This window comes from Castanea sativa, chromosome 6, assembly GCF_040712315.1.
Source record: "Castanea sativa cultivar Marrone di Chiusa Pesio chromosome 6, ASM4071231v1".
NCBI classification, from domain to species: domain Eukaryota; kingdom Viridiplantae; phylum Streptophyta; class Magnoliopsida; order Fagales; family Fagaceae; genus Castanea; species Castanea sativa.
Window position 1 is genome coordinate 42,296,126 of NC_134018.1, and position 71,625 is coordinate 42,367,750.

General features: G+C 35.7%; 6 protein-coding genes and 1 non-coding gene across 8 annotated transcripts; 3 read left to right on the forward strand and 4 right to left on the reverse strand.

The window, feature by feature from the left end:
• Positions 1-12,688: 12,688 nt before the first annotated feature.
• LOC142640664 (putative acetyltransferase At3g50280) lies at positions 12,689-14,274 on the forward strand. Its single transcript, XM_075814851.1, has one exon. It carries the CDS (start codon positions 12,784-12,786, stop codon positions 14,245-14,247), a length of 1,464 nt encoding a protein of 487 aa, XP_075670966.1. The 5' UTR covers positions 12,689-12,783; the 3' UTR covers positions 14,248-14,274.
• Positions 14,275-15,778: 1,504 nt separating this feature from the next.
• LOC142640667 (uncharacterized) lies at positions 15,779-17,926 on the forward strand. Of its 2 annotated transcripts, none has more exons than XM_075814856.1 (2): positions 15,779-16,837; positions 17,051-17,926. In XM_075814856.1, exon 2 carries the CDS (start codon positions 17,131-17,133, stop codon positions 17,746-17,748), a length of 618 nt encoding a protein of 205 aa, XP_075670971.1. In that variant the 5' UTR covers positions 15,779-16,837; positions 17,051-17,130; the 3' UTR covers positions 17,749-17,926. The 2 variants fall into 2 exon arrangements, with proteins under 2 accessions (XP_075670971.1, XP_075670970.1); XM_075814855.1 differs by having other exon boundaries at positions 15,870-16,234; positions 16,764-17,926.
• Positions 17,927-18,709: 783 nt separating this feature from the next.
• Positions 18,710-23,400, reverse strand: LOC142640665 (26S proteasome non-ATPase regulatory subunit 7 homolog A). Its single transcript, XM_075814853.1, has 10 exons — positions 23,058-23,400; positions 22,857-22,949; positions 22,570-22,651; positions 22,113-22,209; positions 21,863-21,938; positions 21,462-21,520; positions 21,179-21,301; positions 19,443-19,500; positions 19,250-19,335; positions 18,710-19,037 (listed from the first exon to the last, which is right to left on the reverse strand). Exons 1-10 carry the CDS (start codon positions 23,242-23,244, stop codon positions 18,966-18,968), a joined length of 933 nt encoding a protein of 310 aa, XP_075670968.1. The 5' UTR covers positions 23,245-23,400; the 3' UTR covers positions 18,710-18,965.
• Positions 23,401-25,310: 1,910 nt separating this feature from the next.
• LOC142638347 (WUSCHEL-related homeobox 5-like) lies at positions 25,311-26,158 on the reverse strand. The gene is made up of 2 exons (XM_075812372.1): positions 25,792-26,158; positions 25,311-25,648 (listed from the first exon to the last, which is right to left on the reverse strand). The coding sequence occupies exons 1-2, from the start codon at positions 26,117-26,119 to the stop codon at positions 25,449-25,451; spliced, it is 528 nt and encodes a 175-aa protein (XP_075668487.1). The 5' UTR covers positions 26,120-26,158; the 3' UTR covers positions 25,311-25,448.
• A 5,790-nt stretch (positions 26,159-31,948) lies between these two features.
• On the reverse strand, positions 31,949-35,380 carry LOC142639256 (eukaryotic translation initiation factor 3 subunit F). Its single transcript, XM_075813412.1, has 6 exons — positions 35,060-35,380; positions 34,709-34,788; positions 33,820-34,049; positions 32,796-32,917; positions 32,609-32,722; positions 31,949-32,346 (listed from the first exon to the last, which is right to left on the reverse strand). Exons 1-6 carry the CDS (start codon positions 35,279-35,281, stop codon positions 32,257-32,259), a joined length of 858 nt encoding a protein of 285 aa, XP_075669527.1. The 5' UTR covers positions 35,282-35,380; the 3' UTR covers positions 31,949-32,256.
• Positions 35,381-57,708: 22,328 nt separating this feature from the next.
• LOC142640419 (aquaporin PIP1-2) lies at positions 57,709-61,348 on the reverse strand. The gene is made up of 4 exons (XM_075814500.1): positions 60,825-61,348; positions 58,896-59,191; positions 58,258-58,398; positions 57,709-58,110 (listed from the first exon to the last, which is right to left on the reverse strand). Exons 1-4 carry the CDS (start codon positions 61,159-61,161, stop codon positions 58,018-58,020), a joined length of 867 nt encoding a protein of 288 aa, XP_075670615.1. The 5' UTR covers positions 61,162-61,348; the 3' UTR covers positions 57,709-58,017.
• On the forward strand, positions 59,237-59,309 carry TRNAK-CUU (transfer RNA lysine (anticodon CUU)). Its single transcript has one exon. It is a non-coding gene; the product is annotated as a tRNA-Lys (tRNA).
• Positions 61,349-71,625: the final 10,277 nt, after the last annotated feature.

Below are 71,625 nucleotides of genomic sequence, written 5' to 3' on the forward strand. Positions count from 1 at the left end.
ACTGACTCTTCCTTAGCCCTAAGGTTGCAAGATCAAGAAGAAGAATCTAGCTTTTGATACATTGTTTCCTTATCTGTTACTTTGCCCTTTATCACATTCTAAGGTTCTGAATAAAAGAATTCACTATGTCGACATTGTAAATATCTGAGAGCACCAAGATGATGGTGGAGATAGATTGATAAAATAGATATTCACAGTCATTTTCTGTTGCTTTCAATAAATTTGTGAGTGGGGGGGTCGCTAGGGTACAAGGTCTAGTTATAAGACAAAGAATAAGTACCTAAACAAATAAATAAATTAGTGTTCTTAATTTACTCGAAATTTGCTTCACGACAGTTATAGTAGTTGATGGGAAAAGACCACGTTCAGCCCATCAATTTGTTAGTTATTTGTTTGGTACAATGGGTATTGGGGGGCCTGGGGGGACCTCTATACCCACAACGAATAAGCGTTTAGGAATTAACTTATCCTTGGAATTTCATATAAAATATATATGGGACCTTTTGCCGTTGGACAAGCACCCCAACAAAAACCCCCCCCCCCCCCCCCCCCCAAATTTTTTTTGTGCTAAATATATAATTATAAATCCAAGAACCCTAGCTTGTAATTAGTCACCATCTTCTCCGTCCAAACTACGTACCTAACCAATTTTTTTTTGTTACTAAAACCTCAAAATCTCCAGACAGCACCTAATCACCTCACCATCTAGCAACTCTAATAGTTAACATTAACATGCTCGTTCTTCATTATATTTTTCTCATGATATGGTTTGTTCCTTAATCCCTTTGGAGTATATAGATGTTTAATTTCATTCTCAGAAAAACTATCATTGATATATATATATATATATATATATATATATATATATATATATATATATATATATATATATATATATAAAAGATTATAAATAATCTATCAAAAAAAAGAAAGTTTTATAAGTATGGAATCTTAGGAAATTATTAATACTTAGATTATGAAATATTGAAGGATTATTTGTAGTCTCTATTGTCATGTTTTTTAGGTTTGCACTCTACAATTAATGTTAATTTGTATAAAAGAAAAATGAATTAAGAAGTAGAAAAGTGCCATTGCAAAGAGTGTACAAGATTACTAAATAGGGCAAAAACATTATATCAATAATAGTTTGGTCAATAGGGTAAGACAAAAAAGATAAAAAAGAAAAGGACTGGTTTGGTCTTGTGAACCTTTCAGCGAAGAGGCTTGGCCGGCCCATGGCTTAATTCAAAGAACGTCAACGAGAACACTCATGCAGAGTCCACATAATTAATGGTGCATGAATGCTTACCCCTACAAACAAAGCCTTTAAAAACTAATAAATATATACCTAAAAGCTATAGTATCAACCTTTTGACTCGTGCCGTCATTCAAAAAACGATGATTGGACATAAAATAAACCCATTAACGACACAAAGGTTTTAGGTACCATGTATGGACTACATATTTTTTCTTTCACAAAAAGGTTCAGTGTTCCATCTATTTAGATCTAGTGGTAAATTCTAAAATTCCTTTTCTATGAGCCCTCCATTTCGTTTTGTCTCACCAGTTGAATATGTTGGATATATATTTGGATCTCTGTGCTTTTTAAAGACCTGTTTATATATTTCTTAAGCAGAATTGAATAGAACTAATTGAATTTTTTTAGGGTTAGAACTTAGAACTGATCTAATTAACATATATAGTTGTGGCACTGCCTTGAATTGAAGTTTGAGAATCAAATTCGTCTAAGATCATATATTTCATATGATGTTATAAGAGTAGTGAGAAAAGCTACAGCCAATAAAGTGGCTCAGTCGTAAGCCATGAATTGAACTTTTTGTTCAACCCGAAAAGTGGGTTGATCTCTGCACTATGTATTTGTGATTTGCGTGATTCGAATTCAAAGCTAAAACTCGAATTGACGTTAAAAATATTGACCACCACGTACGCGGTGCCAGACATCGATAGTGACAATCACGACCTCTGTATGAAGACGGAGATCCACTTTTGTGCAATATTGGCATGTGGTGTGGGTATAGGGTTGATATTAATAGAGGAGATAGCGTCTAAATGGAGAAATTCATTACTATTATTTTTGGTAGCTTATTTGTCTAATACGAGACAAAAAGTTAGAAAATAACTTATTTTAAAAAAACTTTGTAGATAATTTAAGTAAAAAACTAGCTTATATTTTGCCAAAAGGAAAAGATTGTGGAGCTCGGGAAAGGAGGTTGTAGTAGACTAAGTAACCGAGGTAATAACCAAGTCATGAAACTTAGATTCGAGGCCTTTGAAAATACATATATATGTTGAAGTCTTGAGGTGGGAGTGGATGGCTTGTAGCTGTGATCACCAAAAAGGATTTTGCTTTGTGTATAAATTGAGTGATGGAAAGATCATCTTGTTTGAGACTTTGTAATTGCGTATGAATCTGAAAGATAAGAGTATTGGAAGTAGAGGCAAGTGAGATGCTTTAAGAGTGGTCCATATTTCCCGGGAGAAATTACAATTTGTCTTCCTAACTATGAGAGTGCATATTTTACCTTCTTAAACTTCATTTACACTTACCCATAAACTATGAAAATGTACACTCACTTGTCGAAACTATTATTTATGGGATGAGGTATAAAGTGTGACACAATAATATTTTAGGGAGTAGGTGTACACTCTCATAGTTTAGGGAGGCAAGTGTTATGCAGGTAATAGTTTAGAGGATAAGTGTTAAAATGAGTATAGTTTAGAAGAGTAAAATATAATTTTTTATATATTTTTAGATGAAGAGAGAGGCCAACAACTAGTGGTATGATTTCATCGTTTCATCCTATAAGGAAGAAATGAGAAGTTGGTCTTGTTTAGTCCAAGGGATTGAAACATTTTTGATGCAAGATGGAAGACACGGGTTGGAACCATCAATGAAACCAAGAAGATCTTGGCCTTTAAGACAAGGAAGCTATGGGATTTTCCGGTAGAGATAGTTGTTGTTGGTAATTTGAATGGAGAGAAAATAATAAGCATTTGACAAGGAAGGAAGAGAAGAAGTGGGTAAGGTTTGGTGGTACTTTTTTTTTATTTTAGAAACAAACTAATTGCTAAACATATGCACACTTTAATTGAAGAAGGTGAAGAAGAAAAGGAGTTGAATGCCAAGAGTGCTCTGATACCAAATAGAAACAGACATGTATTTGATTGCAGCATCCTTCTCACAATCTATTGAGTGTTTTGTATTATATTTATATAAATAAATATACACGATAATTAAGTATTGTAACAAATAAAATTAATTACATGAACTCAAAAATTTAAATTTGCTGAATACAAAATAAGGAGATATGGTTAATAATGCGTGCATCGCTGGGCCTAAATCGTATATTGAAAACAAAATGAAATGTCTTTTTAAGCTTGTTTCAAGAGCATACTTAAAAAGTGGACAATTGTAGACATTTTATTTTGCACCTCATACAACTTAAGCCCTCCATCCCAATGACAATACACTTGGTTCTTGTTATTGAAAGGCTCTCGCCAAATAACACACTCAAAGTATTCCAAAAAATTCTATTTATGTGTACGTTGTTAAATTACCAATTATTCTAAAAATTTAAACTAATAGAATATAGTAAATCTAATTATTTAACCACATTTAATACTTTCCTTCACGTGTAGGCTCAAAGTCCCTTTTAATATATAGAGCCCAATATGTGAGATTTTAATTGTAAAGTACAGTAGAGAAAAGATGGATCAAATTCAAGATTTCATTCTTACCATGTTAAATTAAAAATTCTCTCAAAAGCTTAATGAATCTATTCCTACATATGCAAATCGAGATTGGTGGAACCATTTGAGGAATTTTTCTCTTGAAAATCCAATACAAAGCTAATCTCACATCATTAGGAGCAAGGTTTGCACTTAGATTTTCAAGTATAAAAAGCCCAACTAACCCAATTTTTCAAACAAAAGCAATCATGAAGAGAAGCACCCACAAAAATCTCAATCGAAGTGGTTTTTGAGAGTAAAGGGAGTTTGTATTTAAAATCTTAATAAAAAAGCGTATTGGATCTGAATAGGAACTTTCATATCGAGCTTAGAAAACGTCCTCGTCTTCCTAAATCCTTGTTTTAATCTATTTTCTTTTATTTCCCAATATCAAACAAGCTGTTAGTGCAGCAAGCACTAGTTAACCCTCATTAAATAATTACAAAATCAAAGAACCTGAATCACCGAGGGAGGTGAACATAATAAAAAGCCATAATAATATATAAAAGTACTGCAATGAGAGAGGCCCTTTCATGGTTGGACTTGAACTGGAAGACACGTGGCAAGTGTCAAAGTTCATTGCAAATACATTGTGTTTGCGTCAGAATGACAAAGAGCAATGTTTTGGGTCCTATATATAGTTCTTCAACACCATGGCTTTACTAATCGTTTCCCTCAAAAAAAAAAAAGCTTTACTAATCGTACTATATATTATTTTTAATATAAAGACTATAAAAGAAACAATAATATTGGACCTCTTAAGTCAAACAATTAATTAAGCCACATATATATGCAGCTAGCTAGCTAGCTAGCTAATACCAAATGTGTAGTTTTTATTAATTAGGATGTCACATTTTAAAATTTTAATCACTCTGCCAAAAACGCCGACAAATAAAAAATGGCGGTTGTAAGAGATTCTTAGTTAACCGACTTTTTTTTTTTTTCCAACAGGTATATAATCTCAAACATGAGCTATATTAAAATGCATTACGTGTATGAATCAGTGTAATTAAGTAATATATAACATAATAATCTATATGTATATATTCCAAGTAGACGTAATTAATTTTCTCTTAATTAAAAGACAGTTCAGGATTAGCTAAACAGTTAAAAAGATTTTAAAAGCCGACCTTTCTTGGGATTTGGAGAATGATTGACAGCCAACATACAGAACGTAAATAGTCGGCGCTTCGTATATGATTAATTAACTTTTTGCATGGGCAAATTTGGTTTGTCGTGGAATCTTCTCAAACCTTATTTTACAGTTCCAATTGACAACAAGTATACTAATTGATTAAGCAAACTAATTGAGCAGTGACAGTTTGTTCTTTTGTTTTTTTTTTTTGTTTTAATTATATCATGAAAAGAGCTATGGAATAATTAAGATCTCTCTCTCTCTCTCTCTGCTTATAATCCATTAATAAGAAAGTTAATCTAACAAAAATATTTTTAGTTAATGCTATATGCAAATAAACAATGAAAGTGAATTTAGTTTTGAGACCGATGAATGCATTTTCTGTTTTATTAAGTGGTTAATTAAGAAAAAAGAAGTGTATAAAAGATATTGAACGAGTGAGCTCAATCCTAGTTATTTTTAATTTTTTTTAAATAATTCAATATTTGAAAATGACGAATTTGAACTTTATACGTTTTTATTAAAAACATTAAAAAGTACAGGTTGAATTCCAAGGCTTTTGACTTTAACTTAATATGACTTTATTATTTTATTTTGTATTTGACTTTTGTTAAAAAGTCTAATTAAGACATACATTTTAAAAAATATTTTTGTATAGAACCTGGTTAAAAAAATTATAATATTTATTCATGTAAACATGAGCATACATAATATTAAGTCATATAATTCAATAATAACATTTAAAAATATTAAACTTGTCATTTCCTACTTACAAATTGGTAAGGCACCACATAGATTAAAGTTAGTAACATTGGTTCTCCAAACCTTTATTTAAGTTTTTACCTCAAACACAAATGGCAATGATAGAGAAAGAAACCAAATAAACTGAAATCAGAAACTAACAGATGGCCAAACACTGATAGATGTTGAAAGAAAGAAAAAAACCTAACCTAAAGAAAAAAACCTAACCCAATGGATGGAGAAGGAGATCGCCTCATCGCCAGATCGTGCCTTAAGGCTCAAACTCGACTCGACGGAGAAGGATATCGCCAGATCGAGTTACTCGAGCTCCAGAACGGCAGACGGTGCCACCTCTGTGCCTTACCTTGACGTGCCGCCCCTCAAGATATTTCATTTTCATCTCTGTCTCACTGTCTCAGTCTCTCTCTATCCCAGTCTCTCTACTCTTTATCTGAAGAGTGAAGAATGAAAGTGAAAAATGGAATGAGACTCAGACTCTCTTTCTCTCTCTCTCTCTCTCTAAGACTTTGAACTGTGATTGTCTGTTGCTTTTGCCTTTTGCTTTGCTTAGCTTTATAAATTTTTATTAATATTTGTCCTGTTTTTGGAATTATCCGTTGGTGTTGTGGTTGGTGTTAGTGTTGGTGTTGGTGTCTTTTGGTGAGATACAATTAATTGGCTTTATCTGATTGGCTCTAGTCTTGTGATTGGGGTCATGGGGCATTGGGGCTTGTCTATTGAATTAGGGGTTGGATGGGGGCATGAGGCCGAGGTAAATGCACATGGGGATGGGGTGTGTGGCTCAGTGGCTATGTGCTAGTGCAGTAGTGCAACACCAAAAGACAATCATTTAATTAATAAACAATCATTTGTTAAATTATGTTACCATGTTAGGCTAAACAACAATTAATAATTTTAATTGGGGAAGCAACTAATAAACAATAATTAATAATTTAATTAACAAATACATTATAAAATACAAACAAATTAAATTATGTTAGGCTAAACAACAATTAATAATTTTATAATTAATGAAACAACAATATAACAAATTATGGTTTATAAAAGACAAACAAATTAATGAAAGAACTAAACAATAATAATTATTAATTTTATTAATATTTCAAATGAATTTCTCTTTTTATTAGATTGTGTAATTTATACTTTTTAAGAAATACTCTGAGAAAAATTCTTGGAGCCGCCACTGTAAAGAGGTATTAATACTCCAAAGAAAATCAGTCATTTAAGTCTTTCTAATGGACCAATCATGTGAGATCAAGTGATAGCACACTATTAATGATATATTTTGGCAACTAGATACAAATAAATAAATTAAAAAATTGGGAGGGGGGGGGTGGGGGTGGGGGTGGGGGCTAAGTCAATATAGTTTTAATTCTATTAGCTAGTGGACAAAGAGAAATGGTGTCTAATTGTTAATTTGTATAAAAATATAAAATTTTTCCATATATGGGAGTTGTTTAAAAGGAAATTTAGATTCATACAAAGTGGGATTGAGAATGTTAGTGATATTTTCAACAATCTTAGGGATTTTAAAGTGAGGTTAAATTTTATAAAAACTTGGTGTAAATTCTTTGGTTTATAGCTCTCAATAAGAATATATTACACCATCGTATTACTAAAACATAAATATATATGATTACACATGATAATATCTCAATAAACACAATATTTTATGTTTTAAGTAAAAAGTTGATGTGGTATTATTAAGTGTGATATGATATATTAAGTAAAAAGTTGATGTGATAATTTCTTATTGTATGATTGAAAAAATGGGTGTCCTTTTTTAATGAATTTTTAATTTTTGGGATAAGGTTGCCCATCTCTTAGGTTCTATCATCATGAATATTCAATCAATGCTTGTTATGTAATGAGCATGTGTTACTCATATAGTAATTTGCTAGATAAATTTTTTTTTTTGGTTCTATTATCATAAATACTGTAACTCCAAGTCATAACTTGGGGTGAGGGGAATCTCATCATAATTTCCTTTTTTTTTTTTAATGAATACTTATTTATGGTATATTTGAATCACTTATCCTCGTAGATTTTCTTTTGTTTTTTTATGACAAAAAAGAAAGAGTAAAATCTTTAGTTAGTCTACCTATCTTTTTGTTTTTGTCTCTTGTAAAAGACGTAAAAGACAAGTTTGTATTGAATTACGTATAAACGTGAGATTAGGATAACAATTGGGTTAGTTTGTATTTTGAATATATAGACTTAGGCGGAGATCAAATTATGCACTTTCCATTGAAAATATTTCTTGGTCTGGTAAAAAGATCCATGTGGATTGTTTTTCAATTGATTTAATAATTGAAAGTTTGAAACCAATAACAAAATCATGTAATAAGATTAACTGTCGCAAAAAATGAGGTCTCCCTAGTATAAGACTATTCCATACATGGTGCCAAGTGGGGCAAGTTGGAGTTACTTCTAAGTCGATTCGTACTAATTTTTCTCTTGGTAATTGCTCCTTTTTGGCAGCTAATATGGTTGTTAAGATTATAGTACTAACATGCGGCAAATATCTAAATTTTGAGAACAAAATGGATCCTTATGAGTTGGAAGCAGATCTGGTATATGTGTGTAACTCAAGGCAGAGTATAGTGGGATGTGGTTTGTGGGATACTCCTGAGATTTGAAGAAAAATCTAATCTTCTGGAGATTCTATTGTAATCTCCAAACTGTATCACAAAAATCCGGAGTACCTCTCAAACAGAGACATTATATGATATCTCTCTCTCTCTCTCTCTCTCTCTCTCTCTCATATGAGTCTAATGCCCCTTTCCATAAATGGCCATTATTTGTCGCACCATACACCTTCTTGGTCCCACCATTCCATTGCTTGTCTACGCCAAACTTCTACATGCCACGTAGCTTGTACACGTGTCATTACAATAAGAATAATACTAAATACAAGGAAAAATTATGACTTTAGTCGGCATACATTGTTCTGTTAATGTAAGATTTACTGTGTAGATTAAACAAAATTTATTGCATAAGTTAAATAAATATGTACAATTTTATGCAAATATGTACAACATTATACACATTTGTTTAATCTACAGTATAAATCTTACCTTGATAATTCAGTGCAAACCAATAATTGTTCCAAATGAAATTTTGTTCTTTATTTTAAGTAACTATCTTGTTTCCTTTAGAGATCTTCTTAATAGTGAATGAGATACTCTTTGTTTTCTAAGAAATAGACATATATATATATTTTAAGAACCATATCTAAGAAATGTTTTTATTTATTTATTTAATGGTATATCAAAGGTCCGTTTGGGAACAACTTATTTAGCTGAAATTGAAAACTTTCTACTGAAAGTGTAAGAAAAAAAGTTAAAAGTTAGTTAAATAGTACAATAAAACCCATAAATAATAACAAAAAAAAGCTTAAAACTCAAATAAGCTGAATTTTTCATCACATCCCAGCAATCCCCAACAATCTCCAAATATCACTTTATTTAATATTTTAAATAATGCAATACTAGCAAAATTTGATATTTGATATTTGATATTTTTTTGAAAATAGTATTTTATAATATTTGATGTAATGTAATGTAATGTCATGTCATTTGATTGTTTGTAAGGATTTATTTAACTCTTGCATGTGACTGTTGGTGAAAAGCTTTAAATTCTTTTGCAAATTAGTACTGCTTCCAAGTTAGGACTATGATGCATTGATGCTGTTCTAACTTAAAAAAAAGAAGAAGACGATCGAAGTTAGTACCATGCTAAATATTGATCATTGATATTCAATTGTCATTTGTGGTTAACACATATATAATTAGGAATTTAGGATTCATTGTCTTAGTGCTCAACTCATCCAAGTGTTTTTGTGATATACATCACTCACCTACTCCTGTACTGCGACAAGGTGCTTAATTTATGTTCTCGTTTCTATTTTGTTTGCCTTTTTAAAAAAAATTCAGTTATTATTATTTTTAAATATAATTTAGCAAAATATTCATTATCAAGGATATTGTAAGGTCGCAATTTGCACCTAAGCCCAATAAGAGGAAGGGTATAGGCCTAAAGAGCCCAATATAATAAATTTATAGAGAATGAGTTAGAAAATCTTGTTTCTAATGAGCTTAAATGACAACAACAGTGGCCCAAGATCACAAAATTGTAAGAATTGACTAGTTTGTATGATGAAAATTGTCCTCGAACTCAAGCCGATGATGATTCTTATATTTCTTATCTCTTCAAGATTCATTACAGATATTCAGTTTACAGTGTTTCTATCTCCCTCTTTTTCAATCCCCCTTTTTCTCTGGGACCTCTTCCCTCTTATACTTCCTCCTTCCTCTCATTTTTGCTTTCCACATTTAGGTCTAGACTGCTAATGTTGATACTTGTTCAAGATTGTAAGAATGGACTAGTTTGTATGATGAAAATTGTCCTCGAACTCAAGTCGAGGATGATTCTTATATTTCTTATCTCTTCAAGATTCATTACAAATATTCACTTTACAGTGTTTCTATCTCCCTTTTTTTCGATCCCCCTTTTTCTCTGGGACCTCTTCCCTCTTATACTTCCTCCTTCCTCTCATTTCTGCTCTCAATGTCTAGGTCTAGACTACTAATGTTGATACTTGTTCTATCAGCACATTCCGGAAGGCTTTAGGTAATAGTTGTAAGGCTGAAAATCACTGTTCAGATATCATTTCCTCATTAATGCGGCCAGAGGTTTAGGTACAGAGCATTCAATGCGGTGGTAGCGGATTTCGTTTAGATATTTTACAACTGTTCCTGCTCTTTGTACCCCTGTGAAACATATCTTCATCCATAATACCTCCTAGAAGATTACTCTGAACAATATGACGTACCATCTGACCTTTACTTCGCTTAGCCGAGGAGATACCCCTTCTCAGATTACTTCTCTTAGTTTCTTCTGTCACAATTTACTCGTGAGTCTCTAGGTCTGACATCTTTATCGCTATCAACCCGTCCTCGGACAAAGAAACAACCTTGGACAAAGCCCATAGCCCAAAAATGCACTTACAAATATGATTTTCATCCTTAACGGGATATTGAAGTGGTGGGCTTATTAGTATGTACTATGGGAGTGTGTCATAAATTTGGTGATCCTAACTCCTAAGTTCAATTTATCTTACTATTGACTCGTGGAATTCTTAAGTTGTCTAATAGAAATAAAGTGTAATAGTTAAGTGACCAGGGCCAAAAATAGAAGCACAATTTCTTACAAAAAAAAAAGAAAAAAGATAGGAGTTTCTATCACTATCCTTTTTTAAAATTTATTTTCAAACAAGAAGATAACTTAAATTCTAAATTAAGCCCTAATAAATGACACCTAAAACTCATAATAAAAGCCTATAATAACCAAAAGAATTACAATTTTCAATGAAATAAATGAAATCTTAACAAATTAATTACAATTGTGGTTGTAGTGTCACAGTTTTTACCTAAGCCCAAAAGAAGAAAGGGAATAGGCCCAAAGAGTCCAATACAATGAATTTGTAGAAAGTGAGTTTGAAATCTAGGTTCTAATGAATATCTCACTTAATGATAGTTTACAAATATTATTTTTTTTGTCTACAGTGTTTTTCTCTCCTTCTTCCCCGATCCCTCATCCTGAGTGTCTCCTCTCCTTTCTATACCATCCTTTCTCTTCTCTTTAGCCTCCATGTATGGATCAGATTGTTGGTTTGAATACTTATCTCATCAGCACCTTCCTGAAGCCTTTAGAAGTAGCTGTAAGGCGGAACACTGCTGCTCAGATATCACTTACTCATTAATGCGGCCAGAAAGTTAGCTGCAGAGCATTCAATGCGGTAGTAGCAGTTTTCTCTTAGATATTTCGTAGCATTTCCTAATCTTGTGCTCTCACGATGTATATCCTTACCTACAGGATCTCCTAGAACATTACTTTTGGGTGGTAGACCTCACCTTCCTACCTCGGCTTTGCTCAGCCGAGGAAGTATTCCTCCTCGAACCACCTTCTCGGATGATCTTGATCAGACTTTACCTCTTTACTTACCAACACGGATGCTTAAGAAGATATTTTCCCGTCCTCAGACTTCTTAAGGTCCTCGGATTGGCCCTTTGGCCCAATAAATACATATATATGTACTCCTAGACCTATCACCCCACAGTGGTTTTTATTCTTGAGAACATTTCAAAATGGAATATGGAAATAGTAGATTAAAAAAAAAAAAACTTATTCAAATATACACTAAAAACATCAAACTGTTTCAATAAATTTCTTTGGCATTAATACCATTATAGCATAAAAGCATGAATTCGTTCATTTGTGTATGTTGTGTTTTTATGTTAAATAGCTATTATCAGAAGATAATAGCTTACCAACATGGATGCTTAAGAAGATATTTTTCCGTCCTCGGACTTCTTAAGGTCCTCGGATTGGCCCTTTGGCCTAATAGATACATATATATGTACTCCTAGACCTATCACCCCACAGTGGTTTTTATTCTTGGGAACATTTCAAAATGGAATATGGAAATAGTAGATTAAAAAAAAAAAAAACTTATTCAAATATACACTAAAAACATCAAACTGTTTCAATAAATTTCTTTGGCATTAATACCATTATAGCATAATAGCATGAATTCGTTCATTTGTGTATGTTGTGTTTTTATGTTAAATAGCTATTATCAGAAGCGGATGTCATAGATTAAAACTCTTATTAAAAAAAAAATCCCTCTATTAGGATTTTCGCAACACATTTCCTTGGCCTTTTTCTCTGACATATTACGGTCGAACTTATCTCACATCAGCCAATAAATTATCGTGATGGTTGAACTTATCTCACATCAGCCAATAAAAAAAAGGAAAAAAAAATCAAAATATAAATACAAAGGCAAAACCTCCATAAAGACACGTGGTTGCCAATCATATGCTCCAACCCATCAAAATATTTACAGTCAAAGCACCAGATAACACCCAAAAACAAAAATTAAATTAAAACAGTCTCACCCACCTCAGCAAATACATGAACCAAAACTCATCTCAGTTGCTATAAATACCATTTTCTAATTCGATCTCTGTCCTCACTCCTCACTCGCAATCTCACACAGACAAACACAAAAGCGAGAGCGAGAGCGAGAGCCACGTTAATATTTCCATTTCTGTGAGAGATAAGAGAGAAAAATGCCTTGCTCAACAGCTTTCTCTACTTCTTCTTCATCACTAACAAGTGTGGTGTCAAAATGTGTTGTAGTTCCAGACCAAAAGTCCACACTTGGAGACTTGAAACTCACCGTTTCAGACCTCCCTATGCTCTCCGTTCACTACATCCAAAAGGGTGTGCTCTTCAATCTCCCTCCTTTTCCCATCGAAACCCTTCTCTCTCTCCTCAAACTCGGCCTCTCTCAAACGCTCTCTCACTTCCCTCCTCTCGCCGGCCGATTGGTTACCGACTCCAACGGCCACGTCTACATCGCCTGCAACGACGCCGGAGCCGAGTTCTTCCACGTCACAGCCAACGGTAATTTATTCGTCAGCGACGTTTTGGCTCCGGGTCACACTCCGGATTGCGTCAAGGACTTTTACCCGTTTGACTTTGACCGAACCGTTAGTTACAGCGCCCACTTCAAGCCGATCTTGGCCGTTCAGGTCACCGAGCTCGCTGACGGCGTTTTCGTCGGCTGCGCCGTGTGCCACTCCGTCGTGGACGGCACGTCGTTTTGGAACTTCTTCAACTCCTTCGCCGAACTCTGCCGCGGAGCGAGCAAAATCAACAAACGACCAGACTTCACCAGAGACTCCGCTTTGATTTCCTCCTCCGTGTTAAAATTACCCGAAGGCGGACCGGAAGTAACGTTCAACGTTAACCAACCGTTACTCGAGAGAGTTTTCAGCTTCAGCATAGAAGCAATTCAGAAACTCAAAGCAAAAACTAACAATAAACGGAGCAGCGATAACGGAGACATTAACGCCGTCGAGTTAATGGGGAAGCAGAGTAACGACACGTACCTGAAAAGCTGGCTGAGTAGTAATAATAAGAATAAGAATAAGAATAACAATAACAATCAAAACGACAAAAGAACCTGCGAGATTTCGTCGTTTCAGTCCCTCTGCGCGCTGCTGTGGCGAGCAGTGACACGTGCGAGGAAGCTGCCGAATCAGAAAACGACGACGTTTAAGATGGCGGTGAATGTTCGGCACAGGTTAGAGCCGAAGCTGGACGCGTATTACTTCGGGAACGCAATTCAGAGCATAATAACTCATGCGTCAGTGGGAGACGTGTCGTCTAGGGATCCACGTTGGATCGCGGAGCAGCTGAGTGTGAACGTGAAGGCTCACAACGACACGATGGTGCGTCGTTTTGTTGGGGATTGGGAGAGCAGCCCCAAGTGTTTCCCTTTGGGGAACTTCGACGGTGCAACCATCACGATGGGCAGCTCGCCCAGATTTCCAATGTACGACAATGATTTCGGGTGGGGCCGACCTTTGGCTGTTAGGAGCGGTGGGGCCAACAAATTTGACGGTAAGATCTCTGCCTTTCCTGGAAGGGAAGGCACCGGAGCCGTTGATTTAGAAGTGGTTTTGAGTCCACAAACAATGCTCGCACTTGAGTCCGATTCTGAGTTCATGCAATACGTGTCCAATTAAATTTAAAAAAAAAAAAAAAAAGGAAAATCAAAAATCACACAATATTAATTTGGTGCTGGTAATAAGTTAACAACTTTAGCTTCTAGAAAATGTGATTGTATTGTATGTACTATGTAGGGGGAAAAGATTAATGGGAGGAAACGTGTCGAATTGTGAGTGGATGAGGGTGGGGTGTTTTCTTTTTTGTTTTTCTGTTTTGTGACATAATTTTTAGTTTTATCTGATTAAGTTTTGTTACTTTTTGTTGCCTTGTCTGTTTGTCATTTTGTTAATTATTTGTTGTTTGTTGTATGAATTTTTGTGCACTATTGCGGCTATACATCGTACAGTCGCTGAATTTTGTTTTGGTAAATAAAGATCAGGACTTGAACTTTGACTTGGGATACATTGTTTCTATTCCTTTCCAGTTTTTACCCAGAAAAAGATGGAGCACTTTACATTTGTGGGGCATGAAGAGATGTCATTATATAATGTGATTTTCTTTCTTTCTTTATTTGAAGAAGACTTATCTCTCAACTAGTTGGAAATACATCCAGAAACCTCTCTCTCAGTCAGTCACTGGGTTAAGTAACATAAAAAAAAAAACTACAATGAGAGAATGGGATAAGATAAACTTATTATGAAATGCCAAATTGCCATATTCTACATAGGGAGGACTTGTTATTAAAATTGAAACAATTTGTCATTCAAGTTAATGCCCATTCCGCTACATGACTCTCCAAGCAATCCCAGCCTGTGTGCATTATTAAGAGAGTGAACACACACTGGGTAGCCCAACGAATACTATTAGCATATTTAGACATATACCCCCAATCCATTAGCACCTTATTGAGCCTAATGGTCCAATTAACCCAATTCATTTAAGCAGACCCATTGAATTGGACCCAAGCACTCACGTCCACAAGATAATTAAGGCAGGGTGTTTTGTTTATCTGTTTGTGACATAATTTACTTTCTAATTACTTTTGTTAATTTGTTGCCTTTTCTCTGTCATTTTGCTATTTTTTGTCAGTCAAGTTTGAATTTTGATGCACTAATACTGCCGTACTGAAATTTGTTTTATAGCAACATTTTAGTGGAAATAATAAGAGCAGCTCATGCCGAAAGAAGATAGGTTATTTCAGATCATAGTGTTTAGTATTGAAACATTGACTTGAAAGACACTTTTCCTATCCATATTTTACTTTGAAAAGGCAAGAGCACCTTGTGACTTTTATGGCACTTTAAATTTGTGGAGAATGAAAAGATATCATTATTATTTGAATAACTTATCCTATAATTGATAAAAAGGATGGCAAGCCACTTGAGGATTTTTTTTTTCTTTCTGTGAGCCCATTTGTGCTTTTAACTTTTGTACAATTCAAATACAATAAGAAACTTAGAAACCTTTATTTATTTTTTTGTCCTCTTGGGTAGGTAACATAAAAATTAAATTGACAGAATGGGATAGGATAGGATAAACTGTTTAAAAAAAATGCCAAATTGCCATTTTATAAAAGCTTGGACATGTCGCTAAAAATTGAAATGTGGTGCCATTCAATGTATTGGCCATTGCTGTGGGTTATCATACAGTGGACACTTAGGCAATAAATGAAAAAAAATTGGGCTCAAGTATGAGATATTTAAACTCGAGCCCATTAGGTCTAAATTGGGCCAACCCAATTCACTAAAGTCGGCCTATTGGGACTCAAACTAGAGAGTCATGTCGTTTGGTTTGTTTAGACTAGAGAGTCAGCCGCCCCACTTTCCTCTCCCTCTCTCAGTCTCTCACACTCCTCTGACCACCACAGCCACAACCGAGCCTCACTCACTCTCCTCTCTTCTCACCACCACAGCCCCAACCAAGCCCAGAAAACAATATCCCAAAAAAAAAAAATCTTCACCGACGAATCATCCCAAATCCTCGCCGCCGACAAGTCAAACTCTCACCAATCGCCGATCCCACACCGCTCCGCCAACAGCAATCGCCGATCCGACAATTTGTTCGGTTTTTTTTTTTTTTTTTTGTGTTTTGTTGGTGGGATTTTTAGATTTGCTAATTTTCCTTCCGGGTTTGCAAAATTTCTGGGATTTGTTGGATTTTGGGTATGGGTTGGTTTGTTAGATCTTGGCATCCCTCTGGATGGCAAGAAAATAGCCAAGAAAATGTTGTGATTATTATTATTATTTAATTTTGGGTTCATTACATATTCAATGATTTCTGTGATTTCTGTGTTTGTGATTTTGGGTTTGTGAATCGTGATTTTCTGTGTTTGTGAATTGTGATTCTGGGCCGAGCATTACGGGACGGGGCCCGGCGGGGCGGGTCTGGGTGCCAAAAAAAACCCGTTTAATAGCCGGGTTCGGGTAACCTTATAGACCCGCGGGTTGAGTTCGGGCATAAAAAACCCGACCCGTTGCCATTCCTACTGAGGATTTAATTTTGATCATAAAATGATATAATTAAAAACATAAAGAAAAAAAAAAAGGGGGATCAAATTTAAATTCCTGTTCATTTTATTGTGTTTGCTCTGCAGCCAAACAGGAACTGATTGTTGAATTGAGTCCTAGTCTTTGACATGTGGTTTTCTGGGGCCTCGACAACTTGAAGGTTCTTGTGATATAGAAGGCTTTGATTAAGAGTTACACTCGCTAGGCATGGGTGTTTTTTGGCTGTAGGAATGATTTAATCATATGCTTTGGAGGGGTAATATAATATAGATGAACATTTTGAAGTGTTGGAAGAGTTGAATATGTTGATGGATATGTTTAATCTGTTTTGGTAGGGTGTTTTTGCATGTTTTTAATGGTTAAAGTCGTGCAGGATTTGTGATACTACTCAAACCTGGATTTTGGATTTTGTAAGCTTAGAGATTAAATCATGCTCAAGATAAGTTGCAAGTTATGGAACTGTCAAAGAAGAAGATGAGGAGAGGTCATTTTTCGAAGAATTCAATTGCTTTTGTATGCATAGTTGTGTCTGTTTGTTGCCTTTTTGTTGTTTTTATTTCAATGCTTCGGCTTCCTGAAGTACCAGTTGGAAGTAGGTCAGTTGGGTTGTATCAAACTGCAACAATGGGAAGAGTTTCCGAGAATGAGAAGTTTATTGGGAGGTTTGGGGGGATGATGATTGAGATGTTGCCTGAAGACCTTGCTTTTACAGTCTTTGTCCCTTCGCAGAAAGCTTTTGAGCGCGATTTGAGGCTACAGGTGAATGATAGTCTGGTGGGGGAGAAGATGAATGACACTTACGCAATAGTTTCTCGAGTTATGGGTTTCTCAGCTGTTCCTCGGACTCTTTCATCAGTTATGGTACCAGTTGGTGGGGAGGTCTCATATGATTCCATTTCTGGGTTTCCATTGTACGTTACAAAGGATATAGATGGGATGCTGGTTGTTAATAGAATTCGGTCAGAAAGGGTAGATCTTAGGAAGGGAGAGATTGTTTTGCATGTTATGGATGGAGTCATCATGGATGCTGAGTTTGAGCAATCAGTTCAACCTGATAACAGTGAAGAATGAGTGGAAACAAACCATTCAAACTCTACTGAATTGACTTCATTCTTGGCTTTGTACTATAGGTTCAATGCATGTTTTAACGCGTAGTATATCATGAATGATGTATTTTTTTCACACGGAGAAATTTGTAACTCAGTTATTAACCACAGAAATATTTTGCTTATATTCAGCCCCCCCATTATACTGCCGATTGATCATAATTTCAGTCAAAGTAGGAGCTTTCGCCATTTTGTTTGTGTCAATGAAGCACCTAGTGATGTAATTCATTATTATCAGCGTAAGTAATGGCATGCTGTAACCTTTCAAAAAGAGGTTTTTCATCTCTTTTTATTTTTTTTTATTTTTTTTGTCGAATGGATGTTGTATTTTTGGACAGTTCATCATCATAGGGTTAGAGGTAATGTTCTAAGTTCTAACCCAACAGAGGTCGTGATCTGTGCAAGCTTTTGAATATGGCGACACCACCATCATACATATGGAGATCCCCACCAGTCAAATTATGCTTCCCTAACATCATTCCACTCTGATACTTGAAAGAAAATGTTATCTGACCACAAAACTGCAATCACCATGCCAACTAGAGAAAACATCAAGTATCCAATTGGCACAAAGATCCCAGCTACAAAATTTCTGAGCAAGCAGTGGAGTTTCTTGAAGATATCAAGGAAAGCAGAAGCTTGCTGTCAAGCTAAAGCATTAAATTCAAGGCTTCATTACTAAAGATTTACCCAAGTTGGAAACTCATGACCTTGTGTTTGCAGTATTTTAATTGTATCATGAATTGTTGATTTACATATGATGTTCAGGTTCATTTGTTTCAGTCAAGATTTCTATGTAATAATTGCATACATTCAAAATTTCTTTCTTGATGGTAAAAAATAAAAAATCACACTCATGTAATAGTTCATAAGGCTAATAGGACAAATGAAATTATAGGGAACAACTGGAAACCAAAAGAGAAGTATTTGTAAAAGGAGATGCAATCAAATACTGAAATGTTAAACAGCGAGTATGTGTGTTATCAACTTGGGAATTTAGACAACAAATGGGGCCAAGGCTCATTAAGAGCGTAGTAAATCCTAAGGGGCTACCAAATGAGATCAATATTATGTGTATCCCCCAATCTGAACTGCAGAATTCTCCAAGACTGTATGAGAAGACATTCGGTGGTCAACAGTCAGAAGGCCCTCACGAATCGGTGTCTGGTCAAATCTTCATATTTAGCTTCCAGCGGTAGCTGGTACAGCAACTGGCTTAGAGTCTTCTGCCTTTTCATGTTCTTTATTGAGTATCTGCAATCATATACCAAATTCCAAGTCATCAGGACATAAAATAGAGATATAAGGGCAGAATATGTAAATCCTTTGTTTATTTATTTATATTTTATTTTTAACAAAATTGTGTTCACACGCGGATTTGGAGCCAAGAGTATTAACAAGATCAAATTGTTGATCATAATATTAAAATAACTTATTAGAGTCAAGATTCAGGAAGTGTATCTCACCTTGTTGTTGATCAGGTTGTGGAGAGCTACTACACTCCGGATAAGGGAAGAAAGATAAATAACCAACATCATATCATTTGTTTTCACTGCACATTAAACAAATTAAGGGCATGGATCCACAATCTATAAACAAAGCAGCACAAATGAAAATCCCAGAAAATCCAGCAATGTAAGTGTGGCAATGTAAATTCACCTGAAAAGGCCTTGATTAGCTCAGTCACATTGAGATTTGGTAGTAGATTGAACACATCCTGAAGGATTTCAAAACGTACAAACATAAGATAATGAATGACTACAACAGAAAAAGATAAAATAGCCATATGATATTTCACACATAAAATTTGTTGGCTTTCAACTGTAATAATTTGGGGAGAATTGTGGACAAGGACAGAGAGAGTCAGATTATCAAACAATGGCATACATAAGAAGCAATGGGACATGATTTTCTCAGGAAGTTCTCGAGGGTTGGTTCCATGCAATCCCATGATACTCAAGATGAACATATGTTGCCCGTATATAGCATAAGGCAGACCAGAAATATACATCGACGTGATATAGTAACTCGATAGAATCCCAACATAAGGCTTAAAATTCAAAGTTGAGAGCATCCATAAATAAAACTCACGCTGATTCTCCCAATCATCCATGCATCAGGTAACTGAAAAATTGTGGAACGTGGAGAGAACATATGTTGGAAGAAACTTAGTAAGAAACTCTATATTTGTAGTCGTATCACTTTTGAAAACATAAATCACTAAAAAGCAACAACAACAACAAAGCCTTAGTCCCAATAACTTGTTTGAGAAGACCAATTAAAGCTCCCAAACAATTACACACTACGCTAATGTTTGGTTGGGAGGAAAGCGGAGGGAAGGGAAGTAGATGGAACGAAAGTGAAGAGAAGAGAAGAGAAGAGACATACATTTCTTTGATTGGTTAGACAGGAAAAAGAGAGAGAAGGGTTTCTGATGGGAGGCCCTTTCCATTGGCCAAATTGGGCTAGAAGGGAGGGAAAAGATGGGCTTGGAGCTAAGATACTTAGGGCCTGTTTGGTTGGTTAGTTCTAACCAACATTTTCACATTTTAAACAACCTTACACACATTTCAACACACTTTTTCACCCACACGTATATCAAAAATACTTAAACAACATTACTCAAACTAACCTACCAAACAGGCCCTTAAACACCCTTATAATTTTTTTGATAATTGATTAATTTAAATAAGAGTGTTAATAGGGGCACAAGACTACTTAAACACCTTTATAATTCTTTATTTACTACCGCATTTTTTTCCTTAAAAGGCATAAAAGTAAAATCAAGTAAAAGTGAGCAGCCCCCTTTCTTTTCTCTCCCCGATCCAAATGTAAAAAGACACACTTCCCTTCTTTGTTCCTTTCCTCTCTCAACTAACCAAACACAAAAAAAGACAATATCTTTCCTTTCCTTTCCCTTCCCTTCAATTTTCTGTATGCAGCCAAACATGGCATAACATGGGTGTGAATTTTTCAAGCCGGAAACAACAGAATATAATAAGCAACAAAGCACAATCAACAGATGTAGGCACATGAACACCGACAACAAATAAGTTGAAGAAAAAGAACTAATTCACTCAAAGAGATGCCTCACATTTCAGAATCTTCTTTCTAACCTCCAATGAACAGTGGAACTAGTATTGATTTTACTAAAATTAGGAACTATAAATACATCTTGTTTCTTTTTTCAAAGGTAAGTTACACTTGCACCTGATAGGTATAAAACCCACGGACTTCATCCTCCACTCTGGACTTTACAAAGGGAGGAGGTGCCCTTTAATTGATCTATGTTTATGGTAATAAATATAGTTATATATTCAAATAATGCATAGGCACATAAATATTGATCAAGAAAGTCCATGATCTAGAATACATGAGACAAACTAGAAATGTACCTGTAAATGGTAAAGAATCTCGTGGTTTAATGGGATCTTTCCATCTATAACAAGGTCAAGATAACTTCGTATCTCTTTAAGTCGGGCATCCAACCCCTTCAGTGCTGCCAGTTTCCCAGTCACCTGCAGAAGACAAAAGAAGGCTAAGATCTTGTTTCCCACTTTTCTCTTTTTCATAAAGTACTACTGTGTAATTCTTATTGATCAGCAAGATAAAACAAGATGTGTAAAAAAATAAAATGAACACAAAGACGTGCACAGAGAGAGAGAGCAAAATCAAAACCTCTGTTGCAAGAGTGCTAATGGTAGTATCTTTCACGTCCCTGAGCAAGTGTTCCACCCCTGTCAGAGGGAAAGGTGGAAGGTAAATCAAAATTATTAATTAAGGATCTAGTTGATACACACACACACTTATAAACACACATATGAGCACACATGAATTTTTCCAAAAAATGCTTATTCAAACCTTACAAGTGTTTGCATTTTATACTAAAAGCATATGAACACATTGAATTTAATTGAAGCTCAGCTTTGTGTACAATGAGAATACCAATTTCTTCACATGAATTTTAAATAAATAAAAAATGATTATTCACAACCTTAAAAGTGTTTTGCATTTTAATCTAAAAGAACATGAACACATTGAATTTAATTGAAGCTCAGCTTTGTGTACAATGAGAATACCAATTTCCTCAACTTCATGGGCAGCAATTACTGAAGGCACATGCACAAACACCTTTTGGCTTTTCTGTGTGGCATTCTGTAACCATATAAAACTATTAGTTCTTATTCCTCCCACATATGAATCAGGCTTTATCAAAAACAAGCTTCTGACACTAAAGGCAACAAGAATACTAGAAATATACTAATCAATAGCTAAATATGAGAAGACCAACAACATATCCGTGCTTATATATAAAGAAGTTTGGTCTACCTCTTTAACTTCTTCAACGGCATAGTAAGCTTTTGATGGTATACCCAGTTCCTTAGGTTGGACATCAATTATAACCAGGACAGGATTTGGAACATAGCTGCAAAATAAGAAAACTTGATTAATACTAGAGAAAAGACACAAAAACTAAGATTTTGGGGTAAGCTATGGATCCTCAACAAACTAATTAGGATCGGTCGTTCTATTCTATCTAAATTCATACCCTCATTCACTTCCTTAATTGCCATATCCTTTTCAACTATTCTAACTGTGAACAATGCTTAATTTTGCACAACAGTAAAAACCTCAATTTCAACAACCTTCTAGGAAAAAGTCATAGGATTAGAACGAGTCGAAACTAAGCAAAACAATGATAGTCAAATCTAAACAAACAAAATGTCATATAACAATAGTTAGAAACAATTGCAATTGAGAATCAAAATTAGTAACATCATCTTACTCATTAAACAATCCATGAATATCCAAGTCGTTTTCGCGCAGCTTCGGACCAGTACTATACCACCCCACAACATGCTCCTTGGCTTGTAAGAAAAAAAAAAAAAAACAAGTAACTTCTTTGAAGTTTGAACCACATTAATTTCTCAAAACTACAAAAGTGCAAAACAAAATATATGTACAATTTCCTCATGTTTTGTAAGACACTAATTACTCAATCATCTGAATTTAGAGAGCATAAAAATACATAGTATTAGGTTAAAAGTTAAAACACAAAATTGAAGTAATTACCGTTAATTCTCTTGAACATGGAAAACATGGATTCATGGTAGTTATGGTCAAGAAACCATATGCTTGGGTCCCTATCATCTTCCTCAAACGGCACTGTAAATATATATATCAAAACAGTCAAAAAAAAAAAAATTTACAGCCTAATTAACAATAAATACTGCAATTGTTAAAAGGTTTGAGATCGAAATTGTAGAATTTGACCTGCGTAGCTATTGGTGACATCGACAGTGCCTTTGAAGGTGGAGCCGAGCAAAACCCCAACGACGCGTTTGCGAGTGTCTTTGGCGACTCGGTTGTAGTTGTCGACGATGCTGAGCAGAACCAGTGGGTGTACTATCACTTTCTCTATCGATTTCCCAGATATTTGCTGCGTCTTTATCACGTCCATTGCTTCAATTCGATTTCGATTCTCTCTCTCTCTCTCTCTCTCTCTGTTTTAACGATTTGTATTTGCTTGCTTGTTCGCCAGGAAACCCTGACCTGACTGTAAAATGTAAATATTATTATAGCTTTTGCTTTGCTTTGCTTTCTCCTCAGTTGCTTTTGTTTTTTTTTTTTTAACTTGAGAACGAGGTTTGGGTTGAAAGGTTGGGGCTAGGATATGGGCTGCACTGTCCATATAATTCTTATTGTGTAACATTCGGTGCATCAAATGCAGCCCATAAAAAGAAGCTGGGTCGGCTTGTGCTCCATGAAATTTTACAAGCTCAACTAAGAGTTAGAGTGGTATATTTACCAGATTGTCTTTTAATTTTTTTTATATTTAAATATAGTGGTGTAGGAGCATTTTTGAAACAAAAAAATAAGGATCCCATATAAGAAAACGCCTTAAATAGTAGGAGTAGTGTAGATATTTTGGGTCTCACTATGATTACCACAAATCAAAATAAGAGAATTATGAAAATATTGTAAAATTTTGTTGGGTCCTTAGACTTCCTTCATATCCATTATTTTCTTCCACCCTCATACCTTTTTTTTTTCTCTCATTTTCTTTACAATGAAAAAAATATTATATTTCATAATCATTTTAAATTTATTTTGTTGACGAAAATATATTGATATTTTCTTTTAAAATCTTTTAATTGAAATGAAGCATTGAAATTAAATTAAAATTTATATTTACAATATATTTTGTGTGAAAAATAATCTTTTGTTTTATTTTAATTTATTTTTCTAACGTAATATACATTTCTCAAAATAATTTTATGAGAATTGCAGGTCTACAACAATTTTATAATAAATCTTAGGTAGTAAGTTGTTATCGGTTATTACTAGTGATCAAAAAACTAATTTCACTGGTGATCCCAAATTAAAACTAATAACAATTTGTTATTTAGAATTTGTTGTGAAAATATTATAAATATAACATTTCTCTCATTCTATTATTAACATTGTTTTTTAATCTTCTCATAGTTAGAACGGTGACATGCTGGGTTTGGGGGGGAGAGAAAAAGAGACAACAATTTTTTTTCTAACATAAACCCTGTAAATATTTTACCTATCAATCCCTATGAAATTTTAAGAATTCCATCCCCAAAACCATATGTATATTCCAACCCTGATATTCCAAAACTTTGCTTATATCTATGAGTCACTAGTCAAATCAAACAAGTCAAATTATGTATGCTATTAGTTTAACCTAAAATTAAACATTTGAATAGTCTTGCTATAGTTTTTGAGTGGAATTTGGAAGGTATGTTTATGTTAAAATTCTATTACCTCTTGCTTGTGTGTCTGTTTGTTTCTCAAAAGTAATTTTCTACTAAATTAAACAGTATCTTAATTAATATGGAAAGAGAGGTACGCTTTTAAAAAACAAATAATTAGAGGTATTACATAATTGGGATTGAATACTTGATATATGTATAAAAATTAAACTCTTCCCGAATCATAGTGGATTTAAAAATGTGAACCCAAATTCATCATAACCAAATTGTACTCTTCTTATTTGAACTACTACAATCTTGACCCTGTCAATAATAATAATGAATTAAAAATAAGAATATTGGTTTTTTTTTGGGGATTGATTTGATAAAATTTGAAAAGAGACGTTACCAGTGAGTTAGAACTCAGAAAAATATAGAGCTTCTATAGTTAACCTTAACCCAAGAAAAAGGAGAGGAGAAAGAAGAAAAAGACAACTACTGTTAGCCCATTCAAAGTTTAGAAAGACTTTGGTCTCCTCCTTGACTAAGAACTGTACTGGTACATAAAATTCAAAGTTGGAATCAGACTCCAAGGTATGACTCATTTGTGTAGCAGTATATATATTTATGCACTCCAAGAAGACATCTCTCGTGAGAGGGAGCGAATTCCAATTTCCAAGCTTTCACGGAAACAAAAATCCAACAGAGTAAACACAGAGAGATAAAACATTAAAACAATATTGTTTTGTGAGCATGTAGAGAAGAATGTCGAAGCATTTTGAATAAGTCAAAGAGAAAAATCTATCACTACGTAAATTTTTTCAGCTACAAATATTTAAAAAAAAAAAAAAACATATTGCCCTTTCCTTCCCTTCCAAAAGACAAACAACTGGTGAATGAGAACAATTTTTCTTTCTTCCCCTAAGATTCAAAGCTTAATTATTGTTTACAGAAAGCTTAAGCGCAGATCCAACGGTGGATGATCCATTTCAGTCCCAAAATTGTATGAGTAAGCTGTAGTATCCCTGAAATACTCATTAGCATGTCGTCTCAGCTTCTCAGGCTCATCATAGGAATTTAGTGGGAAAAGTTGAAGGGTCTCAATCACTCTTTCAGGCTCAGAAACCTCATGTATTTCTGCAAAATCTGTTAAAAACAAAATAAATCAAATCAGTGACAGCCTAGTGCAACAGTTAAAGATAAGTGTTAAACTTAGTTTTTAAAAACAATGAGAGAAAATGAAAGAAACTTTTTGGATATTCTTAGATCTTCATACATACTATACGTACGTTTTGCAGATAAAACTTTTTCCTGCTGATCTTGCCTGATGAAATCTTTATCATCAATGGAAACTCTACGCCGCTTCTGTCTTTCCCTAGCTTTATGGTTCTGAAACCAGTAAAAGACGTTCTTACTCTCAATCTTTCCGTAAAAGCTGAGCTGAGTGGAGATCTTCTGAATCTGATCAGTGCTCGGAGTTCGAAGTCCGGACCTGAACAAGTCAGTCAGAACTTTAACCTGTTCAGTAGTTGGATTCCAACGCCCACACTTGGTTCCAGTGCTTCCATTACCACCACCACGAGCTTTAATGCAAAAACCTGACATTCCATCTTCCATGATTTAGCTTCAAGTGCCTTTGACCGCTTCTGTGCCTCTGAACTTTCACTTTGAGCTTCTGAACTCAAAAGATGCATGCCACTTCGTGTGCATATATAATACGATAAACAATAAACTAATGCACATAACACAACATTTCTAAAACATTATTTTTATTATGCATCAATCGCAATAAATCATACAAACAATTGTAAAAAAAACGAAAGTATATATTATTGCTACACTCCTAACGGGACATATCAACATATATAAAAAAATATTGCAAACCTAACATTATTCTACAAAAATGAATAGATTATTCTGTATTTTTCTTAATCTTTTTTTTTTTTTTTTTTGTGGTTTGCTTTTGTAACTTTCGTTTTATTCAATAAGAGAGATCAGAGAATAGCAGAATAAATTAGACCATTTTGTTTAATTCAGTTTGCTTTGATTTTAGGAAGTCCGAGAATTGAATTATGCGCATTTGATCTCTTTGTTTTTGCCCGGTTTTTAGTGCGGTGAGATAGAAATAGAGAGACAAGCGTAAAAGCTGCCACTGTTGAACGTTTCGGTCGGCGAGCAGACAAGATGTAAGTTTCACTTGCTATGATTAAATTATATCTTGGTCTTTATATAAAATCTTTGTGAATTCCTTGAGTTCATGAACACTGATAAATTATAAATAGGACTCTTTGTGTTTTTCAGTAAAGTAGGTATTTGCTTCTATTATATACATGCCTCATGAGACTAATCTAGTAAGTCCAAACTCCACCAGGACATACGAGTAATCCGAGCTTTTGTTTTTTAAACAAAAGGGTGTCTGCTAAAGAACATGTAGAACAGTTCAAAATTTTCATATTATTTTATCTTTAAGTGGGTGTTAGGCCAAAAAGAGATTGATGTAAGTGAAAGTCAAAGTTACACATTGTCTGATTTGGGTTGGACGGTTGTGATCACAACAGACTGACAAAGATACTCGGTTAGGTTGACCATATGTACACCCTTAGTTAGAAAATTGTTAAGAGTTTTAAGAGTTTAAAGCTTCTTTTAAGAGTGTGGGAACATAAACTAAGAGACAACAAAGCCACCAAATAGAGATTTTGGGAGAGACAACTCATGACCAGCCAAAAGGGGAGCAACTTGGCTTTTCTTATGTCATGTGGCTCCTGTCTCAGGCAACTCTATGCCTTTTTTTAAGTCATCTGTTTGCTTTTTCTTTTTGTTCGAAACTTAGGCAACTTTTTTTTTTTGGGAATTTTAAAAAAATGGATAAGTTTTTATTTGATTGTGGGTGACTATGTGAGTGATCTAATTGTAAGTGGGAAATATATTATATTTAGGCCTTGTCTGTTACTAGGAATTTGATTTTGATTACTTTAAGTAATTGAGTTTGGGAAGATTAGACTCGAGGAGATTGCAAAATCATCATACATATCCTTATGAGATGTGAGAATTGGAAGGCTAAATGTTCTGAATTATTTTATGTTTCTGAAGCCATGTTAGTTTCGATATTACCAAAATTTGGTCACGTTTTGGACCTTTTTTTTTTTTTTTTTTCTTTGGAAGGTGATAATATTTTAAATTAAATGTATGCAATTATTGTTATTTTTATATCCTTAAGTTTGGCAAAAAGTGACCAAAAGAAGTAGCTAGAAAATTAGAAATACATACAGTGAAAGCTCTTTCTTAAAAAACAAATATTTCTAGGACTACAAATTTCTGACAAGAAAAGTTCAATTAACTTCATGTTAGTTCAAGTCATAGAAGATAGTTTCTACAAGCAAAGCTTATTCTTCCTCAACAATTTTTTTTTTCTTTTTTTTTTCTGAGACTGGCTTTATCTGACCCCAAAAAAAATGCTCGTTTCCCTACTTGTTTTATTCATACTTCGCTCTGATTGGAAGAACACTTTTGAAAATTTTTGTTTTCTCTTTAGAAAAGAAAGTGCAGCGGTAATTTGTTTTGCGCACAATTCTACAATTCCCGATGATGTTCTATTCACGAGCATGAAATTTGTCGTTTTGTACTTAGCACTATTGTTTGCCTTGATCTAACTCCTAGGACTTCTTTGACTAAAATAAAACCAAGTCTACATGTCATGCAGGTGGCTGTATACCAAATCGAACAATAAGTTTATCTGTGTGAAACCTCCTCATTATCCGTGGAGCCTTTTATCATATTTTAATGTTTCTGTCTGTCTATTCTTAGAGCTACCTTATTAAACATAAATTCCCAAAACAAGCTACAACAATCTTGATGTTAAATTAATTCAGTTTTTTCAAAAATTGCAGAGAGTTTCAAAGTTTGATGAAGAATGAAAGTTTGTGAATTGTTACATGTCCATCGACAAAATTCTAAGAAACTTCTCTCTTTTGTGAATGTGAATTTTATATCTTAAATGTCTTTTCATGAAACTTCTCTCTTTTGTTAATTTGAATTTTAAACTTTAAATGTCTTTCCAAGAAACTTCTCTCTTTTATATATGAATGTAAATTTTAAACCTGAAGAGAAATACTACGATTACAAATTATTGATGTAACAAATTCTTATTAGATTTAATTTCAGTCACCACTAACATCACTTTTTTTTTTCTTATCAACAATTATTTGAAAAATGTTTAAACCACGTCAATAATTTGTAAAATAATTTGTGTGTGTAACATTACTCAAACCTTAATAAAATGTATTTCTATAAAAAATGTATCTTTTATGAATGTGAATTTAGACATTAAATGTCTTCGTTGAATCAACAAAAAATACCAGTCAAATTACATGATATTATTGGGCAAAACTTCTCTCTTTCTTAGTTAAATTTGTACAGCAACTCTACAATCTCATCTCTCTTTGAGAAAGGGAAAGAGAAAGAGAGGGTTGTAGTTTAGATCTATCCGACAGATATGAACGAGAAAAATGTTATTCAGTGAGATTCGAGAAGTCTAAAGTTAGAAATATAGGGCACGCGTAAAATATAGGGCACCCCATACCTACGTCTTTTTTGAACTTTCTTGTCTCCACCACGTTTGTCTTGTACTTTGTATTAAGATTAGAAGAGAAAAACTAAACTTCCACTACAGGGACAAAAGGCAAAAGTCACTAATCATCCCATGACAGCATGATCAGGAGAAAATTTTTTGAAGGCCCAATCATATGTGTTGTCCCAGCAATGACACATTAATAGTATAATCAGTTTAAAAAGCAATAGTGATGGTACCACAGGATCCAAGCATGAATATTCATTACCATGTGTCATAAACTGAAGATGCAAAACTCATTTTTACCAATTGTTTAGTTTTGGAAGAGATGATTTGGAACCTATGTCATGTTTGGATTAGAGGATACTCATTTTTCATATCTTAATACTCAAATTTAATCAATCTAATTTGTTGCCCAATTCTCATATTTGTAATTGGCATTTTTCCCATAACTCTACTTGCAATGTATTTGGACGGAAGTTTCTAGTGGAGTATTCATTTCAAAAACTCAACTTTAAGCAAAATTATGGGAGCCATGAAAATTAAGGCCTGTTTGGCCGTATAATTATAACACATTTTCACACATTTTAAACAACATTACATACATTTTTATGAACTTTGTCACCCACACGTATTTCAAAATCCTATTATTTCTCTTAAAATTCCCTGCCCCTCTTTCTCTGCCACTCTTTTATCACTCCTCTCTTCTCTTCCTCTCACTTTGCCTCTATCTCTCCTCTTTCTCTTATTATGTTTCTTTAGTTATCGAGCAGTGCACTGAACAAGTTCTCTTCCATTTTCCCTTCATCTTCGGAGTTTGCAAGACCCAGACCAGTATTCCAATGGGAGATGTTCTTCATTTCTTCAAATGCAAGAGGGAAGAGATCTCTTTAGTTTTTCGAAAGAGATGAAGGTCCAAACCAAAAGAAATGAGTTCAGGAACAAGTAAAGTAAAATGAAACTAAGGAACGCTAAAGAAAAAAAAAAAAAGGCTGGTGTGTGCACAGTGAAAGAGCCATTGGAGTGCAATTAATGCTTTGTTTTTAATGTTGATAATCTGAGAAATATTATGAAATTGTCGTGGTAATTTTGATAATCCAAAAAAACAAAAATATGTTCTCATTTATCACAACTCTAACTTAGTTTTTTGAGTTACGAGTTATGGAAATTGAAAACAGATATCAAACCAAACGGCTACTAGTGGTATAGGCCTCACGAAAAGTGAGTGATGAGCGATGAAAATAGGTCAAACTAAACATGGCCGAACATCTTTATTGAGAATGAAAGAAACTAGAAGGTGTCAATTGAACTACAGGACTTTTAACGAGGAAAAAAAATATTATGTACACATTTTTCTATCTATTCCACATTCCAAAGGCTTTTGTATAAATATGTGGATTTTGAGAATGGGGAACTGTTAACTTGGTAGGCGAATATGCTTATCAATGACTATTGGAAATGCACTTGAGCCGGAGCAATTCAGGTCAAGGGCTCAAATGTGATGATAACCTTCCTAAAGTTAATTTGTCACAACATGCTAATGCACATGATAATTTCTTAAGCCAAAAAAAAAAATCTATTTCATAATTTGTTAAGAGGATAAATTATAATTTATTAACTGGTGCCAACTCACTTTTGCATCGACCAAACACTCACGTTATTTTTATATTTCTCTAATCACAATATACAACTTATATGAATTGTGAGAATTGTGAAAATTTGTGCACATTGATCCGGTGCATTGGGCTTGAAACAAAACAGTATGATCCTTTGAAGTCATATTCTAGTGCCAAAACGGTGCAAAATGAACCCTTCTGGCACCATGCATGTCAAGTAGAACTCAACCTCACCATATGCATTTGAGGAACCAAATGCAGCATTACTTAATTTAATCGTGTATTTGGCAGTAGTTTGCCGAGGGCTGCATTTCAATTGAAACATTCATATCTTGCAAACGGGGCAGCATGTGGTAAGCCCATTATCACATGTTCACCAAGTACACATCCTGGACTAAAATAATGAAAGAAAAAAAAAAAAAAACCCACAAAAATTCACAGCCACTCTGCGCTGACTTAGAACAAGAGGTAAAAATACACAGGTATTTCCTTGTAGACAAAATTTAGTTACAGAATTAGTTGTAATCTTAAACTACAAACTCATTCAATAAAATAAATATTACTGCATATTTTGAAAATCTAATTATTAAATTGCATGTTCTTTACGTTCTTAATACACATGTCAAATTTTGTATCGGTAGGATATTATTTACTAAATAATCTATAAACTTATATTTTATAAATAAATTTAATTACAAAAACTTACAATTTAAAAATTTATTGATGACATAGTTATTAATCTTTAATTTTCTTGAAATTTTGCAAATATGAATGATATAAGATGTAATCTAATAGTGAATTTGTCAAAATTTACCTTCAATAAAAAGATATTGAGTAAGTTTATAACCTAAGACTATAATTAATTTTGTAGTTAAACTTTATTCTTTATTTATACTCTACAGAGATTCTGGATGCTTGCAGATATATAAATATCTATATCTTCGAAACCTCATCCGCCATCTTGAAAATTATTAGAACAGACATGGAACATTTGGTTGAGATGTTTCCTAACCCAAACTCTACTACACCGAGATGGAATCTTTTTTTTCTTTTTCTATTTTTATTTTATTTTATTTAAATAATTCCAGCTGATATCTTATATAACAAGTATGTGCAAAATGACTACGGGTACAAGCTACAATGTCATTTTGGATCAGACCGTGAGAACTGTAACCACCAGAGAGCAATATTTGGAAAATAGATTATAGCAGCTTTGAAGTGATGTTCTCATCCAAGATGAAACCTAGTTACAATCATCCAAGCTTGAAAAATTCCCGCCAGAAAAAAATAAATCAAAGAAAATCTATGGTAACATTCTTAGACCATTACAGAAACAGTTACTAACATCAACCACAAAAATTTGCTCAAACATAACATATTTCTAGAAAACAACTGAAAGCTACAACGCAATCTTTGTATGATTGAGGACAACCTACCTATTCAAAATCATGCAAGAAATATTACAACCTCTTCTGGATAAAAGGTCAGCATTCCTCAAACTTGGCCATATAACAATAATGCAGAACGCTTTTGTAATTGCCTTAGCACATGGTTTTAAGAATTAATTGGAATTACAGGATCTGAGCAGCTGTGTTCAACTTCTCAGCTAAGCTGAGCTGTGTCCTGGTGATGCTTGACAAATAGAGCAACAGCAAATTGTCCTGTGAGGAAAAAAGAAAAATGAGCAAACTTAGAGTCAGATTAATACCCAAGACATTAATATCTCAATTTGGAAGTGACTGGACCTACAGTACAAAAAAACTTGGAAGTATGCGAACATCCATTAATATCTATTGAAAACTAGTTCCATAACTATCAATAACATGAGGTGGCCACTGAGTTCATGGACCAAGCAAATTTGGAAGTTAAGCTGGTCCATAAATTTAACTTTCATTAAGTATATAGTCCAATAAATTTCGTTACCTGTAGGCTGTCATTTACAAGCTTATCAAAAGCTGGTGGAGACAGTTTGGGAAGTGATGATACAGTCTCTGATATAAATCTCCCTATGCTGTTATCTGGAGCAACATGCCCTTCCTGAGAGGAAAAATAATTATGATATGAAATGAAAAGTAGGTGAGCATGAACACAGAAGGTGATGCCACCTTACCACAACATTGTCAACATATTTGTAGACATCATCAATTAGAGCTAATAGCCTTTCCATTGAAGCTTCCATCCCTTCTAAATCATTTGGGAGTTTGTCAACCATTGTTGTCTTTAGAATATCAACTGCCATCATGATATTTATTCTCAATCAGAATTGCATCAAGAATACACAAATGATTCTCTAGACAATTTTGGATTTAGTGTAAACAAGAATTGATGTAACAACAGAATTAGCTGAGACATACAATGCAATGCACTGTCAGCAAAAATGCTCACTGGTGAGCGTATACAGTTATAAGATGAGTCAGATTAAAATCAGAGATTACTACACCTTTTGACATAGTAAAATCTATTGCAAACTATTAAAAAATGGCAGAGTAATCATTTTTCCTTGCTAATGAAGTATGCAGTCCCTCTAGGTTAAAAGACATTTTCAAAATCTATAAGCTAAAGGATATTGGAAAGTCGCTTGCATGAGAGAGACCTTTAACCTTCTGCCAAGGATGGGAAATTAGATGCAGTGATTTTAGTCTGTTACTTGACTTAGCTGATCAACAAAAGAAGACAATTGGATACTGCCCAAAAACAGTTATCCACTAGTTAAGAGACCTCAAAATCATCTGTCGAAGTCTACGATCAGCCCGCTCAACACCATCAAGGGCCATACTACTCCCATTCAAGGTGTGCCTTTTAACATATATAAATATCAAGGGAATAAGACGGTGACGATTCCTAGTCCCACTCTGACAAAAAGTGAAATAATCTGACTATTATTGTTTTGAGCATGAAGACTGAAAATTCATCTTATCTAGGGAGATCAAGCATCTATGTCCATAAAAGATCCTTTAACAAAAATTCAAGAAAGAATACTTTCATCATCTCAGGAAGATAATCTCAACGCATGTGGATGTATGCCTATGTTAAGTATGCATGCCTACAGGCTTTTGGCGTTGAGCGGGAAAGGGTTAGGGGGCAGAGATTATCAACAATTTTACAAGGAAAGAGGGTGTTCAATTGAATCTTACATCCAACTCGTTCAGCTTCAACCATACGAAGATCCAGCGGAACTTCCTGAAATTGTGCAGCAAGTTGCCGGTCTCCAAGTGACAAATTCGCAGAAACATATGCCTTTATGGTACCCTCTCCATTGTTGAATCCCGTGTCGACAGTCAAATGAATTGGGTTGGGAACTTCTCTTGAATAAAATTCATGGATCAGTGCACTACCACCAGTAACCCCAAGACCAGTTGAATACCTGCATACATTAATAGAGGTACGACGGAAAACTTTAAGAACTCTTTCACATAAGACCCTATATAATCCAATAAGCAGCGAGCAAGCATCAATTCTAAACAGTTGAATTCGAGAAGGTTTCCCCAGCTGAATTTTCCTCTATTCATTTATTTATTTATAATCAACAGTTAGGACATGGGTTTCATTTTGCTTTTCAAAAAGTAGAGTGGAAATTGGTCTGATGTCAAGAAACTATGCCCATACCAAATATCTATATACTATTTTCCATGTTTTTCTTATCTAAGTTTACTCAATACAGAAGTCAGGATCATACAAATTTGAAAAAGTTCCTAATCTTAGTAATCTTCTAAAGTCTATTAGTCATGGCAACTGCATGTTTTAGTGTGTGCAGTGTGCACTGCAGGATTACCAGACAAGCATAACAATTGAAGTTGAACACTCTGCCAAGAACTACAGCAAGTGCAATCAGAATACTCTGCCAATATAGATATCAACAGCTAAACATTTTTTTTATTGGTTACTCGCACCCTTGATGGGTCTCCGACCCATGGCCTCACCCTCCACCTAGAACTTATAAGGAGAGGACTGAGGAGGTGCCAGTTGAGCTATGGCTCATTGGCAATCAATAGCTAAAAAATTTAAAAGTATCATGAAATTTACCATCCAACAATGACTTCCTTTGGATTCACTTTCTGGTGGGACACTAACATATTGTGATGGTACTCAATATCCAAAGCAACCTGCAATTCCAATAAACAAAACCACATCAGAAATCTGAAACTTGTTGATGTTCAAAAAAAAAATAATTAACACTAAATTCCATTCCTAAAAGCTCTTCATATTAAGAATTTCAATTCAAACGTTTCGTTATCTCAGATCCCAAACAACGAAAACCCAACCTCCATAATTTTAAGCATATATTCCCTTTTCTACTTTCTATATTTTCTCAGCAACCAAACAGAAACCAATAAATAGCTAAAAATCGAAAAAAAAAAAAAAAAAGGCAAAAACCTGATCGGCGGACTCGCTGTGAGGAACAGCATAAGAGTTGCGAATGTCGACGGTGCCATCAGGTAAGATCGAACCGAGGAGCGTGCCGATGACGCGCTCGGCTTGGTCAGGGCGTCTGACGTAGCAGTCGCAGATGTTGAAGATGACCAGAGGGTGAATTTTGGCTGTCAAGGTCGACGACGACGTTCCGAACTGCAACACGGTGTGCTCGCTCGCCGCCATTCTCTCTCTCTCTCTCTGAGCTCGAGACTGGTCTGGCGAGAGAGATTGAGAGCGTAGCTAGGGTTTTTGGAAAGAGGGATGAAACTGAGAATACAGTGCAAGATATTGGACACTGGACACTTTCGATTTCGATTATGATTGGGCTGAGTGTGTGAAAATATGGGCCCATTTTGGCCCAAATTAAGAGGCCTCTGCGTCCTCTTTAATTCTAGCCCAACTTCAACTTACTATTTTGTCTATTAACTAAGTCTAATTATTTTTATACAACATTTTTAAAACAAATCTTATTTGACAATTTATTACCGATTTAACGGTTTTAATCTATTTCAAGTCCTGAAATTACTCTTTTGTCTACTAGTAAAAGCAATAATAATGACACATAAAATTTATTGTAAAAAAGTTGTGGATATAACATTTTTCATAAGTCTAATACTCTTTTGTTTTGAAGTAAAATATTTTTCGAAAAATGTTTTTTTATTTTTAGGTGTTTGTTTTGCAAGTAAAATATGATCAAACTTGTAAAATATTTCTCGTTGACTATAAAATCCTTTATAAAAACTTGTAAAACATTTTACAATTAAAATTTTGGTAAAATATTTTATAAAAACATAAAGTAGTTTTCCCTCCCCACTCTAGTGACTAATTCACCAATCTGGTGGTTAGAGCCACTGCTCTAGCAGTCGGTGCCTTGGGTTTAGTCGTCAGGGGTTGTCATTCTGCCCACTAGTGTTGGTGGTTCAATCACTGGAGACATTATTTTGGTGTCTAGTGTCGGAGGTCCGGTAAATGGAGCATAAGAATCGTGACATAATTGCTAAAAGCTTGCTGTAGAGAGGGAAAATTCCCGACCTATCACAAGCTGACACATCATACTACCAAAATCCACAAAATACAACCAATTACAAAGCGCCACGTACTGCTGCTAGGTTTTGCCATCACTATTCAGAAACCAGTAGAAATTCGCCAAGTGTCATTGAAATGAAGGCATGAAACTGCATCAGCAGGTGTAAGCAATGACACAGGCAACCTCGCACGTGTAAGCAGTGACACAAGCACTCAGCACGTGTAAGCAATGACACAGGCAGCCTCGCACGTGTAAGCAATGACACAAGCACTTAGCACGTGTAAGCGATGACATAAGCGGACCAATCAAACTCCGCCACGTGTCGCTCACCTACCCCTAAACTCCTATAAATAGAAGCCTTCCTAAAACATTTAGGAGGACACAGAACAGAGAGAAGGAAGAAGATAGCTTGAGTTCAGAAACCCAGAAGCTCTGCCAGGATCAAACCTCAAAGCCTCCAAGAAATTCAAGAACTTCAACATCGAATACAAACAACATTCGAAGCAAAATCATCCAAACTACTCGTCCAGATCTCAAAGTTCACTGGAATCAAGCTCAAAAGCCTCCAGAAATCTCAACAAACCATAAATCAACGGAGCTCTACGGAATCAAGCCTCTAAAGCACCGAAGAACTTCCACCACAAACCTTCAAACACGAAGAACACACGAAGAACACGAAGAACACGAAGAACAAAGAATTTCTAACAAGCTCATAGCCAGAGATTCATTGTAATTCCGTTTCAAAGATCTTCGATCCATTCCTCAGCCAAATTGAAGAATATCTTATGTTCAAATCAAAATCACATTACCACAATTCCAATCAATAAATCTTTCAAGGAGATCGAATCGAGAGGATCACTCTTTTGTAATTACGAGAGAATTGTACCACACATTTATCAATACAAATTCGTATTTGTGAAACTATTTTACTTGTTTGATTTATTTCGAACTAAGAAATTTAGTCGTCTACAAATTCGGCACGCCGGTGGGACATCTCTCGCCTCTCATCTCTTTCTCCTTCAAAAGAAAAGAAATTCGATCTCGCTACTAGCTTAGATGGCTTCTAACAAGAATGCTCAAAAATCGGTTATGGATGCTTCCATTGCGGATGATTATGTCGGCCCAATCACTCGTAGTCGATCCAAAGCTCTTGATCAACCGCAACCCCAATCAACCAAGGAAAGCAAGCTTCATAATATCATCTCTCTAGACTTTCTTGCAAAAAGGGAAGCCACCGCTAAGGATTCATCCGTCTCGAAGGATTTTGAGATCAATGATGAATCATCCTCAACAAAGACCTTTTCTATCAACTCTTCGCCCGTGATGAGAAGCCTAAGGAACAAAATGCCTTTGACTCATCCCGTCTCATCGTTTTCTCCATCATATCTAGAGGTCATGCCAGTAATGATGACCAACACCTCTACTGTGGAAGAAAAGATGGCTGAAATGGAACAAAGGGTCACCCTTCTCACAAAAGCACTTGAAGATAAGGACGTCCAAATTGCAACTCTGATGAATAAACCGGAAGTCCAAGATTCGGGTGAATCAAATCCAGACCTTGAGCACCCTCCTGGCTTTACCTTGAAGGGAGAAAACGCTAAGGGTGATAAGGGAAAAGGAGGTGAAGGCACTTCTCAACAAGGACATTCCACCTCAATGGCCTCGATATCTGTCCAACAACTGCAGGACATGATAACGAACACCATACGAGCACAATATGGAGGTTCTTCCACACATTCTCTCATGTATTCAAAACCATATACGAAGCGCATTGACAATATGAGAATGCCAAATGGGTATCAACCCCCCAAGTTCTTGCAATTCGATGGCAAGGGAAACCCTAAGCAACACATTGCTCACTTTGTAGAAACATGTGAGAACGCAGGGACTCAAGGAGGCCTCTTTGTAAAGCGCTTGTTCGTTCACCGAAAGGGAATGCCTTTGATTGGTATACGGACTTGGAACCCGAGTCAATTGATAGTTGGGATCAGTTGGAAAGGGAGTTCCTTAACCGGTTTTACGCACGCGCCGCACGGTAAGCATGATGGAGCTTACCAATACTAAGCGGTGGAAAGACGAACCCGTTGTTGACTACATCGGTCGGTGGCGTTCTTTGAGTTTAGATTGTAAGGATAGACCGTCCGAAATATCCGTCGTAGAAATGTGCATCCAAGGCATGCATTGGGGACTTCGTACATCCTACAAGGGGTAAAACCCCGAACATTCGAAGAATTGGCAACTCGTGCGCACGACATGGAATTGAGTATCTCTTGCCATGAAAATGTGAAACCTCCCGTACCTGAAGAAAAGAAAGAAAGGCGAGAAATAAGGAGAAATGACAGGAATACAAAAAGTAATGTCAAACACTCTATGAATGTCAACCCCGCCCTACCAAAATTTCAACAAAGCAAATGAAAAGGCTAACGAGAAGAGGCCCGAGGGAGGTCAACGACGAGAGACACGTCGCTCATCAATCAAGGACAGGGAACAAAAGGTGTATCCTTTCCTTGACGCCGATATACCCGAAATGCTAGAACAACCGCTCAACTTGAAATTAATTGAATTGCCGAATGCAAACGACGGAAGAAGCAGGAAAGGTTGATGACCCGAACTATTGTAAGTATCATCGCATCATAAGTCATCCGATCCAAAAATGCTTTGTTCTTAAAGAACTCATCATGAAGCTAGCCAAGGAAAGGAAAATCGACTTAGATGTTGGTGATGTTGCTCAGTCAAACCTTGTAACATTTGCTTGCGAGTCGCCTAGTTGCATGTCTCTAACTACTAAGCAGAGGGTGAATACCACGTTCATCCGATTTGGTTCTTTGGAACCTGTTCAAGTTCAACTCTCACAAAAAGCATCTGATTATAATTCAAATGATGATAAAAAGTCAACAATGAATGAGGAAGAGGGTTGGACGTTGGTTACTCGTAAGAGATGGAAGAAGAGACGAGTATTCCCTCTTCATTTCATCACCCAAGAGTCCAGAAAAACACAAAACCAAATTCAGCCGCAGTCAAGAAGAAAGAATGATAAAAGGAAAGAAAGACTAAGAACGGAAATGTGCGATGATTCGGCACAAACCCAAAAATTTCGAAGTCTTGTCACATTGGAAGAATTTTTCCCCATAAAATTCTTTCAAAACAAGTCGACGGAGGTCGTTCACACGGTCTCTCGTTGTGAGGTTGATGAAAAACAGAAAGGTGTTGACCATGGTAGTTCAAATGAGACTTTGTCGCCTTTAGAACAACTCAAAACTCAGGTTGATAAAGTGGAACCCTCACAATCCTCCACCTCACCGAAAGAAGGGATCACCCAAGCTCTTGAAAAGCCAAAGATTTACACTCCTTGTGCCAATACACTTCAACAAACACAGGAATGTTTCGCGTGCTCCCCAGACTTGACTTTCACTGACGAAGATCTATTATTAGGCCCTAAGCCTCACAATCGTCCACTTTATGTCTCTGGTTATGTTCGTGAACAAAAAATTGATCGCATTCTCATTGATGGAGGCTCAGCTATTAATATACTGCCGAAAATGACAATGAGACGACTTGGTCTTGCTATGGAGGAATTATCACACAGTCGCTTGGTCATACAAGGTTTTAACCAAGGAGGACAACGCGCCATCGGCATGATACACTTGGAGTTAATTATTGAAGAATTGACAAGTAATATTCTGTGGCGTGTCATTGATGCCAAGACAACCTACAACATGTTGTTAGGACGTCCATGGATTCATGGGAACGGAATAGTGCCGTCAACTTTGCATCAATGTTTCAAGTATCTTCAGGGTGGAATAAAGAAAGTAGATGCCGACTTGAAGCCTTTTTCTGAAACTGAAGCTCACTTTGCTGACGCAAAGTTTTATGTAGAAGATGATATCCCTAATGAAGTTCTCCCAGTTGAAGTCCCGTCCATGAAAAGCAAGCAGGATGAAAAGAAGCATGTTAAATTCATCACTAAAAAGGATGTTCCTTCCTCAAAGGAAGATCCACGACATGGGAATAACCAGTCTAGTGAGTCTACTAGCAATTCAGAGAAAGCAGATGAAAGCTCTACGCCTTCCAATAACCCTCCATTCCTCCGTTATGTACCATTGTCACGCCGCAAAAACGGACAATCACCATTCACGGAATGCCTTCAATCTACAATGGATATGCGAAGACCTCCTACAGAGCTCACGATGAAGGATGTAGCCATGTTGAAAGAAAATCATGTAATGCCTTTAACTTCATCCACAAATCCTTTGCCCTCAAAGCCACTAAATGGATTCGTGAAGTCTTCACAAAGTCTGACAGAGCATGGTGTTCTACCAAGTAAACAGACGAAAGAATGGTTTGACCCAAAGGCATATAGGCTATTAGCCAAAGCAGGCTATGATTTCTCAAAACAAAGCAGCCTAGGGAAACTAATTCCAGAAGCTACCGGAGAAAAGATGCACGGTCTTAGTAAAACGCAAGGGAAAATGCGACTTGAAGGGCATGAAATTCCTATCCCAAAGACCGGAATAGGTTATACTCCAGAACCACCGGCTCAAATATGGATCAATAAAAGAAGCAATGCTTCAAGTTCCCAATACATAACAGCAGAGGTTGATGAAAGTCCGAATCAAAGAAAAAATCACTCTTCATCACGCATCTCAGTATTTGATCGCATTAAAGCTTCATCGTCACGAATTACAGTGTTCGACAGGTTGAATACGGCTTGTTTAATGCAAAGTCGGGACACTCTTGCGTGTGGATCAGTCTTTAATCGATTGGGGGCAACAAAAAGGCCCATTGATACTTGCTCTGAAAGTTTAATAAACTCTGAGGACCAAAAGGAGGAGAAAGCTAATGATGAGATATGTAGTAATATTCCTTCACGCATGAAGCGTAACTTTATCTTGGATATCGACCGAAGGAGCTCTCAAAGTCAAAAGGCGAACGATTGTACACACAAGTCAGTCACTCGCCCACAATGAGCAAAATGAAGAAGTATCATCCTCGTTTCACATCACGGTAGAAGAAGATACACCGTCGATGATGAAGCCGCAAAGAATGAGGTCGATGAAGCTCCCCTGGCCTTGGAGGATGAAGTACAGGCTACAGTTGATGAACTTAAAGAGATCAATTTAGGAACTACTGAAGAACCTCGACCAACTTTCATTAGTGCCCTTCTCACTCCTGCAGAAGAAGAAGGATACCTCCGGCTCTGGTAGAATATAAAGATGTGTTTGCTTTGACTTACAAAGAAATGCCTGGGCTCAATCCAAGTATTGCTTTACATCATTTGGCAGTAAAGAAGGGCGTGCACCCAGTAAAACAAGCTCAAAGACGCTTTCGGCCGGAGCTTATCCCTCAAATAGAAACTGAGGTCAATAAGCTAATTGAGGCAGGCTTCATCCGTGAAGTACAGTATCCGGAGTGGATCGCTAATATCGTCCCTGTCAAAAAGAAGAATGGACAAATCCGGGTGTGCGTTGACTTCCGTGATCTGAACAATGCGTGTCCCAAGGATGATTTTCCGTTGCCTATCACTGAGATCATGGTTGACGCCACTACTGGTCATGAAGCCTTATCTTTCATGGATGGCTCTTCTGGTTACAACCAAATTCGAATGAATCCTAAGGATGAAGAGTTCACAGCTTTTCGTACCCCTAAAGGTATTTACTCGTTACAAAGTGATGCCTTTTGGATTAAAGAACGCCGGTGCTACTTATCAACGAGCCATGCAAAAGATCTTTGATAATGTACTTCATAAGTACGTGGAGTGTTATGTCGATGATCCGGTGGTTAAATCAAAAAGGAGGGAAGACCATCCGGTAGATTTGCGATCCGTGTTCAACCGCTTAAGAAAGTATCGGCTTAAAATGAACCCTCGCAAATGCGCTTTCGATGTAACATCCGGGAAATTTCTTGGTTTCGTTGTTAGGCACCGCGGTATTGAAATTGACCGGTCCAAAATTGAAGCCATCCGGAAAATGCCGAGCCTAAGAACCTGCGAGAACTTAGAGGCTTGCAAGGAAAACTAGCTTACATACGACGATTCATTTCAAACTTGGCGAGGTCGATGTCAACCTTTCAATAGATTAATGAAAAAGGATGCACACTTTCAATGGGATGAGGCTTGCAAAGCAATGCTTTTGCGCGCATCAAAAGATACTTGCTTAATCCTCCAGCTTTAGGTGCTCCTATCCCGGAAAGCCTTTGGTGTTGTACATCGCAGCACAAGAAAGGTCTCTAGGTGCTCTTATGGCACAAGAAAATAAAGAAGGGAAAGAAAGAGCCCTTTATTATTTGAGTCGAACTCTCAATGGAGCTGAATTAAATTATTCTCCTATTGAAAAGATGTGCCTCGCTCTTTTCTTTGCCGTAGACACACTGGAACATTACATGCAAGCACATACGGTCCGTTTGATAGCAAAAGTGGATCCGGTTAAATATGTCCTCTCTAGGCCAGTGGTTTCGGGTCGCATAGCTCGATGGGCAGTCTTGCTGCAACAATACGACCTTACATATGTTCCGCAAAAAGCCATCAAAGGACAAGTATTGGCAGATTTCTTAGCTGATCACCCAGTTCCATCTGATTGGGAATTCTCTGATGATTTCCCAGACGAGGATGTGTTTTACATTGAAGTAATGCCACCATGGATGATGTTTTTCGATGGGGCTGCACGTCAAGAAGGAGCGGGGGCAGGTGTAGTGTTTGTTTCTCCACAACGACAAATACTTCTATATTCGTTCTCATTAAGTGAACTTTGCTCCAACAATGTAGCCGAATATCAAGCATTGATCATTGGTCTACAAATGGCCATTGAAATTGGCATATCGCATCTCGAAGTCTTTGGGGATTCCAAATTAATTATCAACCAAACCTTGGAGCAGTATGATGTCAAGAAAGAGGACCTTGTCCCTTATTGCAAATATGCGAAGAAGTTGCTCACAAATTTTGAGGCAATTACATTGGAGCATATACCGAGGAAGGAGAATAGACAGGCTGATGCTTTAGCTAATCTGGCTACCACCTTAGCATTATCCCAAGAAGAGACCGCCAAAGTTGTTGTTTCCCAAAGGTGGGTGGTGCCTTCCGTGATTGAAGAAGAAAAAGAAGAAAAGCAGGCCAACGTCATTTCTGTATGCCATGTCGAAAAGGAAGATTGGCGACAAACGCTCATTGAGTACCTTCAACATGGAAGACTCCCAGATGATGTACGCCATAAGACTGAAGTTCGGCGAAGGGCTGCTCGATTTATTTACTATAAAGAAACTCTCTTCCGCCGTTCATTTAATGGTTTGTTTCTCCGTTGCTTAGGAGAGGAAGAGGCTAAACAAGCCTTAGAAGAAGCTCATTCTGGAATATGTGGTGCACACCAATCAGGTCCTAAGTTACACTACAGGATCAAGCGAATGGGTTACTATTGGCCTACGATGGTGCAAGATTCCATAGAGTATGCTAAGAAGTGCGAAGCTTGTCAATATCATGCAAACTTCATCCATCAACCACCAGAACCTCTACACCCAACTGTAGCTTCTTGGCCTTTTGATGCATGGGGGCTTGACGCAATAGGACCATTACCAAAATCATCTGGCGGCCATTTGTACATCTTGGCTGCAACTGATTACTTCTCGAAATGGGCAGAAGCTGTGCCTCTTAGGGAAGTAAAGAAAGAGACGGTGGTCAATTTTATCCGAACTCACTTGATCTATCGGTATGGTGTCCCTCGATATATCATAACCGATAATGGCAAACCGTTTCAGAATAGGTTGATGACAGAATTGTGCGAGAAATTCGCATTCAAACAGTACAATTCTTCTATGTACAATGCTCCAGCGAATGGATTAGCCGAAGCCTTTAACAAAACTCTTGGCAGTTTGTTAAAGAAAGTGGTATCCAAAACTAAGCGAGACTGGCATGAAAGAATTGGAGAAGCATTATGGGCATATCGAACAACATTTCGAACGCCTACTCAAGCGACCCCGTATTCTCTCGTTTATGGAGTAGAAGCTATCCTTCCCTTAGAACGCCAGATCCCATCACTACGGATTGCCATTCAAGAAGGGTTAACTGAAGAGGAAAATGCCAAGCTTAGGTTACAAGAGTTGGAGGCACTGGATGAGAAAAGGCTCGAGGCCCAACAACGCCTTGAGTGCTATCAAGCTCGTTTGTCAAGCGCATTCAATAAAAAAGTTAAACCACGATCATTCCAAGTTGGTGACTTAGTCCTCGCTGTTCGAAGACCTATCATCATGACTCATCGTACAGGTGGTAAGTTCACCTCGAAATGGGATGGACCTTATGTTGTACAAGAAGTCTACACTAATGGAGCTTACAAGTTGATTGACCAGGAGGGTGTAAGGATCGGCCCCATCAATGGGAAGTTCCTCAAACGCTTCTATGCTTGAAAATCAAGAATTGCTCCTCGGTAAGAGTTTAAACTACCCACTGCAGCACTACAAGGATACATGATGTTTTCCCATTACCTTTGAAAGTGCACAAATAAGGAGAAATTAATCCCACTCTATGTCACCAATTGTGAGTGTGGCGTAGTGGTTGGATGTCCATGTCACCCTTGAGGCCAAGGTCTCGGGTTCGATTAGAGATGATACCCACTATTGCACAATTGGTACCCATGAAATGCCGTGGGGTGTAGGGCAAGGATTACACACGTGAGCCCTCCCTTTTTGTAAAAAAAAAACAAAAACAAAAAAAAACAAAACAAAAAAAAAAATCATTGAACTACGTAATGACTTGATCCCTCTCGAGGGTACGTAGGCAACTTAGTACCTTTTTGCTAAGTTCAGTCACTCAAAAAAAAAAATGGTTTCATTGTTAAAACATGAAAAGAAAAGAGCAGGGAATAAGTCTTCTTTATTGATTAAAGGAAAATGGTACAGGAGAAAGCATGATGACACGTATGAAAGGAATTGAAATACAAAAGATTACGACATCCATTTTAAGTCTTTCAAACTGGAACGACGATCTTCCAGCAAGGTTCGTATCCTCTCTAAAGCCTCTATATCTTGGTCTTCAAGAACGGGAGCGGATTTGACTTCTTCAAGTTGTTCCTCCAAAGCTTGCACAACGTCGTCTTGTTCAACTTGATGAGATTCGATTTGAAACAATGATTGTTCTAAATGGCCAAGCTCGGTTTGCAAATTAGCCATCCTCAAAGTAACAGTATCAAGCTCGGTCTTCAAAGATGCCTTCTTATGTGATGCCTCAGCAAGGAGGAATTCAACTTTAGTCTCGCGTTGAATTAAGACAGCAGAACTTGGTCGTGTAGTCAGAGATTCTTTCATCTTCAAATAGTCTGCAACACCCTTGCAATATTTGTCAACATTTTCGCGCAAGTATTGAGGGTCCACTCCAAGAATGGCAATCTCACTATAAATTTCATGTGCTTCGGCTTGTGGGAGGATATTGTCTGTAGAAAGATTCGAAAGCCTGTTTAAAAGAACATCTCCCAGCATAGAAGCTCCTGTCCTACGCACAGAAGAAATATGCACCTTGGCATGGAATATAGAGGCTTCGGAAGGTCGATTGGTTGCAAGGGAGAGAGAGGTGTCATTTCGTCTCAATTGAAAATTTGGATGACGTGCCAAGATCGCAAACTTACGCCTCTTGAGATCCGAACTCGTCGTAGATGTCTTTGATGTAGAATACTTACTATTTGTAAAAAGATGTGCATGATCGCAGAAGTCTCCGCATCAACACCTTTCATTGGATTCTTCGAATGTTTCCAACTAGGATTGAAGTCGTCACACACCTCCTTTTCAGAAATTTCAATGGCATCCCTAACTGGTACAGCAAGCGAACCTTTGATGCTTTGACTTGGTGCAAACTTTGACAAGGGTTGTGGGATGTCTGAATCTTGAAGATCCCCCTTTCCCTTCTGAGGCTTGTTGGGCGTCACTAATTTAACAGAGGAGGCAATTTCAACTAGTAAATTTGTTCCGTTGGTAAAATCAGTTTTACATACTCCTTCCCACCATTGTTGGTAGCTATGTCTGACTCGGCTTCCAAAGTCTGACGCAAAAGCCAGAATGAGTACCTTAGAATCTGTGTTGCGACAGGTGAAAGATTGGTAGAATTGGTACAGATCCTTTAAAGAACCTGTATGAATTTCTTCCTTTAAGTCACTTGGAATGTCTTGATGAAATCCAAAGCGCCGACTGAATCGGTGGGGGCTATATGCTTCTACAATGTGTTGGTCTTCACATCGAAATGTCAAATACCCTGAGCGAAGGCTCATAAAGTATCCGAACCTCTGAATGGATAAACGATCATTATCAACAAATGTCTGGTCATAGTTTCTACTAAAAGCAGTCCCTTGCCAAAAGAAGTCGGTGGCAGTTCGTATCTGCTTTCGTGCGGACAATTCACAGAATACAGAAGCGAGAACCCACACCGCAGTATTTAGTCATCAAAGGAGGGGATAGTTTGGCATGAACGATGCGGTTGCTTTTGAAAAAATGACCCACCCAAGCATAAACATAATGAATAGCAAAACTAGCTCCAGACTTGCTCGGAGTAGGAGAGGAAGAAATGGTGTTAAGCCCACGATAAATGCTAGCCGATCGGGGGGGCAAGGCCAAATGAACGACCATTGGCCATAGAACTAGCAATCTTGAAAGTGCGGGACGGATGCTATTCGGATCCTTGTTAGGAAAGACAAATATGCACGGCCCGGCGGGAAAGGAGTGCCGATAGGTAAGTCTCCTCCTTTGAGTCACCCTCAATTTGAAGATCCGCAAAGACCCCGTGTTCTTTATCGGACCATGGTCCGTGCTCGTTTATCTCGCCCAAGGGATTCGACTCCACTTGGGAATGGTTGCCCGTCTCACCGGTTTTCCGGGAGCCGGGTACTTGCCGTTTCCTCCGTACCAAAAAGTAATCCGGTCACGAACGCTCACTTTCCCTTGCCTTTTCATCCGGTTTTGAAGGTGATGATACGCCATGAAAAGGTAGCGGCGGTGTGCGGTAGATAGGGTCGTCCTTCGTCATTTGTGCCATTTAGCTCTTGTGCATTGGGTACCACTTCATCATAAAATGCACCGGTGCAAGGAAGTCCGCCAAGAATGGAAAGATCCCATGGTGTGATAGAAATTTCCCCAACTGAGGTATGGAGGGTATTGGTAGACGGACTCCAACATTCACACAACGCCTTCATGAGATTCTCATCATGATCATATGTGAATAGAGAGGCAAAGACAGCATCGTAGAGGTGGACCGCATCAAGAAGGTGCTTACACCGACCAAGAACATCTTCTAGCCAATCCCAATAAAGAAAAAAATAGGAAAACCCTCCATTCATGCTAAAGGAAGAATCCCAATTGGCGCATTTTGCGATTATCTCTCGTCCCAAAGTGTTGTACGACTTTGACTTGGCAACATTTTTGTGATGCGAAGCAAGAAGAGTAACTATCTCCGGATTAGAGCCGCCATCAGAGTGGATAATTTGTGACCATTTTGGCAAATTGAGAGGATAAGAGTTACGGCCCCATCTCTCTGAAAATCTTCCAATTATGGGCGGACGAACAATCAAAGTTGTAGCCTTTGCATCCTTGTCGTCTTTCTCTTTACAAATAAATAAGGCTGGTTCTTGCCCAATCTTCGAATCCTTGAAATAAAGCATCATGATTCCCTGAAAAAAAAAAAAAAAAATCAGTGAAAATTTTAATAATAATAACAAATGAATAAATGAAAATAATAATAAAAATAATAATAATAATAATAATAATAATAAAAAAATAAAATCTCTACACTTTTATTCAGAAGATTACACTTTGAATAAATGTATGCATGCCCGTAGGGCTTTATATAGAAAATTTCTGGGATAAACAGACAAGAAAAAGGAGGAGAAGTAACAAAGTTCAACAATCAAAGCTTCCCTTCCAGAATTTTCAAAATCTCCTGTCAGAGCAGCCACCACAATGTCTTCATCCTGTCAGGGCAGCCACCATAATGTCTTCATCCTGTCAGGGAGGCCACCAGAATTCCTGCATCCTGTCAAGGCGGCCACCACGAAATAAGACCAGAGAAGAAGAAAGCTGTAAGTCCAACAAAGACCCACGACTTTCTCGTCCAAGTTGGTGAAAATCCAGAACTTATTTCACAAATCTGACACCACAGGAGTCTTCTACAGCCTTCGATCCGCCAAACCTGAAAGTTACAGGCCCAGATACCCGGCCACGCGCCACCACGCGCCGCCACAAATTCTCAGTGACCCGCGGGTTTCTCATTCAAAACTGAGCAAATCTATGCACAATTTCACAAAACTGACCATATAGCAGTCTTCTACGGCCTTGTAACTGCAACATTTGAAAATTTCAAGCCCAAACGATGAGCCACGCGCCTCCACGCGCCGACAGAATGTCCGGCCATCCCAGCGTCAGTTGCACGCGCTTCCACGCGCCGTTGAATGACCTCACGCGCTTCCACGCGCCGGCGCTCCCTCACGCGCTTGCACGCGCCACGCGTGACACGCGCTCCTCGTCGATGACGTCACGGATGACGTCATCCTCTGGCCGGTTCAATCCGCTTAGACCCGGTTCGACCCGGATCCGGACCGCCTGAAAAAAAAAAAAAAAAAAAAAAAAAAAAAAAAATTTACAAATTAAGACTTTGACCAAAAAAAAAAAAAAAGTCAAAATTTTCAAAATGGACCTGTCCCACTCAATTTTTCACGTACTTTCCAATTTTGGGGCCTGTTTCTTCAACCGAAGCTCGAAAATTGCACAACAGTCCAATTTCTAAAAAAATTTGACTTTTGCACAAATTTTGACCAAAAGTCAAAATTTTTAAGATTGACCTGTTTTGCTCAATTTTTCGTGTGCTTTCCAATTTTTGGTTCTATTTATTCATTTGAGAATCCAAAAATTGCTCAAACAGTGTGATTCTACAGCTATTGGCTTTGATGTAAACTCTGACCGAAAATCAAGATGTTCAAGCAAAACTTGTCCTATCAAGTTTTCGCAAAGATTTTAATTTTGAAATCTAGGTATTTGTTTTGGACTTAGAGACTACATCCGCTTCTCCAAAGTACTAGCGGTATCCAAAATTTAAACTCTCAAGATCATAATTTGAGATCCATCCATTTGGTCCGGATTCCCTCAAAATTATCCTCTAGACTTGATCGAGGCTCCCCTTTCAGAAACAGACGAACTCTCACAAGTATGTCTCAGAATTGAAATTACATTGGGTCACTGCTTCAACCTATTATTTTCGTCGGTGCCTACCAGTCTCCAACCTAACGTTCCCATTCGGCGCCTACCATTCTCATCCACCGTTCCGACCGAGAAGTCTCATCCGCCATTCTTAACTACCCAGCTACCATTCTTCATCTCCTCGCTATAAATAGAAGGGCCGGATTCGCTAAGTCCATCAAGAAAAAAAAAACACATACACTGAGTTATGAAATGAAAATTTGCTTCTTTCAAATTTTCAAATCCTCCTTCTCACAGCCAGTTCTCACTATGGTCTCGTCATTCTCAATACCGAGCAACCAAGATCACTTCATGATCAGTTTGAAATCAACCCCTTCATGGTTCAGTAGCAACCCTTCTCACAACATCATCATTGTTTTAGGCTTCAAACAAATTTTGTTTCCTCACATAATGACCACGTTTGTTCATAGAGTTATTCATAACAAGGTCGGCATCGTTGTTCCATGCTTTCTTGGATTTGGTTCACCAGGAAATCCAAGTCCAGCAGAGACACCCGTTCCTAAGACCAGGGCTTCCGTAGTCTCTCTTCAACTGTTTGGTCTCCCAATAGAAGCGGTGGTTCGGAACAAACAGCAGCATGGCTGGTTTCTAAAACCAGGATCACAAGTTAGCTCCATCTTTCATTTGTTATGCTTTCCCAATAAAAATGCATCAAGTGAAGATGGTAAGAAGTGTTGGGGTATCCTACAAATTGTCTCCCATCCAACACTTGTGATGACCTCCAAGGTACCAGCTCATCAGAAATTAGTCTTTGGTGTCGGTGAAGGGTTACCAAAGCCTCATCCCATGTTTCCGCCATCATGGGGTCCAAATGTCATCGTTGCTGGTACTACAAAGCACACTTTCTGGAATTACTCCAACTTAAGATCAGCTTGAAGAATTTCATAAAATATACTTCTGAAATTACTTCAACTTAATGTCCGTCAGTATGGTCCAGTCACACAGGCGCATTCAACGACTTGCTGACGAACATCATTCAGCATGCAGCCAGTCCCACATCCGAAGGTGTACGTCCCAGAGACATCTACTCCAGAGAATCCCCAACATGCAGGGTCAGAGCCATGATGTCATATATCCCACCCATCCACTTGGCTTCATCACCATCTTTTTCACCATCAACAACAACAATCCCAAAATACTCTTCCGAAATTACTTCAACTTAACCAGAATGATGCAATAACGCAAGCACATTCAACCACACTCCCACATGTTCTCTCTGTGATCCGAAGTATACCCTTCAGCTATAACTTCACCAGAAATCCTTAAAAATAAGAGGCTAGCTCCAAGAGCTCTGCATGCTGTATGCCAACATTCTCACCTCTTCTCCATCTTCAACACCCTGTGATCGCCACCAACCATCCAAGATACTCTTCCGAAATTACTTGACTTAACATCTACCGAAATGTTTCAATCTTGCAAGTACATCCAACTTCTTGCAAATAACTTTCAGCCCCACCAACCCATTCCAAGTACCATTGAATACTCTTCTGAAATTACTTTGACTTAACCTTTGCTCAGAAAGCTCGGTCACACGAGTACATTCAAATACGGGCAGACCCCTTCTCAGTCTCATCAAAACCTTTCATATAGGTGGGACTACTCTTCTGCAATTACTTCATCCTGGTAAAAGCTCCACCACCATCAGCTATTTCATTAGAAGAGTCAAGCATAAAAATCCATTTTTTCAAGACTCATTCGCTCACCACACTCCAAAACTGTGTGCACGAACGAGTCTCGAGGGGGCATTTGTAGAGAGGGAAAATTCCCGACCTATCACAAGCTGACACATCATACTACCAAAATCCACAAAATACAACCAATTACAAAGCGCCACGTACTGCTGCTAGGTTTTGCCATCACTATTCAGAAACCAGTAGAAATTCGCCAAGTGTCATTGAAATGAAGGCATGAAACTGCATCAGCAGGTGTAAGCAATGACACAGGCAACCTCGCACGTGTAAGCAGTGACACAAGCACTCAGCACGTGTAAGCAATGACACAGGCAGCCTCGCACGTGTAAGCAATGACACAAGCACTTAGCACGTGTAAGCGATGACATAAGCGGACCAATCAAACTCCGCCACGTGTCGCTCACCTACCCCTAAACTCCTATAAATAGAAGCCTTCCTAAAACATTTAGGAGGACACAGAACAGAGAGAAGGAAGAAGATAGCTTGAGTTCAGAAACCCAGAAGCTCTGCCAGGATCAAACCTCAAAGCCTCCAAGAAATTCAAGAACTTCAACATCGAATACAAACAACATTCGAAGCAAAATCATCCAAACTACTCGTCCAGATCTCAAAGTTCACTGGAATCAAGCTCAAAAGCCTCCAGAAATCTCAACAAACCATAAATCAACGGAGCTCTACGGAATCAAGCCTCTAAAGCACCGAAGAACTTCCACCACAAACCTTCAAACACGAAGAACACACGAAGAGCACGAAGAACACGAAGAACAAAGAATTTCTAACAAGCTCATAGCCAGAGATTCATTGTAATTCCGTTTCAAAGATCTTCGATCCATTCCTCAGCCAAATTGAAGAATATCTTATGTTCAAATCAAAATCACATTACCACAATTCCAATCAATAAATCTTTCAAGGAGATCGAATCAGAGGATCACTCTTTTGTAATTACAGAGAATTGTACCACACATTTATCAATACAAATTCGTATTTGTGAAACTATTTTACTTGTTTGATTTATTTCGAACTAAGAAATTTAGTCGTCTACACTTGCAGTTTAGCTGACATTTTTTGTAGTTCCAAAAAAAAAACATATAAAGAACCTACCATCCAAAATATATATATATAATGATAAAACACATGTATATTTTGAAATTATATTTTAAGTTCCTCAATTAAATTCAACTACATGATTATATTAAAAAAAATGACTCATATAGATACAACTATTTTCCTTGAAAAAATATTAATTCTTTAGGTTGCATTGGTTATTACAATTGTGAGGATGAGGATCCCTAATCCAATTTAAATGGGTAGCCAAGATTATTTCCGAGGGTACACCTCGGACCTCGAAGACGAGCATTAGTTGTGTGAGACACATGAAGTTAAAACATCACAAATGGAAGAAATCAGACTCGGCGCAAAATACGAGAATGATGTAGGAAGAAATGTGTAGAAGCCATCTCTTCCGCATTAAATACAAGACAATCACTCCCCTGACCACATTAATGAGGAAATGACCATGAACGGTAGTGGCACAGTTAAGATTGCAGAGTAAAAGCTTACTAGTATGTTCCGGATGAGACAAAAGTCCTACGAATGCAAACCTAGCCCTTCGAGTGTAGGATGAGGATGATTTGTGTTTAGATATAAAAGAAAAATGAAGATCCATATGGCAGGAGAGGAGAAAAAGAAAGAGAAAAGGACTTTGTAACCAAAAACTGAAATATTTGTATAAGTGAGAAAGAAATACACATATATAAAATAGATATTCCTTGGGCTTGACCGAGGAGCCTCTTTTCTTCATAATTTGTTGCCCTAGTTATTTCATTTGCTCATTATTTCATTATAATTAACTTTAACTTATTGAGTGATCAATATCCAACTCATTCTCTAATAAATTTATTGTGGTGAACTTATTGGGCCACTGTTCGAGTCATTTTTGGGCCGTAGATCAAGTTGTGCCCTTAAAAACAATAATTTATTTAAGCCCCCAAAAAAGAAAGTACTGAAATCTGCTTGATTTGATTCAGCCCCCAACTATATCAGTTTGATTCAACCCAACTAAGAAAAACCCTCTATCTGCTAGGTTCTGTTTTAGACTGGTTCAGGCTTTGAAATTTAACAGCCCAGTAAACAAAGGTTTGGGCTGAAATGCTAGACCCTATCACAAATTGGTTAGCCCATTAATCAAAATCTCATGTAATTCATGTCTCCCACTGGAAAGTGCCCAAATGCATTGAGAGTTTGAGACTAGTACTCAAGAACATGTTTGATTGACACGTTAACTACCAAAAAATTACGAAAGCAAATTCTATATTTCTATATCTTATCTTGTTGCCGGTTGCCCATTCTCCCTCTTTTCTGAATTAGACAATATCACAGCTTATTTCACATCTTCTTTGCAACAATTATAATGTGTCAGAGAGTGTGAGCGGTAGAAGAAAATTTTAAGTTCGTATATAAATGATAAATAATCACTCAAATTTTGTCACATCAAAATTATGACAAAAGATAGTAAAATAATGTATGGTTCTAAAACTACATTGAATGAATGGTTTGTAATGCAACACATCATTCAATTTTTTTCCCCACATGTAACATGGTTATAGTCAAATAGAGACCTTCTTTTTCCATCAATCTAAGCGCATCTCCAGCAGCTTCTTCAAATTTTGTACTATTTGAAGAGTGAAAAGTTACATTTACTTTCTATCTACTTACTTTTTCAAATACATTTTTCAACAGTCTCTCTATCATTTCTCTATCTCATTAAAATATTACTTCTTCATTATTTCTTTAATCTTTTTATATTATTTTTTTAATATTTCTTTATTCTTCCTCTGTTCATTCTCATTCATTAACTATATTTTTCAAATTTCTAACACATGTTTAGACCAATCATTTTTTTTTCTTATTATTCATTGACTTAATTAATTTATTTTTTTAAAAAAACTTACCATAGTTGTAAGCGCACGATTGTACCCGGACCCAAAAGTAGGTGATGGGTTCAGGCCCAATGAGCCTTATACAATGAAATTTGTAGAGTATGGGTTTGAAACCTAAGTTTGGGGTATTGGAAGTTGATTAACAGGCTAGAATGTCACAATCTATGCAAATGATAAGTAAATATAACAAAGAAACCTCCTCGAACGTAAGCCGAGTACGAGTTGTATATTCCTTCTCTTTCTCTGTCAAAGATTACAATTCTTAATTCTTTTTTTTAACTAAGAAACTGCCCCCTCTCCTTTCCTCTCTCGTCCTCCTATATACTTCTTCTTCTTCTTCTTCCATGTTTTATCCACGTGTCATACAAATCTTCCCCCTAGATACTTGTCCCATCCACCACCTTCTTGAAATCTTCAAATAATAGCAGGAAGGTTTAATTCTACTGTTCAGAGGTCATTTCCCCATTAATGCGGCCAAAGAGGTAGATGCAGGGTCTTTAATACGGTGGTAGCAGCTTTTCCCTCAGATATTTCTCAAACGTTTCTGCTTCTAAAAGGTGGTTGGATCACACATTTACCCAATAGATCTTCCAAAATTCTGCCTTTAAACCATTTAGCAAATCCTAGGGTCTTTGCTGGGCCTGTCCGAGGAGATACTTCTCCTCGGACAACTCCTCGGATCACTATAGTGCGGACTGACCTGTGGACCTAAAGACCCTAATTGAACAGATTTGTACCAACTAATCAGGCCCAAAACCCAAACGTTTATTCAAGAGCTTTTACCCCCCACAATAGTTATCATTAAAAAAAAATCCACCACACCACATGTTTAGACCAATACTTTTTCTTCTTATTATTATTCATTACATTATAATTAATTTCTTTTTAAAAAACTTACCATACTTATCATTAAAGAAAAGTTTATCACACGTTTAGATCAATTTTTTTTTCTTATTATTCATTAAATTATAATTAATTTCCTTTAAAAAAAAACTTAATATACTTATTATCATTAAAAAAAAGTCCACCTGATAGGCCCACACCACACTTATTAGTTATTATCATTTGCCTAATTTTTATCTTTTAATTATTTATATTTCTTAAATTATCAATTTATCATATACCTTTCTTATTTCATTTGAAGAAACCTATCTAAGCTTAATTTAAGGAATTATTGTTATTGTTATTATTATTCATTAATTTATAACTAATTTTTCATAAACAAAACTTATCATCATTGTCCACACGTTTTATTCGAGAATACATAACTGGCCCTTCCTATTTTTCACAAACCTTTCCTTTTGTTTTATTCTCGTCAAATACACACACACGCGCTCGCACACACGCGCTCGCACACACACACAAAAGAGAAATAGCCGAGAGAGAAAGAAACTACCACCTTGCTCCACCACACCGCCACCACACCCTTGAGGAAGACCTGCCTCACTCAAGCTAAGGACCTTTGCAAAGGCTAGTGAAGATCAACCAAATCCTGAGAGAGAGAAGTGTTGCTCAGTCAACCAAGTAAGATCAGATTTCACCATCCACTGTTGCCTCTACACCGCCACTCGTCCTTCTCCCCACTGCAAAGTGCATGCATTTGGGATTGGGTCAGATCGGTTTTTTCTCTGTCATTTTTTTTCCTGTTCTTGATCTTTTTTTGTTCTAATTGTAGCTTTGTTGTTCTAATTAAATTGGTTTTATGAGAACAAGATTGTGTTGTATTTTGATTGTTTACAACCATTTAGATACATCAAAGAGAGAGAGAAGTGAGTTTTGTTGAGAAGGGAAGAGAGTTATGTTGAGAAGGGAGGCGAGTGAACAAAGAGGAAAGAGGAAAAAAAAAAAATTTCTTCAACTTGGTATTTTTTTAAAGAGATTATATTGTTTTGGAGTTGCTACAGTGCTCTCCAGGTCAAGAGAGCTACTGTAGCAACTCTAAAATTTTTTTGGATACTTTTGGATTTTGGAGAGGTTGTTGGAGTTGATTTTTTTGTAGGGAAATTACACTTTACTATTCTAAATTATGCACCAGATTACACTTTGCACCCTAAACTATTACACTTATCACACTTTGCACCCGGTGTTACTTTTACTGTTATGTTTAACAGAATCTTGCTGTTTTAATTAATTTTGAAGAAGAACATTTCAGTTTTTTAAGTTTGTTCCACCTAAGTAAGAAGCATGTGCTTGTCACATGCAGTAAGATTCCGTTAAACATAACAGCAAAAGTAACTCCGGGGTGTAAAATGTGATAAGTGTAATAGTTTATGGTATAAAGTGTGCATTTGGATAGTTTAGGGTGCAAAGTGTAATCTGATGTATAGTTTAGGGTGGTAAAATGTATTTTTTTTTTTTTTTTTGTGGGTTGCTCTCCAAAATTGGGTTTAAAGAGTTTATTGGAGATGCCCTAATAAGTCTGTATTTTCAAAGCTCTGACAAATCACTATTTTTCTAGACCAGGTGGATAGTGTAGCCTAACTTTTTTGTTCGAGAAGGGTGTAGCCTAACTTATTAGTAGTATTCATGTATTTGGTCCTACTCCTACAATTTATTATTTTTAGGACCTAGCCATGGGCGGCGATACATGCATGCTAGGCAAGCCCGGTCCAAAACCTTAAAGTACTTTCTTTTATATTTTAGTCCCCCAAACTTTCTTATTTCTTATATAACTTCAAAGTTTGTTTACTTTTTTTATATTTTTTAAACGTTCTTACTTCTTACTTTGCCTCCTCATTCTTATAGTATGCCCTTCGACCAAACTTTGGTCTACTTGGAGTACTTTTCATTTCATGTGATCTCAAAATGTATGGAGCTTAAGCCATACAGCATAATAATATTTTAAGTGAATTTTAGCAATGAAAATTTGTTAATGCCTATTCGACATTCCTAGAGTTTCAGAGTTCAGACACTTTATTTTGATTCCATTAATTTCTTTTTGGCATAGAAATTGATTTAGTTAGACAGGTTTCATGTGCCGTATTTTACATCATTTTGTTTAATGATTTCCTAAGATAAGCACAATGTTCTCAATCAAAAGGGGAACAAAGAAAGTTGAATATCAATCTCAGTCTAAGTAGGTAGATATCAGTATCTAACTATAACGAAAAGTATTATTAGAAATTAGGTTGGATTTGGATTTTGTCCAGCTCATGAATTATGACACAACCACATAAGAATATAAAATGAATTATGCGTTCAATACATAACAACTACGATAGACTAAAGAAAAAAGAGAGATGTAAAAATACATTTTTGATCCATACATTTTGGGTCAATTCTCATTTTGATCCATTAATTGATTTTTCAAAACTAAAGTATTTTTCAAAATGTTCTTTCTTTGACCATCTCTTTGAGGTTATCATCTATCCTTAAACCTGGAGTGAGAAATTATTAAAGAGATTCGGACTATTTTTATATGAAATTCGTACTTGTGTGGTCCTAATTGTGTTGTTCATGAAATTGTGAGTGATACGAATCTCACAAAGCAAGTTAAATATTCAATTACAACCCAAGTTGTGTGAGGTATGCACCAAAAGTTAAAAAGAATAAAACAAACTGTTACAAGTTATTTAAAATCTACTTTATGTTTCTTATGAACAATTAAAAAAGTTTTTCATCCTAGGTATATAATTACTTTTTCCTAACTAATCTGTTCCAATATAGATGGTGCCAACGAGTACCTAATCTTCACGTTAAACTACTAATAATTAGGATTAAAATAGGTGAGATAGCAGTGCATGAGATTGAAGTAGGTTTGGTCGGTGTTATTTCTGAATTGACAATACACAAATTCACAACCAAACATACAAGCTCACCAAACAGAGATGGGGCCCATCAGAAACCTCCCTTTGCACAAAAAAGGACAATGAAAGAAGGCCTTGAAAAGAAAAGAAGCATGCTAGTAGTATTACACATCTTACATACACAACATACACATTGAAAAACAAAAAAAGAAACAGAGAAATTGAACCAACTCCGCCTGATCGTTATCTTGAAACATCAACGGCCACAAATAGAAGCATCATGTGTTCTGTGATCAATCAATCATTACTTTGATTTGAAAGGAATGGCTCTGATCACAACCTGGTGGTATAGAGCTGCTAGTGCTGCTCCAATGAATGGTCCCACCCAGAAAATCCACTGCACCCACAGGTTAAGAACAAAAAAGAAAAGAAAAAAAAAAGTGTTAGGAACATATCGAAAAAGTGTTACAAACACGTATGGTTCTTTTCAATATGTGGTCCTATTATAGATTCTTAGACAAAGAGAAGAGATGGGTTTAATTACGTGGTCATCCCAGGCGTGGTCGTTGTTGTAGATGATTGCGGCACCTAGACTCCGAGCTGGGTTAATACCGGTTCCAGTAATAGGTATGGTAGCCAAATGGACCAAAAATACAGCGAACCCAATAGGTAGAGGTGCCAAAATCTGATCATTCAATTCAACACGTATATGTTAAAACAATGATTAAACTATTACATTCACCCATTTCTTATTAATTTACTAAGTAATCTTTACAAAATCCTCGTGAACAATCACAATCTAATCATGAATATTTTAGAAGTTTAAGGTAAGAATCATATAGACATAGTGACAAGATTATGATAAAAACAATATTGTCATTTTCACGTGGTCAATTATTTATTGGTACTAATTTACTAGTACCAATCAAAGATCATGACGAATTTTGCAGTAAATTTAAATTCACAAATGTGAATAAAGATGAAAACTTTAAAACCTTACTGACTAGACTGTTTTGTTATGAAAATTGTTATGTCATTAACATTAATCTAAATTTTCTTCTATTCTAGAGAGGAAAATGTACGTACTTACAGGAATTCTATTGTTTTGTTATGAAAATTGTTATGTCTGTAACATTAATTTAAATTTTGGTCCATTCTAGAGAGGAAAATGTATGTACTTACAGGAACATGGGAGTCCCTAGCGCTACGCTTGGCATCGGTGGCAGAGAAGACAGTGTAAACAAGGACAAAGGTGCCAACAATTTCAGCACCAAGGCCATCACCTTTGGTGTAGCCAGGGGCAACAACGTTGGCTCCACCACCCAAAACTTTGTACTGGCTCTTCTCGAACCCTTTCACAACCCCAGCACCACAAATTGCACCCAGGCACTGCATCACCATGTAGAACACTGCTCTTGTCAATGAAAGTTTTCTTGCCAGAAATAGCCCAAATGTCACGGCTGGGTTAATGTGACCCCCTGCATCACCATGATCAAAATTATTATCAGAATGAGGGAACGTAAGCCCGTCTAGCTCAGTTGGTAGAGCGCAAGGCTCTTAACCTTGTGGTCGTGGGTTCGAGCCCCACGGTGGGCGTTTTTTTATTAATTTTTTTTTACCATGAATTAACCAAGAAAATACAAAAAATAAAATCATTATTTTTTTCTTTCAATTTTCGAGGGTAACCAATAATTGAGGGATGAAATTGTAATTTAATATAAACTTAAGAAGTACAATTGTTTTATTTGTTAACACGTTTTTCACTTTTTTGTGTGAAACCAAGGAAACGCAAGGATCAAACCACTATTTTTTTTTTTTGGTGCTAAAATCAAAGCACTGTTTTGGCTTTGAATTATTGACACAACACAAGTACACAGGCTATAGCCATGAACCAACCAAGAAAATATAAAGGGTAAAGTCATTATTTTTGCTTTCAATTTTTGAGGGCAACCAATAATTGAAGGATGAAATTATAATTTAATATAACTTAAAGAAGTAAAATTGTTTTATTTGTTTTTTGCGTGCAACCGAGGAAACTCACAGATCAAACCACTGTTTGGCTTTGAATTATTGACACAACACAAGTACACTATCTATAATTTAAAATGGAACTGGACATTTGGACTTCAAAATATCATTTTAAAACTAAAATTTCAGCTTCTAATTGACACAACGCAACCAATTAAAACTTTAGTAGTTTGATTGTTGTCTTTCCTTGGTTGGACGCAAAAAAAAAAAAAAAAAAGAGAGTGAATTTTTAAGATGCAGTTCCAACCAAGGTTTTTTTATTTTTAGATGCAGTTCCAACCAGCTTCTAAAATAGTAAAATTTCAGTTTTTTATTTTTTGCGTCCAACCAAGGAAAGACAACAATCGAACTACTATTTTGGCTTTGAATTATTGACACAAGGACACATGCAGCCTATATTTTAAAAAATTAAATTGGACTACAGAATATAATTTTAAAACTATATTTGTAGCTTCTAGCTGATAAATATTTTTTTGATGGAAACTTCTAGCTGATACTTGATACAATTCATAATTTAAGAATGAAGCTAGACTTTAATATAATTTAAAAATTAATTTTTTTTCCAACACCCAATTAACCAATACTTTAATATATTTTATAAATGAATTTTTTCCAACACCCAACCAAGGAAAAACCAAGGCATCAAACGTTTCCTTTGTCCCCAAATTAGGTCAAATATTTGAAACGAAATGATTACTAACGAAGAACTAAAAATATAATGATCTATCTAATTTTTTTTATTTTTTATTAAAGCGACACCACTTTAAATCTAAGAATTCAATAGCAAATTGAACTTCTAGTTTTAGAAATAAATTGTATTTCAAGATAGAATTTAAAAACATAAATCGTTGCTCATAATCAATAATTAAAGCACATAATTAAACTTCAAAAATATAATTTAAAAAGAAAAATTGGTAACTTCTAAAGGTTGAAGAACTCTAAAGGCCAAATTACTTCAAGACCAAGGTTGTAAAAATAGACAAAATAAAAAGAAAACAAAGTAATATATACTACAACAAACACAAACAGACAAATAAAACGAAATACTAAATAATGTAACACTAGGGTTTAAAGCTATCAAACCTGAGATACCAGCGGTACAGTAGACAAGAGCAAAGATCATGCCACCAAAAGCCCAAGCGATCCCTTGAATTCCCACAGTGGAACACTTAGTTGGAGACTTAACAACGCCCATGACAGTCAAAATGGTGATGTAGAGAAACAAAAAGGTGGCCATGAACTCAGCGATCCCAGCCCTGTAAAAGGACCAAGAAGTAAGCTCACCAGGCTCAAACAACGGTGCTGGCGGTGGCTCCTTGTAGTCCTTTGCCTCATCTTGGCTCTGAGCCGCTGTCCCTATGGGCTGCCTCTCTGGGAACTTGTTGGCTCCCAATCTAACATCCTCTTCTTTACACTCCATTTTTTTTTTTTGCTCTCTTACTTTCTCTTGCTCTTGCTCTCTGGCTTAGTTGAGTGGGTACGTTGATCTCTGGTGTGAGAGTAGTGAGTGGGTGTGGTGGGATTATATAAACTGTTATGAGCGACGTTGATGAAGAAATGAGGAGAGGTGGTGGGACCTATGTGTGCGTGTTTTATTAATTGATTTTGTTTTCTTATTTTGTGGCCGACCAATTATATTTAGTTTTTGGCATTTGATGAGTTTTATTATCTAAATGGACTTTAATGCCCCCCCCGTAGGTTTGGTGATAACGAAATTTGCATGGTCCTAGTTGGCACAATGATGTCCACACACGTGTGTATGCGAATGAGGCCACCGTCCATGTCTAGAATGGCGCATGCACTGCTTAGTATACTTTAATTTTAGGTTCTTGTTTTTTATGTTAACAAATTATGATCTTTTATTTTTAAATTGTTAAAAAAATTTGATCTTTTGCCTTGATCTTTTGAGACCTAGAGTAACTTTTAGTCTTTTACATTCCAATTCCATCAATCGGCGTGATCGTTAAATATCGCGTAAGCTCAAAAAACGATATAATTTTAATAATGTAAAATAATGTATATATTTTAAAAAATAAAAATAGTTTTTTCCCTGCTTATTGGTGATGCTCAGAATAAAAAACTATCATACACCACACCACATCACATCAGGCTGCCTAAGATTAACGATATTACTTTACTTAGATATCACTTCACTTGAACTCACCCTAAGTGGTGTGCAAGTAGTGGCGGAATTAGGATTTTAATCTAGAGGAGATAAAATTAAAAAATGATATTAAAAGTAAAATTTATCTAAAAAATATTAATCAACAATAATAACAAAATAAATAAACAATTGTAAGCAAATATGAATATATTTCATATTATTAAAATAAATAAACAAAAACAACCAATTCATAGTTACTAAAAAATTTACAAACTGATGGAGTAAAAATACGATTAATGTTACTTAAAAAATATAATGAATAAATGTTTGAAATTATTTTTTATGATTGGTGACATGCCAATTTATAAGACATAAGTAGTAAAATTTGTAATATCTCTAGGATCATTCAAAGATAAAATGCTGTGAAAAGTATCATAAATAGTAAAAATTGTGTAAATAATGATATAAAAAAAATAGTGAAATAGGTGGTTTGGTCACTTTCAAGTTTCAACAAGTAGAAGTATTTTTTTCCCCCTCCATGTGACTACTAATACCAAAAAAAAAAAAAAAAAGGAGTCACTTGCCCCTGGCCCCCCTCTGGCTCTGCTAGTATGTGCAAGGTCCCCATTATCATGGTTGTCAAAATCGCGATTTGGATTGTAGGATTACATGATTTTATGATCTTACCTCACCAAAACGTTTAGGATCGCAGTGGGATCCTACCGATCCTACCAAAAACAAAAAATTTTGGTTTTTTTTTTTGGAATAAATTTTTTGTTTTGATGAAAGTTTAAAGGTTTTTATTTTTTCATATTGTGATGGTATAACTTTTTATTTTATTTTTATAAAATTATGTTAACCTAAGCAAATGTTTCTAGTTTCTAGTTCACTTGTAATAAAAACAAATGAATGCTTCATCATTTTTAAATGCAGAATTTAATGGCTTTACTACATTTGAAGCTATAATGTTATTAAAATTGTTTGATCGATATACTAATTTGTGTTCTAGTATTATTAAAAAAAATTATATATAATTTTATCAGTTAGGCTTGTATTTGTATATTTATTGATTAATTTTTTTTGAGCATGCTCTTCAATTGTTGTTGAGTGGTATAAGTGTATAACTTGAATAGTTGAATGTGAAATTATATCTTTATGTATTTTTTAGTTCTAGTATACAAATATATAATGTCTACATAGATGATGAAATGGATGATAATGATTAGGAAATTAGGACGGTGGTTATAAGAACCTTAGAATGAAAATAATTAAATGTTCACTTCACCTTAATATTCATCTTACTTTTGGATTTCATATTGTAGTTTGCTAGTTTCCATTTGCTAATTTATTTTGGATTTTAAACTTGGAACTTAGAACTTGGAAAATATTTTCCATATGTTTTGATAAATATTTTGGTATTTGATTGCTAATTAAACATTTATTGAACTTTTTAGATACATTGGGTCAAAACTTAAATATATTTATTTCGTTAGTATAGACTTAGTAATATATGACATGCAAATTACATCATATGATGGAAACTTAGTTTTTTATTTATTTTTTTTATATATAATTTACGTGATTATTCAACATACAAAGTCATTATCAATATGTTTTTTTGCTTTAAATATGAAAATATGTAAGATCTTACGATTCATGATCCGATCTTACGATTCATGATCCGATCTTACGATTTACGATCCGATCCTACAATCTGCGATCCCACTTGCCTTCAACGATCCTACGTAGCATCCCGATTTTGACAACCTTGCTCATCATTGAAGCTAAACCTTACCTTAGCCTCATGACACCAATTCAAACCAAAACAAACCCCAAACAAATCACAGTCTAGTATGGCCATATTCAAAACAAATCGAAATACCCACTATTATGAATCCATATCTCTAAAATCTCCATGACTAGTCAAATCCTGTCACCAATGTTGCCATTAGCCACCTAAAGCCCCCACTTGATAACCAACTTCTATTGCCTAAAACGTCTGAAACCCTTAGAGCCCGTTTGGATTGAAGGGAGAAGGAAGAGAGAAGTAGAAGGCAGTAAAGTGGAGCTGGTTAAACCATTTTTTGTCTAAATCTACTTTACTTTTCCTTCATCTCCCGTAATTCAAACGGACTATTAATTAGTAGTAGAAAACGTCAATCACAATACAACACTTTGTTGGGAGAGAATGATTTTTTTTTTAAAAGATATATATTTTTTTATATAAAGGGTTAGACAAATTTTTTTGTGCTTGACTTGTACCTCTATGATGTTGTTGTGGATTTTAATTGGACTAATTCAATTTTTATATAACGGTCATGTCATCAGCGGAAATATACCCAAAAAAAAAAAAAAACATTATAATAAATCTAAAATGTTAAAAATAAAAATTTAAACATAGGGTACAACTTATATGTAGTCTAAACATAATTTGTGCTTAAGAGGAGGATTAAAGAATGGTTAATTGCCACATCCAATTTTGGTGTTGGCATGTAAGTGTATTCCCTTATTTCATCCCTTTCTCCTCTATATATATATATATATATATATATATATATATATATATGTATGTATATGTATATGTGTGTATAAAAAAAAAAGAAAAAAAGAAGAAGAAGAAGAATGGCTAAAAACATTGGGTTTCATTTTTTCAGCTTAGGTCCATGTCCATGTCAATTTTATGGACTATGGGTCGGTTCCTGGCTGTGAGTGCGATGTGTGCTATAGCAATAACATCACATCACATTTGGCACGTGCTACACATGACACGTGGCTAACAAAGATTGGACAAAATAGAACCATTACATTATTATTCATTATTGACATATATGTGCCTATCCTGGAAATAGAAAAGGATATGATGTTTGATTTTGCTCCTCATCAATTATAAACCTCTATAATTACTGCAAGACGACACACCCTTGAATTCAAGAAGCTCCGAGAAGGTAATGTCTTCCTTTCCCTTTTTGGCCTTCCTGTAAATGAGTAATTCCCTAGAATTGTAAAGAGTTTTTGTAATTCAATAATATGATTTATTCTCTTTTATTAGAAGAACTAGGATTCAAAAGTTCTATTCCCTAATTCTTGTAACTATTAATACAAAATAAAGATTTCCTTAGACCCTTGGTCATGGCGATGATATTATTAACATTTCAATAGAGGCAAGATTGGGTAATACTGGTACATATTACTATCCTCATTGTTAGGTTTATGTCGGTCTGTTTGTCTTTTTTTTTTTTTGGACAAACAAGACGATGAAGGTATTTAGACTTTTTCAAGTATCTGATTATTCTTTCGGATGTATGTAATTCTCATCTCCCACATATACAAGGTTATTATAGGAAGGTATTTTATGAGGTGACTCCAAAATGTTGGCAAGAAATTTAGAACCCAGAATCTCATAGATATTATGAGACCTTAGGAAGCTAATCCCTTATAGTTGTTTGTATTAACTTTACTAAAGTAATTTATTTAATATTTTTTAAAAAAATTAATTTATTAATATTTATATACACCTATTTAGGAATGATTGATTAATCATATTCTATTGAATGATATATCTTCCAATATTGTTTGTAAATACTCTGGCGAGGGCTAATGATTATCTGTTCATAATTCAAAACAGCAGACATTCATGCTGGCAGTACTGTTCTGATTGTAATGGTTGATTGCTGTGATTTGATTACATTAATCTCGTCAACTAATTGATGTTAGTTTAATCCAATTTTGTTGTAGTAACATGCCTGAATATATATATATATATATATATATATATATATATATATATATATTATTTAAATGTGCATGTCTTGTGCCATATAGTCTCCGCATCTTTTTGTGATTTTATCTTCATCATCTGGTTCTGGAAAAAGCTATAGGGTAGAGGCTTCCACGTCTGTCTCTGAGTATAAGTTTGATGGCAATAGGGGCATGCCCAGTTGTTATACATGTGGTTCAAAAATAGAGATGCACTTCTGCAACTTCACGACAATTAATATCGGGCCAGGGTCTTATCTGGACCACATGAGCACTTTTAGTTGTCGATTTCACTAGGGGACTACCAAACTTATGAAAGTGTTTTAGGAGAGCTGTGTTTTAGTTGAATTTGTCTTCCCAGATGTGAGTGAGGGAGAAATATAATTCTTGCTTAATGTTACACCGAATAACCTAGGCTCTCCTATTTTGGACGATTGCAAGCAGCTGGTGTCTTGGTTTCGCTGGATTCAATTTAAGCATTGCTATCTCCAAGCAAACCGTGGATGTGCTTGCTAGGATGGGTGTTGATCAAGACTTTGATTTTATTTCTTTTGATTGTCCGCTTGTGGACATTATGAATGTTTTTGAGGAAGACCTCAATGGAATGTAATTAAATAGGCTTTGCCCTAAACCTGATATAGTTCCTTAGTTTTTGTTCAATAAATCATCTTTTAACCAAAAAAAAGATTAATATTTTCAAAATCTTACTATCATACACATTTTTTTTTTTTTTAAAACAAACTCACCAAATTTCATATCTATTGAATATAATTTACCACCCGATCAAAACTAATGTTTTGTATATAATTTTAAAACGCAAAAAAAAAAAAAAAAAAAAAAAACTAAAAATTTAAACATTCAATAGATGAAATATGGTTATTATTTTTTTTTTTTATAGTTTTGATCAATGGTGTGTATGTGTGTGTGTATATATATATATATATTGCATCAAAAGTTATTGAGTGCTATAATATTGAAAAAAATTTCACCATATGTAAATTCCAACCTAACCTCAAAATATATACACGCATTCTATGTGAGGTTAAGGTATATATCTTAAGAGAACTAATTGGTTACAAAGACAGGGCTTCAGTCCCCTCTCTAAATCAATCCATTCTCATTAATAAGACCTCACATTTCAGAAAAGGTGAGAAAATTGAGAAGCTAGTGGTTTAGCTTAATCTATACGATTATTACATATTGTAAATTCCAGTTACAATTAGATTATCCAAGTCATTATTGAACATTGCATTATTTAATTGGTTGACAATTTAATATTACACAAGCTCTCTTTTTGTTTTATTTGTTAACAGATTAGTTGCATGACAATATTAATTTAAGTTATTAAATATACTTGTGGATAATATTTCCACAATGGACCACTATTCCCAACTAAAACACAATAAAATGGTGACGAAACACAATACTGAATTCTTTGATGATAAATTATATTTTTCTCTGAAACCGCCTATTTAATTTAGGCCATAGCTTTTGCTGAGACAATTTAATAAAGTCACAATCCCATGCCTTAAAATAAGCACTTTCTGCCAATTGCCAGACCTAAAGAAGGGAAAAGGAGCAGGTGATTGATGGGCTAATCCAGAGGAAACAAATCCAATATTGCAAACTCATCTATTCGGTGCCAATAATTCATTGCATTGAAGCCTGTTTGTTTGGTCATCCAAATGAATATGGTGATTTGATACTTTGTTTTGTATGCGACAATTAATCTTCATGATAGAGACAAGAAGAAAAAATTGGTCACCCTGCCTAGTGCAACTTAATATCCCATGCCGCAGGTAGCTATGTAGTCCTAAACGTGGGATGTCAAGTATATGTCCAAATTACCACCGCTCACGCTGGGCAGAATGGTATTTCTCCAAACCTTAAAGGCTTGTGAGGAGGGGTAGGGGTAGTATATTAGATTTATTAGATTAGGATTTCTATCTGAACTCAAAAAAAAAAAAAAAAGGTATATATCTGAACTAAGATAAGATAATCTTCATCTCGCTTCAAACAAATTGATACTGTCATAATTTTATTTCCTAAATTTAACCATGTATAGAATGCCATATCACTTAATTTTTTTAAATAATATAACACTGAACTGCAATTTTAGATTGATAATATTTAAATTGAACTACAAAATAGATTCATTTTAAATAGAGACGGTCATTTTTGGTTGAACCATAGTAATTATATAATTTATATTACTATGTATCGCAGGAAGTCATTAAAAGTTTCTGTGCAGTCGATTAGTTTTTGAACTGCCTCGAGTGCTTTGAACGATACAGAGCACTGTGACTACCAAACCTTGGCTTTGAAGCAAGATCTTCATCGCTATGGCAGACAAAATTGAATTGTATAGCCTACAACTCCAGCTCCAGGAGTCATGACAATGATAGCCTATTCGTTACCATGCACAAAGCCCGCCCTCCTATTCCGCACTTGACTATTCTGTTTGGCGCCGGCCTTGCAAGTTATAGCTAGCCACATGCCCATGTCTCACTTTCATTGCTCCTTTGCTTCAAAAATCAAGTCAAATAGTGTAACCTCGTATAGTCATATCACACTTATATACAGTTGTACCTTCAAAATTTTTTCCATTTTATAATTAATTTAATAGTTACAACGAGGGATGTGGATTTGAACCTTGAATATATAGACACACCACACTGAAAGATGCCAACTATAATTGAGTTATATGGCTCTTGATAGTCATACCATATTTTGATCAAATATAGTATGACTCAAAATTCATATATACCATGTACCAAGTAAGGATTGGAATATTAATTAACTCAAAAGTTTACAACTATGAGTTTAAGTCTAAATTCAATTATATTATTAAAATTTTCAATTTTTTTATGGGACTTCTACTTGCCTGTTTTTACCTAACAATGATATAATAAAAGGGAAAAAAAAAATTGTAGTTTAAAGATATTTTTATTGTATCTTTCCACCTTTTCAAATGTAAACATCTGGCACTTCATCCATTATAAGTCGAAATTCATACAAGTTAACTAGTTAAGGTTTTCATATGATAAAATATAAAACGTTTTATAAGTAAACATTAGTTTAAAATAAAAGGCCAAGTGTGCTTCTAAAAAAAACAAAAAACAAAAATGAAAGAGCATGTTAATCATACATAAAGACAGAATAAGAAGTCATGTTCGGTAACATTTTTTCCTAAGTTGTGATTTCTTAGCTCTAATATTTGTTGTGGGAGCAACAGGAGTTTTCCATTCACTAGAACAGTAGAATGTAGGATAGAACGACAAAAGCGTATTTACAAAATAAAAACTACGAATGTAGTTTGAATTTTTAAAACAGTCATCAATATGACAGTTTTACAAAATAACAGCAGCTTTTTTTTTTTTTTTTTAACATAAATAATTTGATAATTATAACTTATAATGAGTGTGCAAGGATTAATTTGAATTCTAAACATTTCTGTTAAAAATACAAAAAAGTGTCAATTTTTTTTTATGAAACTTTATCAATTAAACTAATTGAAATCTACAATATTATGAAATGTCAATTTTTTTTTTTTTGCTGAATATTAAGAAGCGTCAATTAAGACTCTTGATAATATATATATATATATAGAATTATAATTATAATCTTAATTTTACATATATTTGTAGTATGTTGATTGTTGACATGTAGTTTCCAGAAACATCAATACACTGGGTCTGTGGGTGCACACTGAATGGGACAAGTGACCATTTTTGAACAGATGAGGTGTACATGTCACGTCCAAATGCAGACCAAACAAAAACATTCGTGTGGAACCGGGCTAGCAAGCACATGTTTTACATTGCTTTAGCAGCTCAGTTAGCACTTATCATCAAAGGTGGACTTCCACAAAGATCATACATATTGTAGAGAAAGTAGAGTTGGGTTGCAGCCGACTTTCACCGCCATGTAATATAATTCTAATGCCCATGTAAATGATTGATACTTTTTGTTAATTATATTCAGAAACTGAGTTGCATTTCATCTATGCATTGAATTCAATTTAGTGGAGGGCTTGTGGCCACTGATTAGTCCGAAGTTGTGAATTCCTCCAAATATTTATGTGCGTATAATTTGTGAGTTGCTTTCAATAGACGTACTATACAGAGAGAAGGGACAAAAGTGTTATTGTCTTCCAAATTTTATTATTTTTAGGGGTGGCTTTGCTACCTTGGCACGTGTCTATGTGTGAATGGATCTGGTTTTTGGACTCTGGAGAAAATGAGAGCAAACCTAATCTTAAATATGTTGTTTCAAAAATAATGAACTGACTTGTAGGTTCCAGCTAACTCAATTGGTAAAGTTTCTGATGGTTGAATAAGAGATTTAAAGTTCAATCTTTGCTTACACTAATAACTGATTGATATTTTAGTCTGATGATAAAGAACTATCTTCATAAACGAACGCCATAAGTTAAAACTTTTATAAAAAAGAAAAAAAAAAGAATAATGAACTGACTTTGGGTTAAGGGGAATAAATGTGGCTAGTTGATGGGAGGTAAAAACTTGGTTAATGCTTTCACTAAGTCATGTTTAAGACCTATTTTTAGTCATTGATAATGTTATTTGATTGCTGAATTTTTGAAAGGATGGCAACCTTGAGCAGTGGATTTTATGGGATTTTGCAACTTTCAACAATATGGTTTGATCGCTTGATGTCAATTTGGACATATTGGTTAGCCAAACTGCCCTTAGTTAGCTTTTTTGAAGAGATCGGTCTCTCTTGAAATTGATATATTTTTATTGAGTAAACAGTAATATTTATTAGAACACATATGAAAATAGTGATATTAGTGTTTTATTGAAATTGATATGTTGAATTCAAGAGATCATATTAATTAGTAAGCATTGAAAAATGGCAAAATTTGCTGAATAGTAGCTTTTTAGAAAAAAATTTGGTATATAATATGCATTTGAAGCTATTTTGTAAGTTTGATTGTTTTTGGAACTTGAATTTGGGCTGGAACTCGAGTTTGACAAGCTCGAGTTCCAAGCACTATGCATTAATATTGAATGAAACTTAAGTTTGACAAACTCGAGTTTCAGCCCAAACTTAAGTTCAAAAAATAGTCTAATTTACAAAATAGTTTCATCAGTGTTTTGGTTTCCTAAAATTTTTCTAAAATCATGCTATTTGGCAAATTTTGCCATTGAAAAATGGCAAGCAATCTTTTAAAGACTAGAGGAAATTAATTTGTCTAAGAAATATGGTAATAGTAATACAATAGATTTTTAGGGTGGGTTTAATGTATGTTATTGGCTTGCATGTGAGCTTGCTCATGAACACATGGGTTTTGCTAGTGCTTCAACCCTTTTAAACCCATATGTAAGTATGGAGGCTATTTGTTGCCTTCCAAAGTACACTACTTTAAGTTTCATAATGACTTTTCAAATGGGTTGTGGTCACATTAGGGCTGTCCAGAGTACCCGACGACCCGCCAGACCCGATCAGCCTAACCGAAACCGACCCGTCAAGGTCGGACCGACACCTCCGACAGGTCGGTGACGGGTCCCAGTCTTCAAAACCCGACCCCGGCGAGTCGAGTGACGGGTTTCGTCCTCAAGAACCCGATCTACCCGACCCGCCCGACAAAACCTCAAAAAGAACCTGAAATCCGGCGACGTTTGGGTTTCTTAGCTCCGATCCGGTGACGTTTGGCCTTTCTTTACTCAAATCCGCTCAAATCCTCACTCAAATATGCTTAAATCCGACCAACTCCGGCAAGATGAAGCTTAGATTCGAGGAGATCTAAAGAGAACTCGACTGTATTTGGTAAGATCGAGCTTAGATCTAAGGAGATCCGGCAATAACAAGCTTCGAATCAAGGAGATCCAACGAGATCAAGCTTCGATTCGAGGAAATCCGACCAAATCCCAGCGATTTTCAGCAAAAACATGTACAATCCGGCAAGAAAATGCAGAATCCGGTGAGGTTTTTCAGATTCCGGCGACGCTTTTTTTTTTTTTTCAGATTTCGATCCTTTCTTTATTCCGGCGACCCGCCCGG

What these genes read in the sequence shown, in the direction of transcription:
- LOC142640664 (XM_075814851.1), top strand. Translation starts at nt 12,784, where the DNA reads ATGCCTTGCTCAACAGCTTTCTCTACTTCTTCTTCATCACTAACAAGT.
- LOC142640667 (XM_075814856.1), top strand. Translation starts at nt 17,131, where the DNA reads ATGGAACTGTCAAAGAAGAAGATGAGGAGAGGTCATTTTTCGAAGAAT.
- LOC142640665 (XM_075814853.1), bottom strand. Translation starts at nt 23,244, where the DNA reads ATGGACGTGATAAAGACGCAGCAAATATCTGGGAAATCGATAGAGAAA. An exon ending in TGTCACCAATAGCTACGCAG is followed by an intron (nt 22,950 to 23,057) that starts GTCAAATTCTAC and finishes ATATATTTACAG; the next exon opens with TGCCGTTTGAGGAAGATGAT. An exon ending in CCGTTGAAGAAGTTAAAGAG is followed by an intron (nt 21,939 to 22,112) that starts GTAGACCAAACT and finishes ATATGGTTACAG; the next exon opens with AATGCCACACAGAAAAGCCA.
- LOC142638347 (XM_075812372.1), bottom strand. Translation starts at nt 26,119, where the DNA reads ATGGAAGATGGAATGTCAGGTTTTTGCATTAAAGCTCGTGGTGGTGGT. An exon ending in AAAAGTTTTATCTGCAAAAC is followed by an intron (nt 25,649 to 25,791) that starts GTACGTATAGTA and finishes TGTTTTTAACAG; the next exon opens with ATTTTGCAGAAATACATGAG.
- LOC142639256 (XM_075813412.1), bottom strand. Translation starts at nt 35,281, where the DNA reads ATGGCGGCGAGCGAGCACACCGTGTTGCAGTTCGGAACGTCGTCGTCG. An exon ending in TGAAGCTGAACGAGTTGGAT is followed by an intron (nt 32,918 to 33,819) that starts GTAAGATTCAAT and finishes TCATGATGGCAG; the next exon opens with TTGATATTCTAAAGACAACA. An exon ending in AATATGTTGACAATGTTGTG is followed by an intron (nt 32,723 to 32,795) that starts GTAAGGTGGCAT and finishes TTTTCCTCTCAG; the next exon opens with GAAGGGCATGTTGCTCCAGA.
- LOC142640419 (XM_075814500.1), bottom strand. Translation starts at nt 61,161, where the DNA reads ATGGAGTGTAAAGAAGAGGATGTTAGATTGGGAGCCAACAAGTTCCCA. An exon ending in CTGTACCGCTGGTATCTCAG is followed by an intron (nt 59,192 to 60,824) that starts GTTTGATAGCTT and finishes ATGGTGATGCAG; the next exon opens with GGGGTCACATTAACCCAGCC. An exon ending in ACCACGCCTGGGATGACCAC is followed by an intron (nt 58,111 to 58,257) that starts GTAATTAAACCC and finishes CTGTGGGTGCAG; the next exon opens with TGGATTTTCTGGGTGGGACC.